Genomic DNA, 72,089 nt, shown 5'->3' with positions numbered 1-72,089 from the left:
TTGAGCTGGTGGTAGCCGGACCGCAGATTTATCTTAGAGAAGTAATTTGCTCCCTGGAGCTGGTCGAACAGATCGTCGATTCGTGGAAGTGGGTAGCGATTTTTGATAGTGGGCTTATTCATCTCTCTATAATCGATACACATCCTAAAGGATCCGTCCTTCTTCTTAACAAAAAGGACCGGAGCTCCCCAGGGTGAGAAGCTAGGTCGGATGAATCCTTTACTCAAGAGCTCGCTGAGTTGGCTTAACAGTTCTTGCATCTCCGCAGGAGCCAACCTATAGGGTGATTTGGCAACGGGCGTAGCTCCCGGTACTAGGTCAATTCGGAACTTGCCTTGTCTTTCTGGGGGTATCCCCGGAAGATCTTCGGGAAAGACGTCCGGGAAGTCGCAAGCCACTGGGATGTCTCGAATATTGACCTCTTCCTTGGACTTATCCACTATGTGTGCCAGAAACGCCAATTCCTTCTTTTGTAGATACTTTTGTGACTTAATGCACGAGATAAGACGAAGGTTCGTACTGGGTTTGTCTCCGTATATAATTAGGGTTTCGTGATTAGGGAGATGAAGGCGAACGACCTTCTCGCGATACATAATTTCGGCATGATGGGGGCTCAACCAGTCCATGCCGATAATCACATCAAAACTCCTAATAGTTACATGCATCAAGTTTATTTGAAAGGTATGCTAATTTAAAGTTAGGGTACATCCTACATAGATTTCCCCGGTTGATTCTGTTTTCCCATTAGCCATTTCCACCGTAAAGGTTTCATTAAGCTTTTGGGGTTGTTGTTTTAGCAAGTTTTTGAATTTGTTACTCACAAAGCTTCGCTCTGCCCCGGTATCAAACAGGATGCATGCATATGAGTGGTTAAGGAGAAACGTACCGGTGACGACAGCGGGATCCTGAACCGCTTCTCCTTGTCCCATAGTCAGCACTCTTCCTGCTGCTCCTGTCGTCTGGGTGTTTGCATTGGGACAATTCTGTCTGAAATGTCCGGTTTTCCCGCACCCATAAGAGGTATAACTGGCTCCATCCTTTGTGTTGTTGTTGTTGTTGGGCATATGGTTTTGTGGAAACTGGGTCCTACAATATTTTGTTGTATGGCCCTTCCGGTTGCATCTTGTGCACATCATCTCTCTGCATTCCCCGAGGTGATGGTAGTTACATTTGTTACACTTGGGAAGATTCCCTGTGTACTGTTTCGGAGTATTCGGTGTGGATGAGGCTGGAGCATGTGGTGTTGTGGTAGCTTGGGTTGCTGCATGGACAGTCACTGCTTGTTGCTTCTTAGATGATTATGAGTTCTGTTTACCTCTGATCTTGTTGTTCTTCCCTTTCTTATTCTCTTCTTCCTTCTTAACATCCGCTTCCACAATCTTAACACTATTCTTGCTGCCATGATCATACAGTTTCTTGGCCAATCTTTTGGCGCTATCAAACGTCTCAGGGTTTGCCGCAATGACATTCCCTTGGATAGGTGCAGTCAATCCCCAGATGAACCTCTCAATCTTTTTCCCTTCTGAGGTGATCATACCCGGACACAGAAGGGATAGCTCGCTAAACCTGGATATGTATGCTTCGATGTTGGAGTTCTGAACTGTCAAGTTCCACAATTCTTGTTCCATCTTTGTATTTCGCCTCTAGGGCAGTACTCTGCCAACATCATTTCCTTCAGTTCTTCCCAGGGCATTGCGTTTGCCACTGGAAGGGTCATGGCTTCGATGTGACCGTTCCACCATGAAAGAGCTTGATCAACAAAGGTACATGCTGCGAACTTGACCTTGCACCCATCTGGACACCCGCAAATTTCAAAGACGGATTCAATTTTCTCAATCCACCTCTTTAGGGCTGTGACACCTCCCGTTCCATTAAAGGTTTGTGGCTTGGCGTTGGTAAAGTCTTTGTAAGAGCATGTCTTGGTAGGTCCTTGATTTATTCCGTTGTTTGAACTTCCAGCTCCCTGCCCGTTTCCTCCGCCATTGTTCCCTTGGTGGATTTGCGCCATGGCTGCTCTGACTGCAGCAGATACAGCGGCTTGAAACGCAGCTGAGTTGACTTCCGGTGGTGTCGGTGGTTGGTTATTTCCGTGGTTTGGTCTCTGAGGCATCTTGCTGTTACGGAACAGAAAGATGTTGAGTATGTATTGTTTTTAAGTCGAGAATTTCGTGAATCGATTTTTGTATCTAATTGTTCCCATATATTCACACCAAACAATAATAGTATAAAACACATAGCAGGTCACAACATCACCATGAAACACATAATACTTTTCACTAATAATATCCGTACTTTGATACATGAAAATTTGCTCGAAAGAGCATACATAGAGGTACAAAGTTCGACAGCATAACGACTCTATGAGTAGTGTAATCACTTAAACATGGAGTCGGTAGTACATAATATAGCGAACATAAGAGAACATAGCAATAGTAGGGTAAAGCTGATCCTAACACACTAGGAAGCGCCCAACGGTGGCAGCGAGATCATATACCGAAGTGTTGTGCCAACAACTGGGCGATCTCAGTCATTTCTCCAATGACTTCATCTCTTTCCTGTTCAGCCTGCACCGCTCGTGCTTCCATGGCGAATAACTGTTGTCGTAGTGCGGCAGCCTCAGCCTCTGGAGAACGATTCTCTCTCACGGGATTTCCTGGTGGGGCGGGGTGGTTCCATGGTGTCTCGCCAGTAGGTGGTGTGACAGAGGCTTCGTCTGTGCCTCCTTCTTCCTCCATATCATCATTGGTCCCATCAAACTCGTAGTCTGTGTCTGTATACTCGTCGGGTCCAACGCCGTGTGCTCCCCCTTGCTCTTCCTCCAGGTCGTCCTCAATTATTCTGTGGGCCACTAAGACCTGATGAAACTGAATGCCCTGATGCTCCTCTTCCATGGTGACTGTGAGGGGGAACACGTAAGGAGGTATATAAATAAACTATTATTAATCCTAAAATATTTTTAGTTGTTATAAAAATTGGGTTGATGCATTCTTCTTGTTTAACTATGCCTTGGGTTTACTGACCATCACGATCGTTCCAGGGCATGTGATAGTTGTATTACGAAGAAATGTAGTTGATCAGGCTACTTTCATCCCTTATACAACTGTGAACAGTCCTGGCTTAACCGAGATGTCAGGTTCTCCCAATCGTCTTATTCGATTTGTTATTATGTTCATTTTTCTAAGTCGCACAAATAAGAGTGTTTATTAGCACATTTTATTTGTTTTGTTCAAAGTTATTTAGTCCCTTGCTGGGTTTATAGTTGCATATCAATGTGTGGTTAGATATGCCAGTTCACTATAAACAGAGCTCTGATACCAACCTGTCACACCCCCGAACCAGACGGCGGAAACGTCCAAGGGCTCGCGTGACTTAAATTGAAATATCATCACAATGAATATACATGAAACATAACACATTCATCACCAAACATTACATAGTACAACTGACATTGTTTACATCAAGTACAAGGTTTACATTACATGATTCCAAAATATAAAGTTCTTGGTGATTAGCAACTACAAAAGAAACTTTCAACACACTGGATGCTTCCTTGTCTAACGATTACCTGAGAATACAAGTTATTTTGAAAATGGTCAACATATATAATGTTGGTGAGTTCATAAGTGTGTTTGATGTAAAATAGTTTATGTCGTTCGTAAAACCCAGAAAATCCGATATTTTCTGTATTAAGACTTTTCTTGAAAATGTTGTGATGATCCTGTAAGTATATGCGTGAATGATTTCGAAACATGAATAAATGAGAAGTTTTGCATTATAGTTTTTGAAAGTACAAATGAGCAAGATTTGTTTCCCCGGAAAACCCGATGTTTTCCGATAAAAAGTTATGATGGTTTTACATTATTGTATCGTCACATCGAATGAATATGATTTCCCTTGATTACTTAAATGATATCGGATTTTTACGTGAGTCGTTATAACCATGCATGATAATGACTAGTTCGTCTGTCTTGGCATTCTAATGAACACCGAAATTTAATCTTAAGATTTTGTCACCCTAGACTGGTCGAGTCTAACTGTAGCGAACAACTTAGGTGTGGGGGAGTCACCCCCGTATAGATCTATACACAAACTCTCGCTCTCCCTCCAGGAGACTTTGATTACAACTACAGACTACGACCGACACTTATTGGTGTCACTCGTTATTACTCACTTAATCCACATGAATTTGATTAAACTTGATTAATGACCTGATTTTAGTTTACTTGAAGAGAAGGTAAGCCTAACAGACGAGGAGAAGAGGACTACTAGGCCCTACTAATTTCGTATGTTATTTAAGGCTGATGAGTATACGAAAGGCGCGTTGGCCCATTTCGCATAAGGTTTATTTGGACCTTACTAGTAATGCAAATGAGCCACTGAGGCCCAATAGCATGTAAAAACCATTGAGGGTCCCTTAAGCATGTAATTGGGTAATAGGAGGCCCAATAACATGTATTATTTATGTTGGGCCCAAAAATCATATTAATGAGTCACGAAGGCCCATTAAGCATGATTAGAATCTCTCAAGCCCAACCATTTGAATGTATACTTGTTTTGTATAGTATTACTGTTACGAGTTGTTTAATTGATATGTCGTAAAAATCACGAATTTGTTTTATAACGATTCATAGATTAATAAAAATAGTTATTTTTCTATTTAAAGCCCATAAGTTATAAAGATTTGTATATTTTGACCCAATTATTATTATTATTAACATAATTGACCAAAAACATTAGTTTGACCTATTCAGCCCCTTATTTTGTAAAGTTTGCAATTTTAGTTCTTTTAAAAAAAATGACATATTAGGTCCTTGAACTATTTTTCTTGACATTTTTGACCCAAACACTTATTTAAATAATGTTTTAAGCCCAAAAGTAATTTTTTTGGAAAGTTTCAACCCTTTAGTTAAAAGACATGCATTTTAATCCACATTTTTCGCAATTTTTACACTTTTTACCCAAAATCCAAAATCTTTGCATTTTCAATCCTTTTTAGCAAATAAGGTCATTTTAACCCCAGAAATAGATTCATTTACTTTTCTACCCACTGTTTTGAGAAATTTACCATTTCAGCCCCTTAAAACCATATTTTTCGCAACTTTGGGCCTATGTGTCGAAAAGCCAAAAATTTTAGCCCAATAAGCTACAAATTTCATTTTTAGTCCTTTGAAAAACATAATGTTCATAGAAACTTCCATTTTAACTGTTTTGACATTTTGAGCCTTGTAACAACCATAAATGACAACTTTTTCCCAAACTTTTGTTTATTTGACAAAAATAGTCCAATAATGAGTTTTATGTTGTAGTGTGTTATTTTAAAGCTTGTATAGTAGTTTATCTTGACATGTTAAGTGAAATATGACCTAGATCACATATTTTTCCTTCTTGAACTATAGATCTCAAAATATCTTTCATTTTTAGCACATATTTACCACAAAAACACAAGAAATCACACATAACATACAAATACACATAGATCTTCACATTTTACTTGTATTCTCCCCCATAAATCATATGAAAACCGAAAATAGAGGGGTATGAACTCACCTTTGCTTGTTGTTTTCGATTTGAAGAAAGAAATGGAAGAGTTTGATGTTATCTTCGGCCCTAGAAAGCTTCTTGAGTGGATCTCAAACTTAGTATGTTTCTAGGAGTATGATCAAGAATTTAAGGTGGTAAGAAGAGTGAATGAGTGTAGAAAGGAAATATGTTTGCAGGATCTTACCACTAGAGTGTAGCTTGAAGTGATTTTTGGATGAAATCTCCTTGAAATGCTTCTAATTCTCGAAGGTCTTGATGAGAGGGAAGGGATGTTCTTGAATGTTTTACTTAGAGAGAGTATGAAATGTTTTGTGTGTGTGTGTTGATTCTCGGCCGCAAGTATTAAGAAGAAGAAGAGAGAGAGTGAGGTGACCCTTATAGATGCATGTTGGTCCATGCATGGAAGTATGAAGTGTAATAAGGAGGTGGCACTACAAATGTCAACCCTCATTTCCCCTCTTTTTTTTGTTTTCTACTTGGGCCGAGAGAGAGGGAAGGAAGAGAATGACTTGGGCCTTTTATGCTTGAGTCCATAATATGAGGCCCAATTTGATGGTTTTCGGCCCATTGGGTCTTTAGAGTAGGTCACGGCCCAATTTTTGTATAAGAGGATGGATTTGAGTCCATTAAAGCTAATTGAATTTGTTATGGCCCAATAAGCCCCATTAGAGATAAACTAGTCCATTTTAGGCTTATAAGGCCCAAAAAGTTAAGTTTCATGAAAGTGGGTTGAATTAGAACCCAATTACGAGTTCTAAGCCCAAAATAGTCACGTTGGAAGTTTATTGGCCCATTAGGCCCAATAAGGAAATCCTAATCCATAATGGGCTTAAACCGGGATTTCTAGGGTTTTCAACTTTACTTGATGAATCTAGGTTTGAATGTGCTTCCATAGGTTGAATTTCAAGCATAACATGAATTAGGGTTTACGATTTTACAATAGATAATGTTTACAAGAGTACATAATTTCCTAGCTAGAATGCTAGTTGTGACAGTCCTTACTTTGTGAATTAGTACAATTGAATGACATTTTCAATCACACTCATTTCACAATTCCTAATCCATTAGTGTAAGAATACAAAATTCTCGCCACTACTAGAATATGTTAGATTCTAGCATTTTATGCAACGGTCCTTTCGTAATATCATAGCGCCGAAGTCACCAAGACTTTGCCAATGAAATCACAAAGTGCTCTATTGGAAATTGTTTACAAGACAATTCCATAGTTGTGAAGTCTCACATTCAAAGTACATTCCTTTGAACATTCTTCTTGCATAAAAGTTTCTAATCTAGACATGATTCTCGATATCCAACTCCCAATATGGAAACATTTCCATATTTGCCATATGACAAGTTATTCTAAATAGAATCTTATCCATTCATAATAATGTCAATATGGTCCATCCATGACTATGCTTCCAACTGTCCACAAACGACCAATTCTTGGCGAACCTTAGATTATCCTTGACAGTTGTTTAATTATTTTAGTCAAGTCCGGTTCTATTCCCATTTTCCCTCTAAATTCCCTAGGCATTTGGAAAATTTTAGAACGGTTGAATATTACAGCATATGCAATCGACCCTATACCCGAAGCATATGGGATACGATTCGCAGTGAAAACGTGATACTTTACCAGTTTCTTGCTATAATATTGCAATAATATTTCACTTAAAATTTCTTGATCTAAGCTTTTAGATTTGAAACGAAGTATAACATTCTCTCCCTTAATTATAGCAAAAACAACTTTTCAACCCCTGCAACTTTGCAAAGTGAAACTTTTGTTTTTCTATAATTAATATTGCCAACTTGCAATACTTAAAATAATAATCATGCTCCCACTAACATGATGATTATATCCATTCTAGCATAACATTTATGCTCCCACTAGCTTTGACACGTATTTAGAAACCAGCTAAACTTCTAGAAAACAATACTTATTGACTTCCAAAGTTCATTGTTTCTAATACGATATGCTTTGATAAGCCTTTATCTAAGCTTTTCAAAATCACACACCTTTCCTTAGACAGCTCACATGTGTATCTAAACTAATTCAGAACCTATTTTACTAAGTCCAAATGTTCAGACCGATTGCCAAATCTCACAATTCGAACTATGAAAAGGGATGCCGTAATCATAATCGAATTTGAGAATGCAATTTACATAATCGCTATCTCCTTAAAATCTCTCTTAGTGAAAGCGTTTCCTCATAATCATTTTCATGAAGGAGAGAAACCTTATGACACTTAGATTTTATGGTGTGTGTGTTCCTATCCATGTGAATTTGCCATAACCATAATCGAAAGATAATGTTTGTGACAAATTCAAACTCTTATGGACAGAACTTGTTCATTCTTAATTTCTTGCCATCAAGGGTCCCACCATTGCTTCCTAGTTGTCTAGCAGCTCACCTATTCCAATCAATATACTTTCATTGAATAAGGTGCTTGCCTTATGCATTTTATTGAGAACTCGTAGAACTCATATGCATAATCACTCAACAGGATTGGCACAGAAAAAGAATTTTGTCAACACAATAGGTTACAAACCTCAAGTCGTGTGCTAGTGATCATTGATTAGGTTTATTCTTGATTTGTTCTTGAAGCTTTTCAAGATCATTTATACTCCCACTGACCTCTTGACATATATGATTCTCTTGTCAAGAAACATTCCTTGACAAAACAAATATTCAAGAGTTAGTGCGAAATTCTATCAAGACTAACACTTAATTTAATTTGTTCTTGTTGGTCTTTGTCTTCTTCAAGACATCACAACTTACAAATTCCAAATGTGTATGAATAAGAAAACTTTCTTTATTCCACAATTGATAAGTGTTACAAACCTACTTAAGATGTGTCACTCAATGTCACAATCTTAATTTTAATATTCGATATTGGAACGAAGTATGATTTATCTTAACGACTTAACCACTATAGCAATTCCTGATTCCTTTTCTTAGCCAAACTAGTGCACTAAGGTATCCCTAGAGGATGGATTGTAATATGGTTCTTTACAATTAAGACGGTCATAAAAACTGATACAGAAGTACTCTCCCTTCTTCTTAGATTGGAGAAACTTCTTATCTTTCTGTCTAATTGATTCTTCTTATTCGTTCTGCCATTCATTGAAACTTTTCAATGGTTTAGAATCATTCTTAATCCTATAAGCATAACCACATTCACTAATCCTTTAGTAAATATGACGAATAGTCTCTTTGTTATTTGTGGTGAACTTGACTAGTGCACAACATTGTGTTCCAGTCCTTTAGTCCTTCACTTGACTCACATACTTGTGTGATCAAGGAATTAGTCTTAATTTCCTAAGTACCAAGATTTCCATACATCACATGATTCAAATCATAAGATTCCAAGCTTCTGTCCAACTGAAACTTGGGCGATGGGAATGTTTCCTTACTTAGAGAAATTTGACACTTCCATAAACAACATAACTAAGAATCACATCCATTTATAGAAATACACAAACATCAATTTTTTCACAACGATTTCACTGCAAGGATATATATAAATAAGACAAATCAAAATTTTATTTTATTCATAAAAGCAGCGGAAAATATGTCCTTACAATGCAAAATCAACTGAAAAACTATGTAATCAAATATTCCTAACAAATCTATCATAACTTTCTAAGCTCAAAATCTGATCTTCGAATCCATGTGATTGTAATCCATTTCTTCGTGATCAGACTCATCTTGCTCTTCCATCAAGCTTCCTCTCTTTTCTCTGATCCTGCAAAACATTTAAATGTAATCTTATCACATTATGTATTAAGAATAAATGAATAGGAACTTAATGGAGTTAGATAGTGGATTTTACTACAACATCCTATGGTGCACATACAACCCTAAATACCTTGGATCTATGTTTTCTCTATTATACATGCAAATATGAAGTTTCCAAGATATTACCCTATACTAGCATACAAATATCATATACTTGGGTAATAAAATAGATATAATACATACCTTTTTTTTATGTAACTTGTCTTCATGAAGCTTGAGTGCCTAGTGCCCCAAGTGTGACACCTCAAATGGTTCACACAACACCATGAACACTTGGAATAACCTTGAGAATAAGGATACTTTGGTTCTCTCTAGTGAAATCGGCCTTGCCCTTTTGTGTACACACATTAGTTCCATTTTCACCAACCAAGGACATCTTTATATAGTGTGGAGATTAGGGTTAAACCCTAATACCCATGACCTTTCATTTCATATGATCCATGGGTTAAACACTCCATGGACTATCCATGAAAGCTTAGCCCAACCTAAATGAACTTGGCCCATCACACACATATATCTTAGAGTCCATATTTAATTAGTTCCTTTTGATCACTTAATTAATTATAAATTAATTCTTGATCAATACTAACTAAATAATATGATTATATATTAATATATTAGAACTTATAATATATTAATATAAATCACTAGTATCCTTTTTCCTCATCTTGTCTATCCAATTGTCCCGATGCCATGCAACCCAAATGGACCATGCCGGGTCGGGTCAAGTCTTACCAATTATAGTTATGGACTTAGACATTAATCCAACAGTCTCCCACTTGGATAAGTCTAAAACTATTATTGAGTATGACTTAAAACCCCGACTAGCAATCGTAGCTCTCAAAAGCTTCTGTCGAACTCTGACCTTGCCGATGAACTCTGACCTTTGTCAATGACTTGTCCATTAGATAAGGGATCATATATTCCTCCATTCTAGATATCATATGGACTGAGACATGGATTATCAATCATTCTCTCTGTCCATTTGTTGTTTCCCGATTTCCGATTCATGATGACTGACTGATTCAACAGATCAAATCAGTCCTGGCTTGGCCAAGCACTCACATGTGTCATCATTAAATCATCGAGGGGCCCGCAGATATCGCTTTTATCCCGAAGGTAAAAGGAATGGATAAACTTCGACTTATATGGCTTGTTCTACTGCTTGTTGAATCATACACAAAGACACGTTTTATAACATCGAGTTACCAACGCGTTTTCGTGCAATCAATGTATAACCAACTCATAGTAACAACTCATATCTCTAGGTTTGAAGAATATAAGATATTATCGTCTCATGATCACTCGTGATAAAATCCATGAAGTGATTCAAATGAGCGTGGGTTGAATCCAATACTCAGAACTTATGAGCACTCATGAGTGTTGTAGCACCGCTTTGTCCAACATCTTAGACCTCTACAAGCCAACCCATGACAGTCTTGATTCATATCTACTTCCAACATATGACCGACTGTGGATAGTTTGAATAACTTAGTCATTCAGGAAGAATGACCTAGTTTATTCTGGAAGTCAAAACATGCAAAGTGAAACACAAGAATAATTGAATCTAATATGGTATCAAAACCTATGAATATAAATAAGACACTTTTATTTATCACCATACTGATTACTCATTATTCATTGTTTCGGTTTTATCAACTTTATACTTGAATTAAAAACATTAGTTGTCCCATGCTCCAAGCAAGTACACTATGTTTTCCAAAACAATAGCTTTGCCATACACCAAGTATGCACTCTATGTTTTTCTATGATCCTTACTTTGTGAAATAAACCAATTGAACATAATTTCAATGATTCACACTCCCAAATCCTTATCGAAAAATGTGAGAATTTCAAATTCCTATCATTTATCGAAATTTGTTTAGATTTTAAACTTATATGCACTGACCCACTTGTAATGAATATGTACAAAGTCACAAAGACTTGTCAACAGTCATTATAAGGTATTCCAATGGAGTTCAACTCCATGGAAACTAAGTCTCATATTCAAAGTACATTGCTTTGAACATGGTTCTTGCATTAAGTTTTTCTAATCTTACACAAATAACTTCCACCTATGGAGACAACTCCATACTCTCATTTTGACTATCACTTCTGAACAAGAGATGCCTCTTTTCAGAATATGTCAATATGGTCCTTCCAAAATTAGCACTATACTTCCAACTGTCCCTGAGCAATCAATCTTTGGTAAACCTTAGATTGTCCTCGACAATTGCTTAATCCTTTTAGTCATATCCAATTCTAGACCTTTTCCCTTCTTAATGCCCCAATCATTTGGAAAATTTTAGAAAGGAAAAATATTATAGCACATGCAATCGATCCTGTACCCAAAGCAAATGGGACACAATTCATGATGTCTCACATAAAGACATGATTCTAGACTAGTCTTTTGCTACAATATTTTTATTTGCCAAGTTCTCATAATTCAGATTATGAAAAGGGATGCCGTAATCATAATCAAATTTTAGAACGCAAATAATAGACCCATATATAGAATTTCCTTATGTTGAGTCATTCCAACACAAAATTCATATATATCCTTGACTAAAGATGATTAAAACCTCAATCTAAGCTTTTAGAATTGAAATGAAGTATAATTTCCTCTCCCTTCATTATAGCAAAACAACTTTTCAACCCCTGCAACTCCACGAATTGAAACTTTTGTTTTCTATAATTAACATTGCTAACTTGCAACCTTTATCATAATTATCATGCTCCCACTAACATGATGATTATTAGCATAACACTTATGCTCCCACTAGCTTTGACATGTACTCAGAAATCAGCTGGACTTCTAGAACTCAATACTTTATTGACTTTCTTACCAAAGTTCAGACTTCTGATACGAGATGCTTTGATAAAACTTTATCAAAATCATACACCTTTCCTTAAATAGCATGCATGTGTGTCTAAACAATTTCAGAACTATGAAAAGGGATGCCGTAATCATAGTCTCAATTATTTAGACCTTTTGCCATCTGCTTCAAATCTACTTGGTGGAAGTGTTTCCTCACCATCATTTTCATGAATCGGAGAGAAACCTTATGACCCTTAGATTTTATGGTGTATGTGTTCTTATCCATGTGAATCGTCAAAACCATAGTCACAAGATAAGGATAATGACAAATCCAAACACATATGGACTGATCTCAATCTTAATTTCTTACCACCTGGCAGCTCAAGGGTCTGCCATTGCTTCCAAGTTGTTATGCAACCAACTGAGAAATCTAAGAACTCATATGCAAAGCCAACTTTAACTGGAATAGGCACAGAAATAGAAATATGTCAACACGATAGGCTATAAACCTCACGTCATGTGCTAGTGTTAAACTACAGGTTTTATTCTTGATTAGTTCTTGAGACTTTCAAGACCTTTAAGACTCCCACTGTCCTCTTGACATATAAGACTCTCTTGTCAAATATTCAAGGGATAGTGCGGATTCTTTATCAAGACAAACACTTTACACAATTGGCCTTAGTTGGTCTTTGTTTAATCCAAAACATCACAACTTACCAACTTCAAATGTACAAGAGTAGGACACTTTTACTCTTACATTTGACAAATGTTATAAACCTTTCTTTAAGATATGTCACTCAACTTATAGTCTTGGAGTATGACTCTAAGACTTGTTTTGAAACGAAGTATGACTCATCTTCTTGATTTAACCATTTCAACAATTCATGACTCCTCTTCTTAGTCATAAGAATGCACTAAGATGTCCTTAGAAGATGAATTGTGATGTGGTTCTTTAATCATTAAGATGATCACAAAACATGATACTAAAGTACTCTCCCATCTTTTCAGATTTGAGAAACTTTTATCTTTCTGCCTAATTTGATTCTTCCCATTCGTTCTGCCATACATTGAGACTTTTCCAATGTTTCAGAATTATACTTAAACTTGTAAGTATAACCATATTTACTAAACTTTAGTAAATCATGACGAATAGTCTTAACGAGCTTTGTGGTGGACATGACTAGTGCACAAGAATGTGTACTCGATCCCTTTAGTCCTTCACTTGATTCACACATCCATGTGAACAAGTCTTAATTTTCCAATGCTTGAAAGTTCTCATTCATCATACTATTCAACTTGCATGATTCCAAGTTTCTATCCAACTGAAGCCTTGGGAATGAGAATCTTTTTTTTATTTGGTAAATTATGACACTACCACAAACGAAAGAATCAAGTCCATTTTTTTTCCAAATATTGCTATCAATGGAATCATATAAACAACTATTTTTCACAAATGCCATTGTAAGGATACTTAAAATAAATAAAATTAAAACCTTTTATTTTATTTCAAAACTTTGCGGAAAAAACTTATCCTTACAGTGAAAATGCATATGAAAAACTTGTTGTTATCTATTCCTAAGCAATATATCATAACTCCTAAGTAACAGCTTCAAAAATTCTGATGCGATCGAAATCCATCTTCGCGATCAGAAGCAGCATATACTTCCTTTAAGCTTCCTCTCTTTTCTTTGATTCTTAAAACATCAACATGTGACCCAGTCACTTTATGTAATAAGAATCTCCAAGTAGGAACTTAATAGAGTTAGACAATGAACTTTACCTGAAGTAGAGTCAAACATCTTGACATGATCAACCTTATGATCTTTCAGGTAAATAGGCAGCTTCGCAATCAATGCCCCTTCCTTTGGCAAGAGAAACATATGGACTCTTTGGGAATGGTGTACTGGACTATCACAGACTTGCCTTTCTCTTTACCATTTGGTCAACCGACTTGACTATGGCCAATCCCTTTCCATTGGGAAGCAAAAGTTTTTCTGGATATCCAGTGTTACCATTTTCAAAGTCCATGGAAGTTTGGGAAGTTGATCTTCTAATCAAATTTGCTTTACTAGTCTTCCAAATCATTGCTGATTCAGCAGTACCAAGCAAATAGATAACATCATTAAGGGTCTTGTCATAGTCTGTTTCACAGGAGTCGCAAAGGAACTCACTATGTGACTTAGTAAGTGATTGAACCACCAACTTCCTCAAGACTTTGACACCCAACTCTCCCGGCTTGTCAATATGTGACTTCATCTCCAATATGTGATCACACATAGACCTTGCTTGCAATTAGGGCTTGAGTGACCTTGAACTTGTGGGTTAGGGAGAATAATTGGAGGAGGTGGAGGAAGTAAAGTTCCAAGAGATTTGGGAAGATCATAGATGTCTGAGCTAGACATCTTTCGGGAGATATTCAAGGTAGTTGATTTAAAGTCCTTAATATCACACCCAATATGAAATATTAAGGCTAGGATCCAACAACCTATTTATAACTGGAAGAGGGATGCCGTAATCCGAGTTATAAAATAGTTGAAGGTAGGTAAATGACGATTTACCAATTTCCACCATGAAAAACAAAATATAATTAAGTTTTAATTGGATTTGAAACTCCTAGATCTTTTGAGATTCATTGAACTATTCAATGGCATGTTTCAATCTCGAGTGTGCCCTTCAGGTTTTGTGACTGGGATGCCGAGGATCACAAAACAAGGTGTGAAGTAACCATGCAAATATACTTGGTACCCTTAATATTTACCCCCTCAATCGATGTGCCGGTTAACCACACGAGCTCCACCGATACTATGATAAATATTAAGTTACCCTTTGCCTACCTTGTTAAATCCAGGTTAGTGTGTCGGTTAACCACACACGCTCCACTAACGGTTTAAACAAAGTGCAAAGTGTAATTTCATGGATTAGCACCTTATTCACATTTTCCTAAGTAACTAAGATTGGGAATTTATAAAGGTTTAGTTACTTAGTATTTATCATTAATACTTTTAATGAAGGGAGAATTATAGTCCTTGTCCTACCTGTTCGGCTAACGACCCTCCACCAGTCAAGGAAGCGGTGGGTGAGAGTGGACACCCATTAAGTTGTCATTTTATAGGCAACAACCTTATACCCCCTTATAGACCGGTTTCGTGAATGAGACCTACTAATGGTAAGACGACTTGCTTTTATACATATATATAAATATTATTAACTTATAATATTATAAAGTATAAGGGTTGAATTTTATCTTTTAAAATTCTAAGGGCTTAACTTGGAATTAAAGCATTTATTAGAGAAAACTTTTCAAATTCCAAAACTTGAGGGCAAGTTTTGAAACTATTCAAAACTCTTGGATTTTCATAACTTATGAGTTTTAAGTAAAGCTTTAAAACTTTTAATGAAGAGACTCTTGGACATCCATAACTTGAGGACAAGTTATGGAGCCATAAAAACTATTTATAAGAAAAGACTCTTCATTTTTTTGTAACCTAAGGCATATTTATGAGTTTTTAAGATTCATAAATGTGACTTTTCATATAACTTGAGGACAAGTTACAAAAAACACATTTTATGAACAACTTTTAGGTTAATTAGGATTGAAAACAACTAAAACACAATTTTTTTCCATTAATCTAAACTAACTCATAAATCAAGGAAACATAGAACTTTTGGTAATCCATAACTTATGGAGTTAAATGCTTGTTTTATGATGAAACTTTTCATGTTCCATAACTTAAGAATAAGTTATGGAATTCTTTAAAACATTAACACCAAATTTTGTAACTCCATAAAAACTTTGAATCAATTTTTTTTTAAAACCTTTTCATATCCATAACTTATAGAGGTTTCAAAACACATAAGATCACAACTTTAAAAAAAAACTTTTTGAGCTCCAAAATTTTATGACAAAATTTGTAACTCCTTAAAACATTTAGATCAAACTTTTAAAACTAATAAAATAATCATATGATTTTATCTTTTACTAAATTTGACCTAATTCAACTCATATAGCAAATGATTCAAATTTTACAAATAATTAGTTTTTCACAAAACAAGTAATTATCTTAAAATTTGACAAACTTCATGTTTTTTTTTCCTTTTTTTTTCAACTTTGAAAATCAAACATTTGTATGAATATAACAGAAAACAACCCATGGCTCTGATACCACTGTTGGGTTTTAGTATACTACAACATCCTATGGTGCACATACAACCCTAAATACCTTGGATCTATGTTTTCTCTACTATACATGAAAATATGAAGTTTCCAAGATATTACCCTATACTAGCATACAAATATCATATACTTGGGTAATAAAATAGATAGAATACATACCTTTTTTTATGTAACTTGTCTTCATGAAGCTTGAGTGCCTAGTGCCCCAAGTGTGACACCTCAAATGGTTCACACAACACCATGAACACTTGGAATAACCTTGAGAATAAGGATACTTTGGTTCTCTCTAGTGAAATCGACATTGCCCTTTTGTGTACACACAATAGTTCCAATTTCACCAACCAAGGACATCTTTATATAGTGTGGAGATTAGGGTTAAACCCTAATACCCATGACCTTTCATTTCATATGATCCATGGGTTAAACACTCCATGGACTATCCATGAAAGCTTAGCCCAACCTAAATGAACTTGGCCCATCACACACATATATCTTAGAGTCCATATTTAATTAGTTCCTTTTGATCACTTAATTAATTATAAATTAATTCTTGATCAATACTAACTAAATAATATGATTATATATTAATATATTAGAACTTATAATATATTAATATAAATCACTAGTATCCTTTTTCCTCATCTTGTCTATCCAATTGTCCCGATGCCATGCAACCCAAATGGACCATGCCGGGTCGGGTCAAGTCTTACCAATTATAGTTATGGACTTAGACATTAATCCAACAGATTTTACCTGAAGTAGAGCCATACTTCTTGACTCTCCCATCTCTTAGATTCTTCAGGTCCTCTGGGCAGCTTCGTATCCAACGCCCCTTCTCTTGGCAGCAGAAACATGTGGGTTCTTCTGGAATGTCCACGGAAGCATGGTTGGTTGAATTACCAGAAAAATATGCTCCATTACTTTGCCAAATCATTTCTGATTCAGCAGCAATAAGCATGTAAGTTAGGTCAATGAGGGTCGCGTTAAGATCCATATAATACTCTCTTTTGAACTTATTATATGATTCAGGGAGTGACTTAAGAACCCAGTCTACAGCCAACTCCTTTGGGAAAGTCGTACCCAACATTATCAACCTATCGATGTGTGATTTCATCCCTAGGACGTGAGCACACATGGATTTTCCATCTTCATGTTTCATCGCCAATATGGCTTTAGTGATTTTGAACCTTTCAATTCTTCAGTCTTGTGGGTTTGGGAAAACAATGGGAGGAGGTGGAGGAAGTGAAACCAAGCTAGTCCATAATGCAAGGATCGATCTTTCACCTTCATTATGTAACATACTTTCACTTTGAGCAGGAAAACCTTTCCATGGGATTCGGGAAGACCACGGTTAGATTCAGACATCTACAAAGCGGGAGAAAAATCAAGTTAGTTGATTGATTGAGTCCTTAATAAATCACCCAAATGAGATATTAAGGCTAGGACCCAACACAATACTCTACAACTTGGGAGAGGGATGCCGTAACCCAAATTGCAGAACATTTGAAGGTAAGTGAATGACGATTCACTAATTTTCCACCATGAAAAACGAAAAAAGAGATTAGGTTTTAAATGTATTGAAAACTCCTAGATCCTTTGAGATTCATTGAACATTTCAATGGCATGTTTAAATCTCGATATGCCCCTCGATTTGTGACTGGGATGCCGAGGATCACAAAACAGGGTGTGAATAACCATGCAAATATACATGGTGTCCTCAATGTTACAGTCACCTATTCGATGTGCCTGTTAACCACACACGCTCCACCGAACTATGACAAACATTGAGTCACCCTTTGCTACCTTTGCTTAGAACCATTTAGTGTGCCGGTTAACCACACACGCTCCACTAACGTCTTCGCAAGGGTACAAAGTGTAATTTCATGGAATTGCATCAAATTCACTTTTGCCTAAAGTAACTAAGATTGAGAATTTTGTAAAAAATATTTAGTTACTTTATACTTCATTATACTTTTAATGGAAAGGGTTTGCCCTATCCTACCCGTTCGGCTAACGACCCTCCACCAATCAAGGAAGCGGTGGGTGAGAGTGGACACCCATTAAACGACCATTTTATAGGCCATAACCTTATACCCCCCCCCCTTATAGATCGGCTTCGTGAATGAGGCCTACTAACGGTAAGACTAGCAGTTTAAGTTATACATATATAATATTAGACCTTTAATGTTATATATAGTATAAGGGTGTATTTTACACTTTTAAAATACTAGGTGGTCTAACTTAATAAATTACACTTTTAATTTAATTAAATGTAAACCATATCACTATGGATTTATTAACTCTCTTTTAATTATACACTTAATTAATTTAATAAAACCATAAGGGTGCAATTTGAACTTTTTCAAAAATTAGGGTTTTAGAATTTAAAATTTCAAAATTAAATTTTTTTAAATAAAAATTTAAATTCTAAAACTTGAGGGCAAGTTATTGAAACTTTTCAAAACAATTAGGTTTAACTATTTAAATTTCAAAACCAAAACTATTAGGTTCAAATTTAAACTATAAAACTAAAGGGTGTAAATTGAAACTTTTCAAACTTACTAGGTTAAATATATGACTAATAATAATCCTATATTATCCAAAATAACCAAATCCATCAATTTTGATGAAGATAACCATTCCAAACATAAAAAATCAGTTTTAGGCAAGAAAAACGAGTTTTGGAAGTTATCCTCAACAAAATCTGGCAGAAAATTCGAAAAATCTGGCAACTGACCCTTGGAATCGTCGAGTCCACAATGGACTCGTCGAGTAGGACCTACTCGTCGAGTCCATTCATGGACTCGGCGAGTCTGCCAGTCAGAAACCCAAAAAATCGATTTTTAAGCAAGGAATGAACAATTAAGCATCAAATTCATCAAACAAACAGCCTAGGCTCTGATACCACTGATGGGTTTTGAGCAGTACATCATTCCTATGGTGTACATGCAAACCCTAAAGCTTTGGATCTAGTTTGTCTAAAGAACATGCAATAATCATCCAAAGCCATAAACCCTAGATCTAACATGTGATAATCGATATTAACATATGAATAGGGTTTAGATCTTACCTTGATTGTTATGTAGTAATAAAAATCTCAAATCCTCCTTGTAATTGCTTCTGAAAGCTTAGAGTCACAAGTGTCACTCCTCTAATGGCTCACAAACACCAAGAGCAAGAGGATGAAGAAGGAGAAGAGAGAAGGCACCCAAAAACGTCTAGAAACCCTAAGGAATCAGTTCACCACGTTTTTGGTGCCCTAGGGGTCCTTAAATAGTGAGGCTATTAGGGTTATCTAACAAGGAAACCCTAATTTGACTGCTTAAGCCCTAAGCAGCCCATGGACTCCCTCCTTAGAGGCCTTGGACGATTTCTAATGGGTTTCCCCATGGAATTCGTCCAGTCCTTTAATATGGAGTCCATTAGCCCAATATTCAGCTCTCACACAATTGACAGTTCCAGTCCCCTTTATTTAATTAATGTCTTTCGGCCACAAAATTAATTCTTATTAATTCTTGACTATTATTAATTAAACAATATTATTCTCATAATATATTAATAAATCATAATTAATCCTCTTTCTCCATAATTCATCCTATCAAGTTGCTTTGGTGAAGGCAACCCAAAAGGACCATGCACCATCGGGTCAAGTACATACCAAAATAGTTATGGACTTAGACACTAATCCAACAGTCTCCCACTTGGATAAGTCTAATAACTATTCTGTGTATGACTTCAGATCCTGATCCGCAATCATAGCTTTCAAAAGCCGCTGTAAACTTTGATCTTATCAAAAGCGTGTCCTTTAGATAAGGGATCATATATTCCTCCATTCTTGATATCGTATAGACTGAGACATGGATTTAAATCATTCTCTCTGTCTATATATTGTTTCCCGACTTCCGATTTATGACGACTGACAACAGACTACAATTGAACACATCAACTTAGTCCCGGCTTGGCCAAGCGCTTAGGGTGTCATCACTAAATCATCGAGGGGCCCACAGATATCGATTTTATCCCACTTTGGGTAAAAGGAACGAATAAACTTCGACTCATATATGTTTGTCTTTTAAGTACCTGGAGTTAGAGTATGTCATGGAGCTTGGAGATGAAACTGATGTATTTCAATTGAGACATGTAATGTATAAATCAAAGAAGACGGTGCATTTGTATTTAACGGTGGTAGGTGAAGAAGCTGAAGAACAAGCAGTGGTTAACAACCACTTTAATCCAACAAAAACTAATAGAGGTCGTAGAGAAATCCAATGTGATGGAAACCGTTCAAAGGGAATAGGAAATGAAGTGTCAGTGGGTTATGAAAAAAAAGTTTCGGTTACTGATAAGTTTGTATCTGATAATTATACTTTTGTATCAAATAATGATAAAGAAGCAAAAATGGGCATGACTGAATTACAACATCATAATTTGTTCGAGTTTAGAGAAGTTCCTGAAGTTGATGATCAAAGATGTGAGGAAAAATCAAATGAAGGGTGGTCAAATGATGAGTACACGAAACAGAAAACTGCTTTTAATCCATGGTATTGTATTCCTTCTATTCCTGATTGTTCAGAACCTATTCTTGAACCTGGACCATTTCACAGTTTAGGTCCGAATGATAAATTAATTGTCAATCAAACCTATAACACCAAAAAAGAGCTAGCGTTTGCTGTTAAATTGAAAGCTGTTAGAGAAAAGTTTCAGATAAAGGTTGAAAAATCTTCAAAGTCACTTCGAAGGCGGATGTAAATTTAAAGCGGATTTTCTTATAACTGCATCTGGACCCCCTCATGGTTTAATTGAATAATAAACATACTTTAAGTAGGTTACAAAACATACTTTAGAAAACATAACATACAACCTTCATAACAAACATATTTGAAATAAACTTCATTGAAGGCTCTGCGGATCCTCTACAGCTCTGCGAAATCTTTGTTTTTTTATTTTTTTAATTTTTTTTTTCGTTTTTTTTCGTTCCATTTCGTTTATTAATATAATTTTTTTTAAATACACTAATACCTTATGTGATTATTATGTAAAAAAATCTACAAAAAAATGTTAAAAATAATGAAATGTTTTATGTAATACGTTTGCCTCTGAGGAACCGAAACATATCTGGGGATCTTGAGTTTTTTAATTTTTATTTTTTCGTTTTTTCGTTTTTTCTATTTTTTTTTTTTTCGTTTATTAATATTAGTTTTTTTAATACACTAATACCTTATGTTTTATGAAAAAAATTGACAAAAAAAAGGTTAAAAATAATGAACTTATGTTTAATATCAGTCCACAGAACTGTTTGGGAATCCACAAAACTGTTATCAGCGGATCAGTGTACACCTATGCGGATCAGTGTACACATCTGCGGATCTGTGTACACCTCTGCGGATCAGTTATAGAAGTTATAGACATATTTTAGTGGGTTTTTGTGAGTTTGTGAGTTTCAATTACCAGTAGAAGTTGTTTTTTCATTGTGTTTGTGGAGAGTGATTTGTAAAATGAGTTTTATTATTTTGTGTACGGGAGGGTCTTAGCAGTTAGTTAATGGAGATGAGGTTTACGTTAGAAATAATGTGAAAAACTATGGTTTAAATCTTCCTCCTAACATTGACCATGAAATGTTATTACAAATGGTTAGAAGTAAGGCAGGTGTGCTAAATAGTCATATATGTTTGTCTTTTAAGCACCTGAAGTTAGAGTATGTCATGGAGCTTGGAGATGAAACTGATGTATTTCAATTGAGACATGTAATGTATAAATCAAAGAAGACGGTGCATTTGTATTTAACGGTGGTAGGTGAAGAAGCTGAAGAACAAGCAGTGGTTAACAACCACTTTAATCCAGCAAAAACTAATAGAGGTCGTAGAGAAATCCAATGTGATGGAAACCGTTCAAAGGGAATAGGAAATGAAGTGTCAGTGGGTTATGAAAAAAAAAAGTTTCGGTTACTGATAAGTTTGTATCTGATAATTATACTTTTGTATCAGATAATGATAAAGAAGCAAAAATGGGCATGACTGAATTACAACATCATAATTTGTTCGAGTTTAGAGAAGTTCCTGAAGTTGATGATCAAAGATGTGAGGAAAAATCAAATGAAGGGTGGTCGAATGATGAGTACACGAAACAGAAAACTGCTTTTAATCCATGGTATTGTATTCCTTCTATTCCTGATTGTCCAGAACCTATTCTTGAACCTGGACCATTTCACAGTTTAGGTCCGAATGATAAATTAATTGTCAATCAAACCTATAACACCAAAAAAGAGCTAGCGTTTGCTGTTAAATTGAAAGCTGTTAGAGAAAAGTTTCAGATAAAGGTTGAAAAATCTTCAAAATCTCGGTACCAGATTGTTTGTATGCAAGAAAACTGTCATTGGCGTTTATACGCATCTCTCATTAAAGGAACAGAAATATTTGAAATTAAGACGTTTAATGACGAGCATACATGTTCTTCATTGCTTATACACCCAAATCATAGGCAAGCAAATAGCGAAGTTGTGGGAACCATAATACATGACATTATGGGTCAAGGAAGTTTGAGAGTTTGGAAGCCTAAAGATATAATTAGAGATATGAATGCTTTGCTACAAATAAATATGAGTTATTCATAAGCGTGACATGCTAGAGAATTTGCTCTGGGATTGATGATGGGGACCCCCGAAGAAAGTTTCTCCAAACTTCCAGTTTATTTTCACAATCTGAAGAAACATAATCCGGGTACTGTGGCGTACATAAAAACTGATTCGGGGGATCGTTTTCAGTATTGCTTTTTCGCTATTGGATGTGCGGTAATATATTTTTAAATATATTTGTTATTTTCATAAATGTTTCTAACAAATTATATTGTTGATATATTAATGGTTTTTATATTGTTGTTGCAGATACGTGCTTTCAGAGAGTGTTGTAGAAAAGTTATTATTATGGATGTGTGCATTTGAAGGGAAATTACAAAGGCACCATCCTGCATGCAGTAGCCATGGATGGCAACAATCAGATCTTGCCTATTGGGTATGGAATTTGCCCAAAAGAGACTACGGATTCTTGGACATGGTTTCTTGAAAAACTATATGAATGCAATGGTGATGTGGAAGGTCTGACAATGGTCACAGATAGGGCACCCGCAATTGCTGTAAGTATTCAAAATGTTTTTTCCAAATGCTCAACATGGATTGTGTGCCTTTCATCTAATAGGAAACATAGTCCACACCTTTGGAAAAAACAAAAAAACAGCAATTTTGTTTTGGAAGCTGGTAAGAGCTTACAAAACCACTGAGTTTGAATTCTATTGGGGGAGACTTCGTAATATAAGAGATGATGTAACAACATATCTGATGGGTTTTGAGCACTACATCATTCCTATGGTGTACATGCAAACCCTAAAGCTTTGGATCTAGTTTGTCTAAAGAACATGCAATAATCATCCAAAGCCATAAACCCTGGATCTAGCATGTGATAATCGATATTAACATATGAATAGGGTTTAGATCTTACCTTGATTGTTATGTAGTAATAACAATCTCAAATCCTCCTTGTAATTGCTTCTGAAAGCTTAGAGTCACAAGTGTCACTCCTCTAATGGCTCACAAACACCAAGAGCAAGATGATGAAGAAGGAGAAGAGAGAAGGCACCCAAAAACGTCTAGAAACCCTAAGGAATCAGTTCACCACGTTTTTGGTGCCCTAGGGGTCCTTAAATAATGAGGCTATTAGGGTTATCTAACAAGGAAACCCTAATTTGACTGCTTAAGCCCTAAGCAGCCCATGGACTCCCTCCTTAGAGGCCTTGGACGATTTCTAATGGGTTTCCCCATGGAATTCGTCCACTCCTCTAATATGGAGTCCATTAGCCCAATATTCAACTCTCACACAATTGACAGTTCCAGTCCCCTTTATTTAATTAATGTCTTTCGGCCACAAAATTAATTTTTATTAATTCTTGACTATTATTAATTAAACAATATTATTATCATAATATATTAATAAATCATAATTAATCCTCTCTCTCCATAATTCATCCTATCAAGTTGCTTTGGTGAAGGCAACCCAAAATGACCATGCACCATCGGGTCAAGTACATACCAAAATAGTTATGGACTTAGACACTAATCCAACAATATCTCAGTCAAATTCCACGTGAGAAATGGACCAGAGCGTATTACCCTACCACGAGGTATGATTATATGACCTCAAATAGTGCGGTGTCCATGAATGTTGTATCAAATAAAGCAAGGAAGTTGCCTATAATACCACTTCTTGAATTCTTTCGCGCACTTATGCAGAAATGGTTTTACAAACGGTGGATGGCTGCAGGTATGATTATGTTTATTTTTAAATTATATGATAAATGTCATATATAATAATATATGTTTGTTTTGAAAGAAAAAAGTACAACAATACTTACGAAGTGGGCTGAAGATATGGTTAAAAAAAATAAAGAGGGGATTCAAGGATGGTCGATATCCGGTGTGGACAATACAACATATCAAGTGCATGACTTCAAAAGTGGTGGCGTAGTGAATTTGAGGGAAGAGACTTGTTCTTGCAGATATTGGCAACTAACTGGTTTGCCATGTGGTCATGTGATAATGGTTTTAACTCACTTGAAAATTGATCACTGTGGGCATATGGCTATAGATGCTTATAAAATTGAAACATATAGAAGAACGTATGAGCAGGCCGTATACCCTCTTTCAGAACTTAGTGATTGGGAGGTTCCGGATGACCTTATGGTTGTTAACCCTCCTGTGATGGAAATACGTCAAGCCGGTAGACCAAAAAACACCAATCGTATTCCCTCTCAAGGTGAGGAACCAAAAATAAGAAGGTGTAGTAGATGCCATAGCACAACTCATAATGCAAGGACATGTAAGGAAATCGTTCCAAATAACCAAAGTAAAAGTAAAAAACGTACTGGGGCGTCAGGGAGTGGGACAAAAGCGAAAGAAGAAGAACCGACGCAAGCGACCGAAAACCAATGGCAGCATGAGCCAGAGAACCAATGGACGCAACATACCGAGCAACAATGGCAGCAGCAGCCAGATAACGAATGGACACAACAGACTGAACATCAATGGCAGCAGCAGCCAGATAACCAATGGACACAACAGACTGAACATTAATGACAGCAGCAACCAAACAACCAATGGACACAACAGACCGAACATCAATGGCAGCAGGAGCCACATAACCAATGGACGCAAGGGACCGAATACCGACCGCAGGAAGAGCCACGGAACCAATGGCAGGGTTGCACCAAGTACCAATGGCAGCAACAACCAGATAACCAATGGACGCAAGCGACAGTAAACCTAGGGACACAAGCAACAGAAAACCCATGGACGGAATACGAAAACAAATCAAAGTTTTCGTGGTTCGATTTGAATTAATGAAGTTTATTTCATAGTATGTTTATTATGAAGGTTGTATGTTTATGTTTTCTAAAGCATGTTTTGAAACCTATAAAAAACATGGAATATTTGTATAATTTTAATTAGGTTATTTATATGCACCGGTTTGTATTACGTTATTTATATGTATTTGGTTTGTATTAGGTTATTTACGAAACCAGTTGAGTTAACTTCTACTTTATCCCATAGAACATAAAATACAAAACAGTAAAAATACATGGAAAACATACATCAGTAGCAAACGTATTACATAAAACATTTCATTATTTTTAACTTTTTTTGTCAAATTTTTTACATAATAATCACATAAGGTATTAGTGTATTTAAAAAAATAATAATAATAATAAACGAAAATGAACGCAAAAAAAAAAAACAAAAAAACGAAAAAAAAATCAAAAAAAAATCAAAAAACAAAGATTCCGCAGAGCTGTAGGGGATCCGCAGAGGCTTTAATGAAGTTTATTTCAAAGTATGTTTATTATGAAGGTTGTATGTTTATGTTTTCTAAAGTATGTTTTGTAACTTACTTAAAGTATGTTTATTATTCAGAATACCGGTGTGTGTAATTTTATAAAAAACATAGAATATTTGTATAATTTTTATTAAACACACAACTTTTATAAACGGGTAATTAAATAAGAAAAACGAAAAACGAAAACAAATTTTTTTTACATAATAATCACATAATACCTTATGTGATTAAAAAAATAATATTAATAAACGAAAACAAAAACAAAAAAAAACGAAAAAATGAAAAAAACCAAGATCCGTAGAGGTGTTCACATTCCGCAGAGGTGTTTATGGTTCCGCAGAACCCCCTCTGCGGAACCTGTCGTCATTTTCTGAAATCTTCATTTTTGTGGTCATTTTCTTCAAAGTCACCCTACATTTTGGTCATTTGCCGAATAATCTCTACATTAAATTAATAATTGATTCTCCATTTTAAATATCAAATTTTAAATTTTTTCACTCTAATTATATTAAATTAATAACATTAAATTAAAAACTAAAATAAAATTAATACAGATTATAAGGTGATATAACTTCACGTATTTATTTGAATCAACGATTATAATTTTATATAACAAAAAAGAATATCTCTTGAGTAATAATTAATTTAAAGTAATTGATTGATAATTTTGATTTTTTAATATGAAAGTTTAATTAATTTTATAACCGTGGTTCTCACGGGTTATAAACTAGTACTACATAATAAATGAAAGTTTTTTGTCACGTATCACCTCTTCATTCAATACGACACATGACATTTTTATAATTTTTTCAATTAACTTTATTTCCACTTGGCAAATTGTGGATTTTTTGGTTTTTTATCAAATTGAAAAATATCAAATCTTTATTGCATTTTACACAAATAAAGGAAACATGAATATCTCCTCCCGATAATGAATACATTAAATCCAAATATATCTTCCTAAATTACATACACAATTTTCGGAAATCACCACTCAAATTGACGTTTATTTGCAGAAACTTATCAAATTTCAATTCAATCACAACTATTCTTCATATCCTTTCCAAATTCAATTTTGTAAAATATATACAGCTTTAATCTCATTCATATGTCGTGTTTTATTGAGAGATTGAAGGTTTACAGCATCACCACGTTCATCATCAAAGTCCATTATTGCCTCATTCTACTACATCAGGTTAGCATGTGTGATGTTTGACACAATTAGTTTACAGCATCACGAAAATGATTTGATTCTTTTTATTTGATTTCATGTTTTCCTCTTCTCCTTTCCATGATATGGTCGAATTGTATAGAGATTTATATACTAATTATTTACTTATGTTTCACTGCATATAAGCTGTTCGATTAAATACCTCAAAGAAGTTTTTTTTTCCTGTCACACACCCTGCTGCAACTATGATATGGAATTACACCAAATACCAGATTTTGTTTTTTTGAAGTTGCCATCTTCTACTCACAAGTTTGCAATTCTAAAACTCTGATTATACAAAATACTAGATTTTGTGCCTGTAGGATTCCATTCCAATGATCTGGGAATCCCAGACTTTATCCATTTTGTTTTGTATAATTGTGAATGATTAGGATTCCATTCTAGAGCATCCATATTTGTACCTGTCATTGGAGTCTCTCTGATGATCTGGAAAGATCCAGATCATCCAAGTATGATGATATATGGCCAGACTCAAACCATTTCCTTTTGTAAGCTTCTGAATGATAGTGATCATGTTGAAAACCAGATTTTGTTATGGTTGTTTATTTGTTATAGCTTCTACTAATCAGGAGTATCGTTTTCTTTGTGTTTGTTCTAAACAATATATGGTTGTGATCCATTTCTGTATATTGTTATGGTATAATTATGGTCAAATGAAGGTTGACCAAAATGTTCAAAATAACAATTTGGCAGCAAAAATATTGTTTTGATAAACAAACGGTCAAAACAAAAAGTTTACCAAAAAAGTTCTCAATTGCCCCTAAATAACAAACCGATGTCTATGACAATTAACAAAACCACAAAATATTTTTTTCCCCGCAACATGACGAAATTGCCCTCTATTGTCTCTTTTTTAACCTCCACAAAATAAATCTTTGTAGCCAATTAATAATTTATTTTGATGATTATTTATTTTATTTTTATTATTTTTATTATCTTTTTATGTCTTATTATATTTTCGTGTTTGGATAAAAATAAATGTATGTTACTTTTTTTTGGTTTAAAAATGTTTAGGTTAAAAATAATATAAGTTGTTTTTTGTTAAAATAAAACATGTCTCTTTTTTTATTTAAAATATAAAGGTAGTGTTATTTTGGGTAAAACAAAAACAAATATATGATATCTTAAAGAAAATGTTTTTGGGGATATATACAATAAAGTCCCAATATTTTCATCGATTTGACAAGAAAGTCTTAAACTCTATTTTTTTGACAGTAAAGTCCAAATTACCGGCATTTTTTGACACTTTTACCCTTTTTTTCCCGGTTAGCCGGTAGTTAGGACTTTTTTGTCAAAAAAATAAAGTTTAGGACTTTCTTGCCAAATCGTCGGTTAGGACTTTATTGTCAAAAAAATAAAGTTTAGGACTTTCTTGTCAAATCGTTGAAAGTATTAGGACTTTAGTGTATATATCCTTTTTTTTTTGTTAGAAATTTAATGGTATGATACTCTTTAAGCATAAGAGTTATTAAAACCTTTTCTAGTCAGCTAGATCCTATTGAAATCCTTAACATTTGCTTATTGTTAAATCGTTTTTTTAATCTCAACAAACCGACATTGAAAAAAATGGAGATAATCAAGAAAGAAAGAAAGAACCAGAGTTGTGTTGGCTTTTTGCAGTCCCAAAAATGGAGAAATAAGAAACCGAAAAAAATAAAATTGCCCTGGCTTTATACAAACACAAACAACACATGCCTAGTCAAAAGGATGTGAATGTGGAGAAGGGAAAGAATGGCAACTTCGTTTTTTTCGGTTTCTTATTTCTCTATTTTTGGGACTGCAAAAAGCAACACAACCCTGGTTCTTTCTTTCTTTCTTTCTTGATTATCTCAATTTTTTTCAATGTCGGTTTGTTGAGATTAAAAAAACGATTTAACAAGAAGCAAACGTTAAGGATTTCAATAGGATCTAGCTGATTAGAGAAGGTTTCAATAACTCTTATGCTTAAAGAGTATCATACCATTAAATTTCTAACAAAAAAAATTATATATACACTAAAGTCCCAATATTTTTAACGATTTGACAAGAAAGTCCTAAACTTTATTTTTTTGACAGTAAAGTCCTAATTGACGATTTGACAAGAAAGTCCTGAACTTTTTTTTTTTTTGACAAAAAAAATCCTAATTACCGGCGAACCGGGAAAAAAGGGTAAAAGTGTCAAAAACTGCCTGTAATTTGGACTTTACTGTCAAAAAAATAAAGTTTAGGACTTTCTTGTCAAATCGATGAAAATATTGGGACTTTATTGTATATATCTCAATGTTTTTGTTTATGGAAATATAATACCTTTTGGTTTTGGTTTTTTGTCTGCCATCTAATATTTTTTAAAAAAAAATTGTACTACACTTGCTTTGCTTCATATTTTTTTAAGTAAATTCCATTCTCATGATCTTGGAATCCTATACTTTATCAATTTTGTTTTGTATAATTGTGAATGATTAGGATTCCATTCAAGAGCATCCATATATGTACCTGTGAGTCTCTCTGATGATCTGGAAAGATCCAGATCATCATCCAAGTATGATGATATATGGCCAGACTCAAACCATTTCCTTTTGTAAGCTTCTGAATGATAGTAATCATATTGAAAACAGCATCACATACCATATGCCGATGCTTCATCATCATGCTTTTGAAAATTATTTTTTATCATTTATTTATCATACTTTTCTGTTATATAACAACTAATCTTCGTTACTACATTTGGTTTACAGCTTAATGGAAAACACCAATGTTACCATGATGAGTGACTTGGCACTTGCACAAGATGACTACACGATCAAGGTTCAAATCATTCGTATGTGGAAACAGATTCGCATGATTGGAATGATATTGATGGACGAAAGGGTATTTTGGAATTTTTTTGTTTTTTATTTTTAATATTATTAATTTATACATGTTAAGATATAATTATTTTTATGTGTAGTATAACTTATTATTATGTTTTTTCATTTATTTATAGGGCGCCAAAATTGAATGTAATGTGGATAAACCATTTGCATCCCTACAAGAAAAAACTTTGGAAGAATATGGTGATTACTACATTCAAAAACCCACAATATGGTTAAATAATGGTGCTATAAAGTTTGTTGATGGTCCATACAAACTATATTTCCAGTATAGCACTAAGGTTATTAAATGCAAAGACTTTTGTGGGCCCCAAAATTCCTTTTCTTTCATTGACTTCCAACAACTTCATTCTAATTCGATCAAAGCCAACGTGTCATTTGGTTAGTGTATTCCCTTCATCCCTTTGCTAATGGATTAAATTATCTAAATTTAATTTTTTACACTATAAAAAATACATACTTACACTTTTCGTTGTCTATAATATAGATATTATAGGAAACGTTTTCCAATGTTTTCCATTGGAACCTCCAAAAGACAAACAGGAGCAGAAAATCACACTGAAAATAGAGGATTTAGAGTGAGTTTCATTTTTATACCTATTTTTATTATTCTAATGATGCTTTGTTTTTTAATTTTCTTTCTTTTTACAGAGGACATGAAGTTTTTGTTACTCTATGGGGACGTTATGCTGATGAAATTGTTGCATATATTTCAAAGCATCATGGTCATTTTGTAATGATTATTCAACTTGCTAAGTTCAAGAATGTCCGACGTACGTATTTACCATGATACTAATTTGTAATATTTATATTCTTAACATTTTTGCTTTATGGAATTATTAACATTTATACAAAAATTAAAATATCCAATTCAGAGCGTCCATATGTCAACAACACGTACTTACAAAACTTTTTATTGAGGAGATAACTCCTTTCAAAAAAAGGTTTCATGAATTTTCCAAATGATTTCTCATTTCAATTAAATGTTTTATTAATTCATATTTATAATATATAATATTTATTAAATGGTTAAAAAAAATAGTTTACAAGCAAGAAAAAACTCTTCGTGTTCTTCGGTCTCATGTGCATCGGGATCATCCATCATGTATTCACTACTCATGATTTTGTTCAAAAGAACACCTTTTACAAAATATCCGCTATTCACGAATTGAATGAGGTACATAATTTATCCCCCTTTTAATTTAATTAATCCAATACTAAAATATTAACCACCCCTAAATACACCTATGATAGTTGTGCGGTAATTCTTGGAACAATAAAGATGTTTGAAGATATTCGGAATTGGTACTATAATGTGTGTACAAAATGCAAGTCAAAGGTTAAAATAATTGATGTTCCAAATGAGACAGTCAATGGCTTGGGCCAGTTTGAAGAGAAAAAGATGATGTTGTGTCCAAAAGACAATTGCAATGGCAAAGATGTTATTGCTGAACCAAGGTATGTAACAAAAAAAAAAAAACCTTTTTCAACAATTTTTTGTTGATGCTTGTACGATGATTGAAACTGAGAGACTATATTACATACTCAATCAACAAAAAGTTCTTAGATGTGAATCGTATGAAACATTACGAAACGTACAAAGTGATGGTGGTACTGATATTTCCAACATTGAAAAACGTGTTATCTTGCCTTCTTCATTTACACGTGGTGCACGCTACATGATGCAAAACTATTTAGATGTCATGCCGCTTTGTAAGTGGTTTGGATACCCAGATTTTTTTATAACCGTAACATGCAATCCAAAGTGGCCTGAAATTAAAAGGTTTCTTGCTGACACCACACTTAATCCCGAAGATAGGCCCGATATCCTTTCCAGATTATTCAAAATCAAGTTGAACTCTTTGATTAAAGACTTAAAGAAAAATGCATTATTAGGTCGGGTGCTTGTTCGGTTCCAAGCAGGTACCTTATAATACAACAATACTTTTATCATTATTTATTTTTATTAAATTATAATATTATATATATTTTAATAATTTATAGTTGTTTATACTGTGGAGTTTCAAAAGCGCGGTCTGCCTCATGAACATATATGTTTATTCATGCATTCTGATTACAAACTCCCTACTGCTGAACATATTGATCGAGTTATTTCGGCTGAAATTCCAAACAAAGAAGATGATTGCATGAGTGACAACAAGTGTTCAAAAAATTTCCCAAAGTCATTCTTAGAAAATACCTCATTCGATTCAAATGGTTATCCTATATATAGGAGAAGTAATGATGGATCTTTTGTTGAAAAGTCCGATGTTAGGTTAGACAATAGAAGTGTGGTTCCATATCACAAAGCCCTTTTGAAAAGATATCAGGCTCACATTAATGTTGAGTGGTGCAATCAAGCGGATTCCATCAAATATTTGTTTAAATATATTAACAAGGGTCCTGATCGGGCTACTGTTGCAGTTGTACAAAACAATGGAGATGATAATGATGATGCTTTCGTTGATGAAATATAAAACTACTATGATTGTAGGTATTTGTCTGCATGTGCAGCTTCATGGCGTATATTTTCATTTGATGTTCATTACAGATATTCTTCTGTTGTAAGGCTTCCGTTCCATCTTCCTGGAAAACAAAATGTTGTATATGGAGCAGACGATGATATTGAAGATGTCCTCAACAAACAATTTGTTTCTTCTTCGATGTTCTTATCTTGGATGAGCTGTAATGAACATAATGCTGATGCACGAGAACTTTCTTATGTTGAGTTTCCTACAAAATTTGTATGGAAACAGGAAGATCGTTGTTGGGAGCCAAGAAAACAAGGGTTTTCTATTGGGAGAATTCACACAGTTTCGCCTAATCTAGGTGAAGCATATTTTTTGAGAATTCTTTTAAATAAAGTCAAAGGTCCGAAATCATTTGAAGATATTCGTAAGGTTAATGGACAAGTTTGTCCTACTTTTAGAGATGCATATTATGCGCTTGGACTTTTAGAAGATGATAGAGAATATATTGATGCCATCGAGGAAGCAAGTCATTCAGGATCTGGTTATTATTTACGGTTTCTATTTGCAACTATGCTAAAGTCTAATAGTTTGTCTAGACCATATTATGCCTGGGAAAATACTTGGCAATACTTATCTGATGGAATTCTCTACAATCAACGAATAAGATTAAAGACTCCAGGTATTATTATTTTTTCCATTATTTACATTACACACATTATCTATATATTTTTCATATGAATAATTATACAATTACTTTTAAATTAACTTTGCTTTTGTACAGGTTTATCACTTAATGACGATCAGGTTAAAAACTTGATGCTATATGAGATTGAAAAAATTATACTCCAAAATAGTTCAAGCCTCAAAGATTTTGTTGGGATGCCTTACCCTGATCATGATTTAGTATCTTCTACAAATAATCGTTTAATTACTGAGGAGTTAGATTTTGATATAACGATTCTACAAAAAAAATCTCATCAACTACTTGAATCATTAACAGTTGAACAACGATCAATTTTTGATGAAATCATGACAGATGTTAAACAGAAAAAAGGAGGAGTGTTTTTTGTTTATGGCTATGGAGGTACTGGTAAAACTTTTCTTTGGAAGACTTTATCTGCATCTTTAAGATATAAAGGTGATATCGTCCTAAATGTTGCTTCAAGTGGTATTGCTTCGTTGTTACTAACCGGAGGTAGAACAACACACTCACGCTTTATAATTCCTCTAAATCTTACAGATGATTCTTTTTTTCTTTTGCACCTGATGTAGCCGAATTGTTAAAAAAACGTCATTGGTTATATGGGACGAGACACCTATGATTCATAAGCATGCATTTGAAGCCTTGGATCGTTCTTTGAAAGATATATTCACTTGTGATCTTCGTACCAACTCAAAATTGCCGTTTGGAGGAAAAACAATTGTTTTTTGGAGGAGATTTTAGACAAATTATGCCTGTTATTCCTAACGGAAGCAGGCAAGAGATTGGCAATGCTTCTTTATGTTCCTCTTACATTTGGTCAAATTGCAAAGTGTTAACATTGGCAAAAAAAACATAAGGTTAAGTGTTCTCGCATCCAATATTCAAGAAACGACAAATTTTGCAAAATGGATTTTGGATATAGGAGAAGGAAAGTTTGGTGGTTTAAATGATGGAGATACAATTATTGATATTCCTGATGATCTTCTCATTGTTGATTCGACTGATCCTATTGGTTCATTAATTGAATTTGTCTATCCTTCTATTGTTGAAAATGCCAAGAATCCGATTTATTTTCAAGAAAGAGCAATCCTTGCACCGAAGAATGAAGTCGTTCAAGAGATTAACGAGCGTTTGTTAAAATTATTTCCAGGAGCTCAACAGGAGTATTTAAGTTCAGATAGTCTTTCACATGCAGATTTTGTTCAAGATGACATTGATGAAACTTTATACTCCCCTGATGTTTTAAATGGTCTTAGACATTCAGGTATGCCAATTCATAAGTTTTATTAAAAGTCGGTGTTCCGGTTATGTTACTAAGAAATATTGATCAAAAATCTGGATTGTGCAATGGAACAAGGCTACGGGTTATTGCATTGGGCAAACGTGTTATAGAAGCTGAGATAATATCTGGAAGTAATATCAGAAACCATACGTTTATTCCAAGAATGTCTTTGACGCCTTCGGATAAAAGGATTCCTTTCATATTTCAAAGATGAGAATTCTCGCTAGCTGTATGTTTTGCGATGACAATAACTAAAAGTCAAGGGCAGTCACTATCGAATGTGGGGTTGTTTTTGAGACAACCAGTACTCATTGATGGGCAGTTGTATGTTGCATTGTCGAGAGTGAAGAGCAAAGATGGATTAAAAATATTAATTTTAAATAAAGATGATAAACTTACCAATACGACATCTAATGTTGTATTCAAAGAAGTCTTTGGAAATTTGTAATTCATAAAAATAAGTCTCATTATTTCAATGACTGTTTTTATTATTATACATTATCTTACCTACTTATTCATCATTTTGTTTTTATATATTTAGCAATTTTTATTTAATTAAAGTTTAATGTTTATAACATTATTGTCATCATCATTTTATAAATACGTATGTTTTTATTTTATTTCTTTATATTTCGAAATAGTTAATTTATTATTTATATATTTTTGTCTTTATGTAAAATTAATATTAAAAAACATGTAATGTTTAACAAAATATATTAATTTTTTTTTAAAACTCGTGTATTACACGGGTCTCACACATGGTATTTAAATGAAAGGGAGAATTCTATATATACCCTTTTTGAACGTCTAGATATCGTATTTGTTCGACTTAAACTCTAAATATCATGTTTGCCCTTCTTAATGTTTTAAAATATCATATTTGCCCTAATCTATTTTTTAAATAGTTTTTATTATTTAAGAATCTATTTTTATATTTTAAAATCATTAAAAATAAAAAAGTAGTCAAATGGACCATAATACCCTCACCTTTAAGATTTCTTAGCATGATTGTTTATATGTAACCCTTATTGCGTCTTCTTTTTTTTGACCTTCTGCCAATTTTTTGTTGCAATCCAATAATTATGAGGTAATTTTATGTTTTTATTTGTTAATTGATTATTTGTTAATTAATTATCAGCCATTGACCTACTTTGATGTCTTCATCTTGAAGCTGATGAACCTTTCCCTCCAATTCAACAGGTGTCAAAAGCATAAGTCTCTTAGTAATCTCTACCCTTGAGAATACTATAATTATCCGGATTCATCATCCAATATAAAGAAGAATACAATTAAAAAAAACCCTTCAAAGTTGTGATTACTTTGCTTCGTGAATGGAACGTGAACAAAATACACCATATTTGACAAGCTCATTAAGACGGACCCATTTGTACTTATGAGGGCTTTTAAAAAGCATAGCTTCAAGTGCCTAAAATGAATAGTCAAAATGCACATTTAAAACAAATACCGGATTGATAAATTTGCATAAAAAAACACTTTAGATTCCTTCTCTTTATAAAGGAAGGGTATTAATGTCTATTTAGTTGTCTTTTTAGTTTTAATGGTTTAAAATTATAAAAAATATTATTAAATAATTAAAAAAATATTAAAAAATAAATTTGGGTAAATTTGATATTTTAAAATATTAACAAGGATAAATATGATATTTAAAGTTTATGTTGGGCATATACGATATTTAGTTGTTTAATAAGGGTCTATACGAAATTCTCCCTAAATGAAATTATGTTCATTTATTGTTTTACCGTTAGGTTTGCAGTTTGTTAAAAAAAAATAAATGAAAGATATGTTAATTTATTCATTGTTCTCATTAAAATGCACAAAATATTCATTATAACTTATTAGAAGTACAAAATCATAATAGACTAATAAGCATTTTAACTATCTAATCTCAAACATGAGGACAACTATATATAGTTGATAGTAAACACAATGGAAAGTTTATGTTGTATTTACTACTAATGAAATATACTTGCTCCCACGGGTTTAGGGGATGTTTGAGATTACATGGTTAAAATGTTTATTAAATTATTATGGAACTAATAAGCTACCATAAGTGTTTGGATTGCACAAAATAGCTTTTGTTTGTAACACCAAGTATTTTGGAGCTAGGATCTTTGCCTTTTTGGTAAAAATGTTTTTTGGAAAAATTAAATGAAATGAAAATAAATAAATACATTAAAATATGAAAATAAATAATTAATAATAAATTAAAGTGTTTAAGAACGATTAGAAGCTCAAGCATAACTTTAAAAATAAGTTTTAATCTATAAGTACTACAGTTGCTAGGTTCATGAAACATGAGTTTGACCTTACTTTGATAAGTGTAGTGACTAAAATGTCAAGAGTTAGTCTTGGTGGGTTAGCTAAGTTTTGAAACTTTTAGGTTAGTTGGTGACTAGTTGGGGTCAAAGTGAAATAAATAGGATTTGAGGGGTTTAAGTTTCCAATAATGTTTACGTTTATAAGAAAAACTTCACCTCCCCTCCCTTCCCCATTTGGAGAAAATATGACTTAGAGAGATTATGAGAGGGATAATGACTAATTTTATGATTTGAGAGAGACCTAGAAGATAAACTTGATGATTAGTTGAATAATCGAAGGTATGGATTGCACATTGTACTTAGAATGTACAATTTCACTTGTTTTCTTCTTTGAATTCAACATACAATTTAGAGAATCATCCTAATCCGAATCAGTTCTAAATAAGTTTCTAATTCTATTTCTACCATCTGTTTCAATCTACACTCAAAATCTCCATTGCTTTACTTAATTTGGAGTTTGAATATGTTTCTGAAGCTTTGAAACCCTAAAATTATGAACTCAAAATAGATATTTAATTTAAGATATTGATGATGTATTTAACTTTGTTTTAAGTTTTCTAACTCATTTATATATAGAATCCATCATAGTTAGAGTTTTGCACCTAATTATCTAATTGGAATTGTTAATGTGCTTGAGAGCTTAAATGGAGATTGGAATTGAATTTATGACATGATTATTCTTTTTAATTATTTTAAACCTATAAAATGTCATTAATCCAACTCATAGTGTTCATTGATTCACTAATGTTGATGATCTAGAGTAGAAGTTGATGTTATAGTTTGATTTAAAGATCAAATGGTTTCCATTATTCGTAAACAAGTTTTTGAGTTTAAAACCATAACATCATCACATTGGAATCATATATTATGGTTTATTTATGCTTACAAAAGTTTTAAGATATGTTAGGATGACTTAATATATCTCATTTAGAGATAATATTGATAAAATTATTGTCAATAAAGGTTGTGGCTTAATTTTAGAGTTTGATGTCGTCATGTGTGCTTCATCAAGCTATTGAAACAGTAATTCATCTAAATCATTAGGTTACGAATGATTTAATTTACGTTAAACTAGTGATACAAACTACTAGGTCTTTATGTATACATATAAGTCATTTGGAAGGTCTAGAAGGTTTAAGAGCAAATGCATCAAAGTATAATGCTCAAATAAGACAAAAATCATGAATGGGACGAGTCTAGGCACCACATAGGTTGTGTGGATTCCATATACGAATTAGCACAACCTGTGACCGGTACTGGAAGGAAATAAAGGAATAATTAAAGTTTTGCTCGGTTGACCCGCTTGACCTCAACCCACCTCCAATAATTCTCAAGTGGCTTATCAGGATTACTTAAAATCAATGTTGCATAACTCGCTATTTGGTACTTGTTCGGTCAACAGGGGAGTAACAAGTATCTGGCCTAGACAAGGAGTACTCGGATATGGTATTTTAAAAGAAATTAATTTGGGGGAAATTATATATATGAAAAATCAAAAGTTTATTAAAATTCATAACAAATTATGTGAAATATCAATAAAAAAGATACATGTTTGAATGTTCAACTAGTTTTTGTAGAAAAAATAAAGATTTTAATCATGAAAACTTGAAGATGAGAATGAAAGAGAGGAACGCATATACAATTCATTTATCTGATATCTTACTTTAGTTTTAGGGTTAGTATGTTAGATAAAGTATAAAATATACATATTACTCTTTAAATTCTTGTTTTTTTTTACCTTTTTAAGTCAATTTTGACTATTAGACCGAGTTAACCAAGTTTTACTGAGTTGGTCCGAGTTTTACCAAGTGGTCCGAGTTTGATCGAGTTGGTCCGAGTTGGACCGATTTTGACCAAGGTTGACCGAATTATGAGTTATTTGGACGAGTTGTCTTAACTCACCTCAGTAAGAGGCCGAGTCCGAGTAGTCGCCCGAGTTAGTCGAGTTTTACAACATTGTTTATGTTGGATTAGTGTCTAAGCCCGTAACTATATTTGGTATGTACTTGACCCGGTTGTGCATGGTCCTTTTGGGTTGCCTTCACCAAAGCAACTGGACAGGATGACTTATAGAGAGAGAGAGAGGTTATTATGGTTTATTAATATATTATATGAATAATATATTAAAAGAGAAATCATATAGTTTAATTAATATCGGTCAAGAATTAGTTAAGAATTAATTATGTGGCTAAAAGAGATTAATTAAATAAAGGGGACTGGAACTGTTAATTATAAGATAATTGATTTTGGGCTGTGAATCCTTATGGATATAAGGGGCGACGAAAATTAGAGTGTAAGCCCACTCTAATTTCGTCTAAGGGGCCTTATTCCAGAAGGTTCTTAAGTTGCTTAGGGTCTAAGTCATCCAATTAGGGTTTTGACTGAACCCCTAACAGCTCAGCTATTTAAGGAACCCTAGGGCACCCAAAATCGGCTACCACTTATTCCAGAGAGTCCTTGAGCCGATTTTCTGCCTCCATTCCCTTCTCTTCTAGATCATCTTCTTGCTTGTGGTGTTTGTGAGCCATTAGAGGTGTTACACTTGTGATACCAAGCCTCTTGAAGATTGAAGATTCTTGCAACTATTGAAAGGTATCATCTAAACTTGTTTTTTTATGCATCTCGATTTCAAAGTATGCTAGATTAGGGTTTATGAGCTTTTGATAAATTTGCATGTTCAATAGAGAAACCTAGATCCAAAGCTTTAGGGTTTTGCATGTGAACATAGGATGTTCTTTTGCTCAAAACCCATCAGTGGTATCAGAGCCTTGCTTGGTTTCTATTGTATTTGATGCATAATGTATTTATTCATTGCTAAAAATCGAAATTTGTGCAATTTGCTTGACAGACTCGTCGAGCCAATGAGGTACTCGGCGAGTCCTGCAAGGGGCTCGGCGAGTGGGCTGTCAGACAGACGGATTTTCAGGATTTTTGGTATTTTTGACTTAGGACAATTACCATAAATGTTTCTAATTGATAAAATATGAATTTTATTGATTCCTTATTATTATCCTTGTTAAAATAAAAAGATTTTGTCATTTAATTAGATAATTATTACCTTATTTGATAAATATTAATTATTTGAATTATTTGATCATTATCTTGCATGAAAATTGATAGATCAAAATTAGATAACCACTAAATTAATTGTTTAATTGTTTATTTGAATTTTGATCTAGATAGTTTTGAAATGTTTCAAAACTTGCCCTCAAGTTTTGGAATTAAAATTTTTGGATTAAAAGTTTAATTTTGAAATTGTTAAATTCCAAACCCTAGAATTTTACAAGTTTAAAATTCACCTTATACTATTATAATATTATAAGAATAATTATTATATATGTCTAACATAAATGCTAATCTTATCGTTAGTAGGCCTCATTCACGAAGCCGATCTATAAGGGGGTATAAGGTTATGGCCTATAAAATGGCCGTTTAATGGGTGTCCACTCTCACCCACCGCTTCCTTGATTGGTGGAGGGTCGTTAGCCGAACGGGTAGAATAGGACAACTCACTCCTCATTAAAATTATAATGATTAATAAAGTAACTAAATGTTTTTTATAAAATTCCCAATCTTAGTTAATTTAGGCAAAATGTGAATTTGATGCTATTCCATGAAATTACACTTTGTACCCTTGCTAAGACGTTAGTGGAGCGTGTGTGGTTAACCGGCACACTAATTTGGCTCTAAACAAAGGTGGCAAAGGGTGACTCGATGTTTGTCATAGATCAATGGAGCGTGTGTGGTTAACCGACACATTGATTAGGTGACTGTAACATTGGGGGCACCATGTACATTTGCATGGTTATTCACACCTTGTTTATGATCCTCGGTATCCCAGTCACAAACTTGAGGGGCATATCGAGATTTAAACATGCCATTGAAAAGTTCAATGAATCTCAAAAGATCTAGGAGTTTCAATACATTTAAACTTATCTTTTGTTTTGTTTTTCATGGTGGAAATTAGTGAATCATCATTCACTTACCTTCAAATTATTTGTTGTTTAGATTACGGCATCCCTCTTCTAAATTGCAAATAATGTTGTTGGATCCTAGCCCTAATTTCTCATTTGGGTGTTTAATTGGGGATTCTTATCTAATAAAATTTGTCTCTTTTCTTTTTCAGATGTCGAACTCAAACAACAACACGTCAGGCTCAAACACCTCTGGCTCATTCTCACTCATGAATTTGTGTATGAGGGTGATCTTCGACGAAAACAATTTTAACGATTGGATCCGCAACATAAGGATGGTCACCCGCTACGAGGACAAGGAGTATGTCCTCGACAAGAAGCTGAAAGAGGTGAACATCAACACTGCTACTCCCGAGGAGATCGCTGCCTTTGAGGCCCATGAGCGTGATGCCACGAAAGTCCATTGCATTATGCTAGCGACCATGACTGTTGAACTCCAAAAGTCCTACGAGGACTTCTATCCCTACGAAATGCATTAGGATTTTCTTGAAAGGTACCACCAAAGTGCAAGGCAGGAGAGGTACGAGATCATCACTTCGATGATCACGACCAAGATGAGAGACGGAGAGTCTGTCAATGCTCATCTGCAGAAAATGCAAAGATATGTTGACTCTCTGCTGAAGTTAAATGTTAACTTCGATGAAGAGCTGGCGATTGACATCATTCCTCATTCACTGCCACCCTGCTTCAACCAGTTTCGCATGACCTACCACATGAACAAAGAAGAGGTCACGTTGAGAAAACTTCAAGGCCTGTTGAGGACTACTGAGAGCAACCTCAAGGACAAGTCCGTTGCACAAACTCCTACTCCTACTGTTGCCCCAGTCTTGGCTATTGGGAAAGGAAAGGGTAAGAAGAGGAAGGCTCCCTCAAAGAACCACCATAAGGGAAAGTCCCATGATGGCACCTCTTCTAGTGGAACCAAGGCTGGTCCCGCTGCACCCGCCTTAAACCCAAAGGATGCAGAGTGCTATCACTGCCACGACAAAGGGCATTGGAAACGAAGCTGCCCGGAATATATGCAAGATATCAAGGATGGAAAGATCAAGCCGTCCTACACATGTATTGATACTATTCAATCTAATGATTCATCACATGCTATTTCTTGGGTACTTGATACAGGATGTGGTTTTCACATTTGTTCTGATTTGCAGGGCCTAAGAAGAAATAGGGATTTTGAGCATGGGAAGATAAACTTGATCATGGGGAACAGAAGAGCGTCGCCTGTCACCAAGATTGGAGTTTACTCTTTAGTGCTTAGTAATGGATTAGGACTAGATTTGAATAACTGTTGCTATTCGCCAGAAATGGCAAGAAACATCATTTCTTTTCATGGTTTGTATAGACAAGGATTTAGATATTCATTTGATAATGAAAAGGGTTCTATTTATGCTTATCTTAATGGTGTTTTCTATTTTGAAGCATTGCCTTGTAATGGAATATATGAAACTGTGATGGTTGTAGACAACTTAGGAAATGATGTATTGCATATCGAATCTTCCAATAGTTTGGACAAAGCATGCTTGTGGCATTGTTGCCTTGGACATGTCAACAAGAAACGCATAGCCCAACTCTAAAAGGATGGAGTGTTGGAGTCATTCGACCTTAGGGACGATGACGTGAGCGAGTCTTGTTTACTTGGAAAGATGACCAAGTCACCCTTCACCTGTTCTTGTAAAGGGGTGAGGGTTTATTGGATCTCATACACACCGATGTGTGTGGTCCCTTTAGATTCACCACAAGGGATGCAAGCCACATCTATGTGACTTTCACCGATAATTATAGAAGGTATGGGTATATCTACTTAATCAAGCACAAGTCAGAAACCTTTGAAAAGTTCAAAGAGTTTAAACAAGAAGTGGAGAATCAGTTGGGTAGGGAAATCAAGATGCCTCGATCCGATCGAGGAGGAGAGTACCTTAGTCTTGAATTTCACGACTACCTCAAGGAATGCGGAATCGTTTCGCAACTGATGCCACCTAGGACACCGCAATTGAATGGTGTGACTGAGAGGCGTAATCGAACCTTGTTAGACATGGTTCGTTCCATGTTGAGTCGTGCTTCGCTACCTCTCTCATTTTGGGGGTATGCCTTGGAGACTGTCGCCCATATCCTTAACTTAGTCCCTACAAAGAAGGTTGCCAAAACACCTCACGAGACGTGGACATGGAAAGCTCCCTCGTTGGCACATATCAAGGTTTGGGGTCGCGAGGCTTTCGTAAGACGAGAGACTCACGACAAGCTCGAACCTCATAGTGAGTGGTGTATTTTCATCGGCTATCCGCAGAAGTCCTTTGGATATCTCTTCTATAGACCGATTGACAATGTTGTCTTCGTTGCGAGGAGAGGGGTTTTCCGAGAGCGAGAACTCATAAGCCAAGGGGACAGTGGTCGGAAAATCGATCTAGAAGAACTTCAAGAATCGAACGATGAAGGAACCTCTAACACTAGCGCTTAACTTGATGAGGAAACTTCTGTTGAACCCATTGACAAGTCCTTACCTCTTAGACGTTCCAAAAGGGTTAGCGTTCCACCCCAGTTTTTTGGTTTCCATATTACTACTAAAGGGGATACGTTTATTAGTGATAGTACACTAATAAATTTGGACGAACCTAACAGCTATAAGGAAGCCATGGCAGTCCCGGAGTCTACAAAGTGGAAAGAGGCTATGGACAGCGAGATTCAGTCCATGTATGACAACCAAGTTTGGAATTTGGTTGACAATGTGCCAGGTCGTAAGACGGTCGGGTGCAAGTGGATCTTCAAGAAGAAGACCGACATGGATGGGAAAGTACACACTTATAAAGCGCGATTGGTTGCGAAGGGCTTTACTCAAACTCCCGGAGTTGAATATGATGAGACCTTCTCACCGGTTGCGAAGATAAAGTCTATTAGGGTGATGCTAGCCATTGTTGCATTTCATGACTATGAAATATGGCAGATGGACGTCAAAACCGCTTTCCTTAATGGGTACTTGGCTGAGGATGTTTACATGAGTCAGCCAGAGGGTTTTGTCGATGCGAAACATCCTAATAGAGTGTGTAAGCTTGAAAAATTAATTTATGGATTGAAACAAGCATCTCGCAGATGGAATCTTTGTTTCGACGAGAAAGTCAAAGAGTTTGGTTTTCTGCAAAGCGAGGATGAATCATGTGTATATGTCAAAGCCAGTGGGAGTATAGTTAGCTTCCTCGTATTGTATGTCGATGACATACTACTCATAGGAAACGACATCCCGACCCTGCAGGAAGTCAAGTCCTGGCTTGGGAAGTGTTTCGCTATGAAGGACCTCGGAGAGGCTGCGTATATTCTGGGAATAAGGATAGTGAGAAACAGGAGTAAAAGACTAATAGGACTTAGTCAGAATACTTACTTGGACAATTTACTAAAGCGTTTTAGTATGGAGAATTACAAGAAAGGGGAGTTATCGATCCAAAGTAATGCCAAGTTGAGTAAGACTCAAAGCCCAAGTACCGAAGTCGAGATAGCAGAGATGAGCCGAGTACCTTACGCTTCCGTAGTTGGCTCGATCATGTATGCTATGACTTGTACTCACCCTGATGTGGCCTTCGCTTTGAGCATGGTCAGCAGATATCAAGGGAACCCTGGCAGAGCACATTGGACCGCAGTCAAGAATATTCTTAAGTACCTTTGGAGGACCAAGGAATGGTTTCTAGTCGTCGGTGGGAGTGATGACTTAAGGGTGCGAGGGTATAGTGACGCCAGTTTTCAGACCGACCGAGACAACTACCGCTCCTAGTCGGGTTGGGTCTTTACCCTGAATGGAGGAGCAGTGACTTGGAAAAGTTCCAAGCAGGAGACCGTAGCTGATTCAACGTGCGAATCAGAGTACATAGCGGCGATCGAAGCGTCAAAGGAGGCGATATGGTTGAATAACTTCATTGGAGACCTTGGAGTTGTGCCAGCCATAAAGGAGCCTATGGAGATTTTCTGTGATAATGAAGGAGCGGTTGCCTTGACCAAGGAACCGAGGGATCATGGCAGATCTCGACATATCGACAGAAAATATCACTTTATTAGACATCGGGTGGAAGAGGGACTCCTCGTAGTGAAGAGGGTATCGTCAGAGGATAACCCAGCAGATCCTTTTACAAAGGGACTGAGTAGGGTTAAGCACTTGCAGCACGCTGGGAGCATTGGGCTGAAGGACGATATTAGTTTAGATTAGATAGTTTCGAAACGTGTAATAGATAAATTGTAATTAACATTTGATGATTAAATAAAGGAGTATTATTTATAAGTAAAGTTACTGTCTTATGTTAATTGTTTACCTATTGTTTCATTTTGCATATTTTGACTTCCTGAATAATAAGATTATTCGAACAGTCCACAGTCGCTCATACTTTGGAAGTAGGTATGAAAGAAGACTGTCATGAATTGGTTTGTAGATTGTCTAAAGTGTATTAGACATAGCAAAAGTTTGCTACAACGTTCATGAGTGCTTATGAATAAGATTTGAGCATTGGATTAAACCCACACTTGCTAGTATCACTTAATGGAATTTATCACGAGTGATCGCAAAACGATAATATCATATAGTCTTTAAACCTAGATATATGGTTTGTTGTTTGCAAGTTGGTTATGCATTGATAATGCGTAAACGCATCAGTAACTTGATGTTATAAAACGCATTGTTGTGCATGATTTGATGAGTGAATAGTAAATGCATATAAGTCGAAGTTTATCGGTTCCTTTTATCCTAAGAGGGTAAAAGCGGTATCTGGGCCCCTCGATGATTTGGTTTGACTTATGTGTCAGGCCCGGTCAGGACTGAATTGATGTGTTCAATCAAGTTCTATGTCAGACGAATCAGAGATCGAGAAACAAATTGCAGGACAATAAGTAAGACTATGTTCCATGTAATTGTTCGCACGATATCTAGAACGGAGGATTGTACGATCCCTTATCTAAAGGACAGGTTACTGATAAGATCAGAGTTCGACAGCGTCTTTGAGAGCTACGATTGCTAATCGGATCCTGAATTTGTACTGGCATTTATAGTTACTAGACTTATCCAAGTGGGAGACTGTTGGATTAGTTTCTAAGCCCGTAACTATATTTGGTATGTACTTGACCCGGTTGTGCATGGTCATTTTGGGTTGCCTTCACCAAAGCAACTGGATAGGATGATTTATAGAGAGAGAGAGGTTATTATGGTTTATTAATATATTATATGAATAATATATTAAAAGAGAAATCATATAGTTTAATTAATATTGGTCAAGAGTTAGTTAAGAATTAATTCTTTGGCTAAAAGAGATTAATTAAATAAAGAGGACTAGAACTGTCAATTATAAGATAATTGATTTTGGGCTGTGAATCCTTATGGATATAAGGGGGAACGAAAATTAGAGTGTAAGCCCACTCTAATTTCGTCCAAGGGGCCTTATTCCAAAAATCGGTTTTGAACGAAAATTAGGGCCTAAGTCATCCAACTAGGGTTTTGACTGAAACCCTAGCAGCTCAGCTATTTAAGGACCCCTAGGGCACCCAAAATCGGCTACCACTTATTCCAAAGAGTCCTTGAGCCGATTTTGTGCCTCCATTCCCTTCTCTTCTAGATCATCTTCTTGCTTGTGGTGTTTGTGAGCTATTAGAGGTGTTATACTTGTGACACTAAGCCTCTTGAAGATTGAAGATTCTTGCAACTATTGAAAGGTATCATCTAAACTTGTTTTGTTATAGATCTCGATTTCAAAGTATGCTAGATTAGGGTTTATGAGCTTTGGATAAATTTGCATGTTCAATAGAGAAACCTAGATCCAAAGCTTTAGGGTTTTGCATGTGCACATAGGATGTTCTTTTGCTCAAAAACCATCAGTTTAAAATATAATAACTAGGTTATCGTATGTAATATTTATTAAGAAATTAATTTAGAATTAAATTAAGTGTAAACTTATTATATAGGTTGACATGGACGATAAAAAATAATTAAAGTAAAAATTGGATAATTATCGAGCTAAGGTGAGTTATGAATGTTGTAAGTAATTTTTGTTGTAATAAATGTCCAAGTTCATTAACTATTGGTAATATTTCTAATAATAGAATGGTCTTTTTGGGTTGCTGTCATGACCCATTTGAGCAATAAGGATTTAGGAGAAATAATTTTATTAATTTATTATGGCTTAATAATTTAATTATAAATTATTTTGGAATTAATTAAATAGTTTTAATTAATTTCAAGGCATTGAATGTTAATAAATTAAAAGGTTTAACTAGTTGGAACATTCCAGAACCCCTAAAGGATTAAGGATAGGAGACAAAATTATGGATAAGTATTATCTAAGATTTTTTAGTTGCTTGAGGATTAAGAAGTTAGAATCATATAAATAAGGAGCTAGGGATCAAACCCTAGATGCTCAATTTTTTACGTTGGAAATTATGTTCTCCCTCTACCCTTCTAAAGGTTTACAAAAAATAAACAATTTCCTAGTGATTTATAGTTTTCAAAGACCTTCCCTGTCCTAGGGTTTCTCCTTATTTCTCTTTTGGTAACTTGGGTGTGAAGTAAAAGAGGGATTCCTATTCTAGGTCCTTTCAACCGGTAATATTACTATAAATAGCAGTGTCGTCTTGGGTTACACACAAGAATAAAATAAAGCATAACTAAAAAGATATTTATTTGAGGTATTTGTTTTGTTAATTAATTAATAGTAAATAAAGAAATGTGGAATATTCCAGAATGATTTGAATACCATAGATAATTATTATTATATTACGTAATTATCTCTAGGGTTTTAAATCGTCTCCCAAAAAAAATGGGTCAAATCCCGGTTTCGGATGGATGAAATCTTAGCCTCCTTACTCCAATTGTCGTAACCCCTGAGAAAACCCTATAAAACCTGACGGCTCGATACCACGACGTGGCGCATCATATGTCACGACGTGGTGATGATTAGAGTCATCGATTTAAGCTTGTTTCGTGTTGGTTCATGGTGGTTTGTTCAGATTTGCTAAAGTTTTGTGTCTTGGGTGCGATTACAAGAGAGGAACTCTCTGTTGGGGTTCCCTAGTCCATTTAACTGACTCGTCAAAAGAAGAAACCTATGAAGAAAGCAAAGGTATGTTTTTTGATCTATTGAGTTCTAAATAACTTGAATAGATTAGTTGAGTTTAGATCTATATGTTTCGAGTGTTAGATCAAACTGTTTGCCTTCGACAAACATAATCCAATTGGCCAACATTAGTCAACATTGGTGCCTTCGACCCACAAGTGTCACAAAGACAACTATCACCCAACAAACATAATCCAATCGGCCAACATTGGTGCCTTCGACCAACAAGTATAATGAAGAGACTCACATGAACTGTACAACAGAATCCCAAAAGCTACCTCAGCAACAAAACATCCAACCCAAGCTTCCTAAATCCAAACCGAGATCAATCCTTAGTCAAATACTCAATTCTACCCCAAGTTTGACTAAAAGTCAAACCGGTCAAAAAGTCAACGGTCAAATCTAGGGTCAAAATTTCCAACAAGAGCCCTCCACGTCGTGGCCTTCCTTGGCCATGTTGTGGGCATAAAATGTCAAAAGGGTCGTTGATTCCCCAGTCGTTACGTCGTGGCATCCTAAGGCCATGCCGTGGGGACTGGTCTGAACAGCTCAAACGAGCTTAATCTATTTTCTTCCGATTTCAAGAGCTCCAAAGCTCAGATCTGATCCTTTCCAAGGTCTTAATGGGTAAAGGTTCTAATTACTTTATCCATTAGGAAGGTCCAAACTACAAAGATCTAGACTTTAAGTCTCAAACGGACCTAAAAATGCATCTTTCTCAACTTAATCCATTAAGTCCAAGTCTCCTACTTTCAGATGAGAATAAACAAGATGTCTAGACGGATAAATTTTCCAACTTTATCCATAATAATGTCATTTCTTTCAAGATCTAAATTTTAATACAACAAAATGGCCTAAAAGACCAAGATAACTTGCATGGATAAAAAGGAAGGAAAAAGATCATAACTTTCCTAATCCATGAGGTCCAAGAAGCATTCCAAACTAATCAAAAGATGTTGGAGTCCAATCAACTCCAAGATCACTCATAAAATGGACCAAAAGTGTCAAAACCCCCAAATGACAAGATTAAAAGAACTAGATAGCAAGATTGGAACTTTATACTTACAATAGTCTATAAATGTAGTGCCTTTGATGGATCCAAACTTTAAACAACTTTCCATATAACCAAAAGAACCTTCTTGATCTTCAAACTTCATCAAAATATCATAAAAAGCATCCAAAAGAGGAGAAAGGAGAAAGGAGAAGCTCAAATCTTGAAGGTGGAGGCTAGGGTTTCTCCCAAGGGTTTCTTGATGTGATGGAAGCTGCTAAATGCCCAAAAATGCAAAACCTTATGCTTATATACATTCAAAACCCTAAAATTATAGGCTTGGGCCTGACTAATCGTCGTGACATGGAAATGCTTCATCGTATTGGCAACTGTCATGCCGTTGGGACGGTTTTCACCCAAATCCACCTCAACTTCAAAGAACTATAACTTCTTCGTTTCAACTCAATTTTCAGCGATCCTTATATCCACGAAAAGGTATTGACGAGCCCCACACTTCTATATAGTTACTTTTGACTTAAAACACACTAAAATAAAATCCTTAATTCATGAAATAAGTCTGGAACATCACTTTTCCTATTTTACCCTTTAACTCCAAAACACAAACCAAGGCCTTAGATCACATAATCAATATATCAACATCAAATAGGGTCTAAACTTTATTCCTTTGAAGCCTAAGGCCTTTACTTGATCCATTTATTGTCCAGAATCTTGAAATAAGAAGCTTCTCAAAGCAGGATGTTACAAGTTAGCTAGATTGCAAAGACAAACTACGTGACTAAAAGAAATTCAAAAGTGACCCAATGTTGTATTCAATCATTGGTGGTTCTCTTGAAGTTTCTTGTGACTATAAGGTGAATTTATCTCGTTTTTGGATCCCAATTTACATAACCACGCATGGTAAATACTTAAGGTGGTGTTTGTTTTTTGTCTGCAGATCTGTGTGGCCTCTTCTGTCTGCGCCGCGCAGACCTCGCGCAGACATTAGCCTTCGCAGACTGTTTGTTTTTTTTGAATACTGCAGACTTAAATGTCTGCGCGCCCTCTTCTTGGCGCAGATGTGGACCAGAGTCTTCTAACATCTTCAGACATCTTCTAGCCTAAAAAATCACATATATCTTTATTTTTTTTAAGTTTTTTTTTAATTTATATTTTTTCCAACTTTATTAATGATAAACAATTTGAAAAAAAAAATTACATAACTTAAAAAAAAACGTTCGACGATACAAACATGATATTTTTGACAAATTTATAAATAAAGATTTATCACAATAATAGTTGTTGAAGTTGTTTATATAAATATGCAAAAAAAATCATAATATATTATTATATTTTTTTGCCAAATTTTGTAAAACGTTATTTAATACAGTATCGTCAATTTCTCGAGAAAATATTTATGGTACGTTTTTAATGGATTTAATTGAAAAAATCGAAGTTTATTTCCATCCATTTATGTATCAAATTCTTTGATCCCTAATTATAATGTTTAGTTATAACTTTGCAACCAAAGTTGTTGGTTTTTATCAAATATATACGTTAACTCATACCATTTTTATTTTTATTTTTTATACAATAATACATAAAAGTTGATCTAGATTCGTTAATTATTTATAACAAAGTCATAAAAATATTAAAAAATCACTTTGAAGTTTTAAAAAATCAGTTTATTTAGATTTCGGTTTATTTTAGTAGCCCGCATGTTAAAAAAACAAACAATCTTTTTTTTCAAACTGCAGACGTTTGGTCTATCTCTTCTATTGCAGAGGTCTACAAATGTGGTCCGCAGACTGCAAACATTTTGCCTCAGAAAAAACAAACAGCACCTTAGTAAGTACCTTCACTAATGTAAAGAACATCATAGTCAATTGAGTCATATAAAGATCTAATGACATTAGATATGCGTGTGTAGTTTGGTTTTAGTTTAGGAACTGGTGCAATATAGGTATATATTTGATATGGCAATCATTAAGTGGAGAAATTAATATTTGATGGGGATCAATCATTTTCATATAGAATATTACTGTGTTCTATTTTTGCATGTTGAAACACTTCAAGAATAATTGTTTCATTCAAACATTCACAATCAGTCCTACTCTTGGAAGATAGTAGTGAGTTAAGATTGTCGTACTATTGGTAGATTGTTCATAGAGATGAACATAGCTAAGTCTTTTGACCAATACTGATGAGTACTTGAAAATGGAGATTTTAAGTATTGGAGTAACCACACTTAAAGATTACTCCATGGATCATGTCATGAGTAAATTAAGACGACTATATTTCTTATTCTTCAAATGGAGATGCATGAGGTTTTGTCCTATAATATGTTGTATCTTGGTTTTTCCCCAACGTTATCCGTAACCGACATCTATACATGGTTTGACTAGATATTGCATGAGGAATATCACATACATATGTAGTCAAAGCTTATTTGATCCTTCTGCCAAAAATAGAGAAGTCGATATCTCTGGTCCCCTTGATGATTTGGTGCTGACATCTAAAGTACTCGGCGAAGCCCTAACTGAAATTAATGTGTTCAATTTAGCATTTAGAAGCAGTCGTCACAAATCTGTGTCAGGAAACATAATCTTGAATTCTGAGGTTGACTATTAGTTGTGTCTCTAATTCATACAGATGTCATGAAGATCAAAGGAATTTGAAGTCACTAGTCTTAGAACTGTTTATAGCATTCTTGCGATAAGTACAGTAGTTGCAATGGACTGTAACTCACTATTGTCCCTAGTAAGTATTGGACCGGTCAATTGTTAATGCCTAAGTGCAAGTGGGAGTTGATGGAGAATAGTGCCCATAGACATAACAAATCGGTAATATTACTATAAATAACAATGTCCTTTTGGGTTACACGCAAGAACAAAATAAAGCAGAACTGAAAATATATTTATTTGGGGGACTTGTTTTGTTAATTAATTAATAGTTTAATTAGTTAATAGTAAATAAAGGAATATGTAATATTCCAGAATGATTTGAATACCATAGGTAATTATTATTATATTTGCTAATTATCTTTAGGGTTTCAAATCACCTCCCTATAAATAAAAGGTTCAAATCCCGGTTTTGACACTAGAGAAATATACCTCTAAGCTACCAAATTTCGAAACTCTCAAAAACCCTAAAGAATCCCTAATTGTCATTCCCACATCGTGACAGTTTAATTCCCACGTTGTGGTCGAATAACAAAATTGAGATTTTGATTTTGTTTGAAGCTAAAGTTCGAGGATTACTTGGAACTATTTCTTTTTTGCGTATTGGGTTTGATCATAGAAAAGGAATTCTCCTTTAGGTTATCTAGTCCAATCCACTAGCTCGGCAGAAGAAGAAGCCAACTAAGAAATCGAAGGTGTTTTTTATATATATTGAGTATTAGATCAAATTGTTTATCGTTTTCGTTGCCCTTTGTTTGTTCTAATGAGGCTCGAAACCCATCAGTTGCATGATGCACATTTGGGAGAGCATGTTCAGCCACCTCCATAGATCTATGTGGTTGCTTCGTCTGCTGCGGGTGCACCATATTTCGAGGGTGTATCATCTGTTATTAGTACACAATTTGTAGAGGGTGTGTCCTGAACACAAGAGTCCTCTCATGTTGCTCACCCTCAAGGAGATATGAAGAAGGGATGTTCTTTCAAGTCATTTATGGCGTGCAAACCGAGTGAATATGAAGGAATTCATGATCTGAATGTGACTATGAAGTGGATCATCGAAACTAATCGAGTTCTTAGAGATAGTGGTTGCCGTAACGACCAGAAAGTGATTTATGCTTCTCAAGTGCTTAAGGGCCAAGCCCTTATTTGGTGGGAAAGAGTATGCCAGACTTTGGGAGATGACGTGGAGGCTAATATGTCTTGGGAAGAGTTTATCAAACACATCAAGGAGAAGGATTGTGCTCCACGTGACATTAAGAAGTTGGTGGATGAGTTCTTTGATTTGAAGAAGGGAGAGTTGGCAGTGGAGTAGCAAGCGAAGGAGTTCTCTGATAGGATGATGTTTATAGGGGATATTCTCCCAACTAAAAGGGGGTCGCATTAGTCGGTTTGTGAAGGGTTTACTCGTTGATTATGAAGTGGAAGTGAAGAAAGTCGATACCTTGGATGATGCGATAATGGCTGCTAAGAACATAGAGGACATGATTGCTAGGAAGACTAGAGAAAAACATCAGGTGGGAGAGAAAAGATCTCAATAAGAGCAAGGTGGTTCTAGAAAGAAGGGTCGATTTTCTATTGGTATCTCAAAGAAGGGGGAGATTCCTAGTTGCAGAAGGTGTGGAAAGGTTCATTCTAGTGAGTGCAAATTTAGGAGTAAAGTGTGTTACATGTGTGGAGACCTCAATCACAAGTCATTTGAGTGTAAGAAGGAGATCAAAGATGTAGAATGTTATTCTTGCCATGAGAAGGGGCACATCAACACAAATTGCCCAAAAAAGAATAGTGGGAGGGTAACTCTAAGTGCTAGTAAAAAGTCGGGACGATGAAGGTGAGAGCTCGTGCATTCTAGTTGATTGTAGAAAAAGCTAAGGAGGCCATGATGTGGTGTCAGGTACAATACTTGTAAACTCCCTAATTGCAAGTGTTTTATTTGACTTGGGTGCAGATTTTTCTTTTGTATCTCATAATTTCCGAAAGAAATTTGATATGCCTTTAATACCCCTTAGTGAGATTTATATAGTAGAGGTAGCAACCGGAGAGCATGTTACGATACGTAAAGGGTACCCAAATTGTTGTATAGAAATAAATGGAGAAAAGTTTGAAGCAAGGCTTTTTGCCGATAGGGGTGAGACGTTCTGATGTGGTGCTAGGGATGGATTGGTTGTCAAGGTTGTTAGTTTTCTAAGCATCTAAACACATGATCATGGCAACGGAAAAAGAAATCCTATGTGTTCATGCAACCTAAGGATATAATTTTCATGCTATTACCGTTACCCTATAAAAAGATAAATAAGGAAGAACTACATACCTCTCTTGCAGCTAGCGACCTTCGAGCTTGTGGTATTGTGTGTGTCACCTTGTTTGGATGAAAGGATCCAAACCATAACTTCTTCATACAAACTCTGTTCTCGACATTATTTATATCGATGAATTCATATTTACGAGGAGATCAACTTTCGTTTAGATTGTTTTCTCTAAAAAGAAATCAATCTCCAATTCACTTTTTATGACACACATTATTGTGTCGGGTTGAACGCGAAATTTCGAAAAATCATAACTTCTTCATAACGAAGTCAAATTTAGGCGTTCTTTATATCCACGGGATCTTCATCACGACTACACCTTCCGTTAAGAGAATTTATCCCAATAATCTTTTATGTTTAAACTTTATTTTATTGTTTCAACGATAAATTTTATAATAAGATTTTCTACAAATATTATATACGCATTATATTTGTCCACATAACGTGTATACGATAAATAAATATTTACATAGTTTGTAACCCGTATAACAAAAAATTATCTTATTCGAGAATTTTAATTATTCAATAAAATGAATAATTATTAGTAAAATCACTTAATCGTTTAGTCCCCACTTACAGGCGTTACAGTAAATAAGGGTGTCAAACACAAAGAGAATTTATATGATTTAATTTAGATAATAAAGCAAATAACTAAATTAAACTTGATTTATAACCAAACTAAAGCAAACGAACACAACGAACTTGATTTATATTGATTTAAAGTACTTCCATTTAGATTTCGAATCATCCTATTTTCTTATGGTTGATTTATTAGAGTGCAATGGATTTAACAAGTTGATTATTGTGACTAGTTATCTTGATCCGATGAACTAATACTAATAATTACAAAGAAACTAACACAATGTTCATGTGATTAGCTAACTAAATAACCAATTAAATACTCAAATTATAAATGAATTAATCTAGTGATTTCTTATCAATGATCATGACAATTAATCTAGCATGCATGGATATATAATATTTTCTTACATATTCAAGTTAAAACTTGTTGAGCATCAGCGCTACCGGTTGATCTAAAACTAATTGGTGTTAGAAAGGGCGCAACCTTACCCATTAACGCATTCAGCCCTCCAAGACTAGGCATTCGATTGCCGCACTCCAGGCCATCATGCGAGGACTTGGTCGATGCCATTTCTGACCCCCAACAAAAATTATATTATCTAACCCTAGAATTTGGTCCATCATAGTCCTAACAATTTATTATAATAAACTAATTAAGATACACGTTCATATAATTAGATTGGTCCTCTAAATTACAATAAACTCGGTTGTAGATAATAAAAATCGAAACTTTGTTACATAAGGTAAACTATCAATCATGTGTAATAAATAATCAAACTTTATACATCCATCTAATAAATTGAACCATAGTATTTAGGAACCATCTAAAAGGTTTTATCCCATAATCTCTACTGAAAATAGAAAACAATCATAAAAGTATTGTTAATCATGATGTCTAAGACAAGCCGAATGATTAAATAATGTTTCCAATATTTGATCTTTAAAACGATGCTGATATCGTGTTCTTCAGCCTTCAAATCGACCAAAAAAGGTTATAAACAACTTCTGTCTTCGTACCAAAGGTTTCTCGTGGCTACACATCGAACTAGGGTTGTGAAATCATATATTTATAGAGTCAACAACGTAGCATCGCGACCCTTTAAATGTCGTGCCGCAAAAGCTAATCTGCATCCGAGTCGGTCTCGATCTTCTTGTTATCGTAATCCAAATTTTCTGAATATGATGGGGTGCGGCATGCTTTTAAAGAGGGCATGATGTGCTTTTGATTTTTTCTGCCATTTTTTGTTTTTCGGTCCTTATCAGCTCCAAATCAGTTCCAACTTCTACATTTTGCTGCAAACCACAAATTTAGCTATAATTATCCAATTCAAAGCATTTTAAGTATCTTTTATCTTTAATTATATAAACTAAGCTCTAAATATTAAGATAACTATCCCCAAAATATATGATTAAATAGGACAATATCAGTACCAAATTTAGCTAGAGATACCATGATGCCTAAGTGACCACCAAAAGCATGTGAAGACAAGTCAGGGAGATCGGTTGTTCTCTATGCTTAATAGAGATGTTTAGGAAAATATGTTTTGAATCATGATTGGACATTCCAATCACTACTAGAGATCCCTTCATGGTTCATATGAAACTAGTGTTTGAGATCCTCCATCGATATAGTGTCCAAGAGATGATTTCATGTTGGAGATTACAAATGTAAAAAAAAAAAAAAAAAAAAAGCTAATGTTTTTAGATCCTCAATCCATAAAGTGTCAAATAAGTTTAGTATTCATTGTGAAATGTTGGTAATACTCGAGATAAAATGGGCTTAAAGGTAAACAAGAGTGGTACACTGGTAAAAAAAACATCATAATCTTGTGAAAATAGTCTTAGTGTAGACTTTGAAAATAGATTTAATCTTGTGACAGGATGTAAATAGAGGAATTTCATCCTTACATTAGCATAATTCCATTTCAACATTCCTTATTAAGTTTTTGTTCCTGATGTTAGTGATGTCATTTAAAAAAATTTGTAGGGTCATTATAAAATAAACTCAATTTACTTGTTGGTAATAGGTTAGAATGATAAAATAACAACAAATAGGTAAAACTTGAGTATTTTTTGAAGAAAAAAAAAAGTATTAAGTATTTCTTTTTTTGAAAGTCTTGTAATAATTTAGAATCGTCCATGCAAGCATTCGTTTACATTGGTAACCCATAAAACATAATGTTATTTGTTTAGAACTTCATTTTATAACCTGAATGATGATAAGTAAAATCTAAAGTTATAAGGAAAAAACATTTTTTTCAAGTACAAACTATAACAACCAAGATAACTTTCAAAACCCAAACCTCGTGCTCCCCACACCAACCAATAGCAAAGAAAAAATTGAAAGGTTAAACCCAACCCATAAATAATTGTTGAATAAATTGGTGAAACAGTGAAGCAATGTGGCGTAAATAAAAATTTACGTAATGAAACATCATTGTATGAACTATTAATCTACCTACACTTCCCTACTTCATTATTATTAAAACTCTTACATGTCTTTTATTTTTAGGTTAAGCTTTGTAGAGCTATTTCTAATAATGGGAACGAGAAGGACATTTACGTCTTTTACTCAAACAAGATATCAAAAGCAATTCCTTTACCCATGGGAGAAAATTATATTTTTTTATCAACATCAGTCACAGTCACAATCACAGTCTCCAGTCCAGTGAAAGAAAATTGAATTCAATACAATCTGTTTTGTGATGTAATGCAAACATGCCAAAATGGCCAAGTTAACATTACCAATCTCAAACTAAACATTCGGGTACAATAACACGTCTAGCAATAACTACACATTAAAAAAAAAAAAAAAAAAAAAAATCATTTCTTAAATTTTTTTTTACTACACACATATCAATTAACACAAAGTAAAAAAAAATATATTACCACAATCGTTTTACTTTTTACAGTCTCTGCTTCTTTGAAACAAAGCGGATTCCTTGTTTTCCAAGATCCACATTCATTGTTTTTCCATCATCTAAAGTAACCAATACATTTGACGTATCTTCACAAAATTCAATTATTGTTCCCTTGTGCCTAACATTATATCAAATCACAATTTTCACAAAAGTTAAATGCAAGTTTATGAACTTCAACAATGTCATTTCTTAAAAAACTCACCAGGAATTATTTGATGGGTGATGAACTTCAACAATTTTTCCAATTGCATGTTTTCCCAACTTTTGAATTATCCATTTTGCATCCATGATCTCATCATACGAGTTTCCATCCCCTTTCTTCTTATTCTTATTATTATTATCTTCTTGAACAAAAGATGGTGACTTATCCATAAAAGTCAAAGGTCTCTTTCTCTTTGACCTTTGACCCTTCACAAAGCTCTGATCATCTGAATACGGGTTCTTGAATTTCAGTCTCAATGAAGGCTTAACTTTTTCACTTCCACTGCCAGGTGTCATGCTCCTATTCGTGCTCCTTTTACCAAACGAAACACCGGTTTCATCATCATGGTTTAAGCTGTCTCCTGCAGATAAATATAAAGAACAAATATATTATTTTTATTTTTGAAAAACTTTGTAATATATAAAGTTTATAAATTAATAAATAAATAATAATCATTACCTTCTACATCAGAGAGCTTAGATGAGTTTGCATTTGCAAGCATGTCCAAATAATTATCTTTTGGTCTTTCTTGTACCATGTCTTCACCACCTGTAATAAGTCACACAAACAAAGCAAATATTTCAAAGAGTAAATTACACGAATGGTCCCTATGGTTTAGGGTAATTTGCACATTTCATCCCTAACTTAATTTTTTAGCTTGGAAGGTCCCTACTGTTTGATTTTGTTACGCGCTCGGTCCCTCTCTTACCTAAAAATACTATTTTGCCCTTGATTTTTTAATTTATTTAAATAAACACAACCCCAACCCCTCACCTTACCTTACCTACCCCACCATTTTTCCCTATTTAAATAATAGTCTTTTTAGGGACCAAACACGTAGCAAAAACAAACAGTATCGACCAAGCATGCAAATTACCCCAAACCATAGGGACCATTCATGTAATTTACTCTATTTCAAATCAAAATAAATTTTTTCAAAAACATACCATTTGGAGTGGTCAACGCTTGGTCAACGAGAGAGTTTGACACATCAGACCTTGGAGAATTTATTGAAGTTTTATGTCTCCCACCCAAATGTATAACCAATTTTCTCCCCTTAATGTCCTTTGATTTAACATCTTTTCCACTCTCCTTCATTTTATCTTTAAAAAATTTAAAACTTGTCCCAGAAATCTCATTAACAAGCTTGTTTTTGTTTTTGTTTTTATAAAAATCTGATTCGCTACTTCTAAAAGACTCCACATCTTCATCTTTATTATTATTATTGTTATTATGATTATCGCCTGTGATGGATCCAATAGATTGAGCATCACTCTGTCCTTTTTCCTTTCCATATCTTTTAGAAGATTTTTTTTTGTTCTTTTTATCAGGGGATTTATTATCGATTACTCCTTTGAGGGAAAACTTTAAAGAATGGCCATATTCTTTTTTTAGAGAAGGGGGTGGGGGTGGGGGTGGGGGTGGGGTATCATCATCTTCATCTGAATAAGGTGAAATTGCAAATATTTCTTCTTGTGTTGGTAATCCTGCTGCAGCTCTTAAGCTAGTGATTAAGTCATGGTCAGCTTTGTCTCTTCTTCTCCAGAGCTCCTGAACAGCATCTTCAAGATCCCGAACCTGAAAAAGTTGAAAAAAAAAAATGGATTGGAATATGATTTGGTTGGATGGAATTGAAGGAGGAATGGAATGGAATGAGTTATTACATTCCATGGTCTTGTTTGGTTACGCGTGTAGGAATGGATTGGATTTTTATATGAATTTTTTTTTGTTGTATATGTAAAAATACAATGTATAGTTTTAACTATATTCTATATATATATATATATATATATATATATATATATATATATATATATATATATAATGATTTTTTTCATCAACAAAAGCAAAAAAGTAAATAAAGTAAAAGCTTGTCAAAACCCAAATGAGATTATAGCGAAAAGAAAAGAAATTTGTTTTTGATTTGCTTGTAGAATATAGGGTTAAACTTATAAAAGACCTTATGATTTGTATTTTTTACGGATTAAACCTCAACTTTAATTTTTTTCCTGAAAAAGACCTTGCATTTTTTCGTTTTTTCCAATTTGGCCGTTTTAGTCATTTTTTTCCCGAAAAAAGTTGTAAAATGTGAGGGTTTTTTCAGGAAAAATTAAAATGTTGAGGATTTATTCGGAAACAGTTAGAAGGTTGAGGGTTGTTTCGGAAAAAAGACAAAGTTGAGGGTTTTTTCGGAAAAAATGAAAAAACACAAGGTCTTTTTCAGGAAAAAAAATAAAGATAAGGTTTAATCCGGAAAAAACACAAAATACAAGATCTTTTATGAGATTAACCCTAGAATATAAACTGTAATTTAATTAAAACCATCAAAAAGTTTTAAAGATTTGTAACACTAAAAAATACATAAATAAAAACGGGTTATACTCTAATATTTTATTCCATTTCATGATGGAATAAAGAAAAACACCCCCTAAAGAATGAAGACTAACAAAATGCTTTGAATCATCAGAGTTCTATTCCAATGGAATGACCAATTCCATTCCTTCCATGATTTTTTATTTTAAATTATACCTGGTAACATTCTCCACGACATGTAGCACAACTGTATTGCAAGTGATTATCCACTTGAAATTGTAAATACCTTTCATCACTGCATAAATGTTCCACAGTTATAAAAAAGTAAGCATTTTATTTTTTTGGCTATAAGTAAGAAATATCAACAAACTATCAATCAACTATATAAACAATCTAACCAATTATATAAACAGATTGTTATAACATTTGTATGTAGATTGTAACTAAAATAAAGTTCTTAATAGGTAAGGAAACTGTATACGTTGAATTATGTATTAGAGCTTTCAGTTTAAATATATAAAGCAATAGAAATAATTAAATATCATAAAAGGGTGGAAAGAAAACCTAATTCCATCACAATGACAATGCACCCATCGTTGACAAACATCACAACAAACCATAGGTGTTGATTCAGAGTCTCTATACACCTGTGAATTAATTGATACAAAAAACACACTATCAGTTAATTTATAACAATAGATATTTAAAAAATAAAAATAAAAATAAAAAGGTTACCTTTAAGCAAACAGGGCAATAATTTCCCTTCACAAATAATCTTCCACAAGCATCACAACAAGTATACCCGAGAAACCACCTTCAAAATGTTGTAGTGGTAATGAGTAACAATGACAAATAAAATGTAAAAGAAACCATCTTTAATAAATAGATTACAGAGCTATGAGAAAGAAAAAAAAGAAATAGAAGAAGGGTTTCATATTATTTAATAAAGATAGATTTAACATGAAACAAAACTAATAAGATATATTTTATAGGAATGCAATGAGTTTTCCTATCATTCTTTACATAATAGCTGGATCAATACATCTTATAATATTATTTTTATTTTATACACTATGTCACTATTTACTTGAAACTATTAACTTTTTATTTAAATAAGTGAAAAAATAAAGCATAATAAGAACTTATTAAAACCTCAAATATACTTTACATTAACTTTTTGAAACATTAAAAAGCAATTTAGTTAAAGTTGTAAGTTTTTTTAAAACTTGGTAAAGTTATAAGTTACATTCAATTCCACAATGTAAAGGAGAAAAAACAGCCTCTAGCCATGGAATGAAATCATTCGAATGGAAGGAATGGAATGGTCCATTCCATTCCATTGGAGATTTTAATTCCATTCCTTCACTAATTCCATCCTACCTGAGACTTGATCCATTCCCTGGGACTGTAGATGCACAGCTATGACACTTTGTATGCTTGGGGCACAAATAAGGTCCTTTACTCACATTCTGCAAAATTTCAAAAAATTAAAAAACATCATTATTGATTATAAAAACAAAAAATAAAATAATAATTAATCCATACTTTACCTTGTGAGGAGGATGCTGACAATAACAATGATATGCAGCATCACACCTTTTGCAAAACATAAGCTTGTTTGGATCACCTGTTCTTCTGCATACCTATAATAACAAGTTGTTCAATATATATGCTATTTATTAATTTATATGTGCAAATTTAAATAATACCATTTTAAACAAACTTGGGCACAATAATCATGCCTACTTTTAAGAATTAAAACATAAAACATCAGTTAATGGCTGTTTCTTTCTTTTAAGTTCTGTATGGATACAGTAGCTAAATGGATAAAGATGTTTGTTAGTGTATATACAAACTTTGTTTCTTTTTTGAACTATCTGAATATGAATAAACGACTGTTTTACCCTCCTGTTTAGAAGTGATGTTATAAGTTATAGTGTTTTTTATATGTGATTTTGAGAAAAAAAAAATGTATTTTGTTTATGATATATCATGAAAATAATTTACCTAAGGAAAAGTGAAAAATTATGTATATATATGTAGTAATGTACTATTATTAGAGAAAAGTATAAATTATTAAAATATGAAAACTAAAACTTTCAGAACTTTTTTAATGTAGTTGCAAATTTTATTGAATGAATGTTGGCATCTCATCAAAAAAAACTGTCACATGTTGAATCTAGAAACATTTTTTATATGTATGTCGCATACTAAATAAAAAAAAATAATCATTTAATAGGAAATAAATTCCTTAATGCATGGTGAGGATTGTTACATGTTGAGTAAAAGTTTATAACAAAAAAATTACCTCACATATTCGACATGAAGGACATGTCCAAGAAGTCCAATGAAATAAATCTGGAGTCAAGATTTCAATTAGTAAATAGCAATAACAAGATATAAGCAATAATGGAATTTATTAGCAAAAACAAATTGTACTTCTATCATGAGCCCAAGTTTTCAAACAGCTTCTGTGATACTTCTTGTTACAAGTTTTACATGATAGCATCTTCCTTGCTCTCACACTTCTTTCATTTTCTCCAGAAAAACAAAGGCGACACATTACTTTTCCATTAGAGAGAACTTGCTCTTCTCCAGCTACATCTTTATTTACACCCTGCATTAAACATATGAATGACATGACATCACTTCCCAATGTGTGAATAAAGTTTTGACCATTTAGGTCAACATATATACCAAGAATGATGAAGTGCAGAAATTATGTGAAGTGTAGATTAAACTTCTTTTATTCTCTTTATATTGAATCTTTAGAGAGTTTGCAAGATGATAGTCCTGATAATTGAAATTACTTACTAATGTTGCAAATGTTAACTCTATAAACTATAAGCATCACAGTTTGAAGCTTTCAAAATGCAAGAACTAATAATGTATTTTCAGTTATTTCTATTACAGCCATGGCTTTTCTTCAATACAGAAGCTTGCTGTTATCAGTTACCTATCAGTGAATGGCTTTCCCCATGACTATGACATCAAATTATGCCACGGATTTCATTTTCAAGTTCGTTTTCTATTTAGACTGTTTACACACATACACAGATGATATAAGAGGATGAACTTTCGTCAATAGAGATGTCTTCTTGACTTAATTGTTTGTTTCAAAGAGGCTGTGACAGTTTAAAACCTGTTTTTCATAATGATTTCGCCAAAACAAACCCAACCCTACTCCCCACGCATCTCAGCTAACACAGGATTCCGGAATAAATTTATAAAAAATTACGAAAAAACATCTTACCTCCGGATCCCCAGATTCAAATCTCCGAGCATAATCCTCCGCCACCAATGACGCGGCAGCCGCCTTCTTTTGCATCGCCACCCGCTTATTCTGTGCCGATAACATCTCATCCGCAGCATCTTCATATCCTCCATCAACAACCACAGCATTAGAAGTCACTGTCACCTGTGGCGGAGGAGGCGTAACATCGACCTTGGGGACAAGAACCTGTATCCTTTTCTTATCATCTTTAATCAACCATGGATCATCCAAAAACGCCTTGAGCCTATCAATTTCCTCCAAGAACCCAATTTGCCCCTTTTCATTCTGTACCTCCCGTGGAAACCCTAGCGAGCAGTAGCAAATTCGACGACTAGAATCAACAGAAAGAAACTGTTAGACAATATATGGAGAGAGCGGGAAATATGTATACGCTTGTTATATATACATGGAATTTGGTGGTGAAAAACAGATTACCATGTAATTGGGCAGGCGACGTGAAAGGCCATCGTAGCAATCAGAAATTGAGGGGTTTTTTGATGAGATTTTAAAGGTTTAAGCGATTTTATATTTAAAGTTTTTAAGGACAGAAAAATTGATGTCCCTGTCACCATATTATTAGCTAGGAATATTATATCTTTAAATTATTTTATACTTTATAAATTATCACTTATAAATTATTGATATAAAGTCAAATTTTGTTTTACACAATTTAACTCTTTCATTATCACCGTTAGATTAGGCTATTTAATACGTGATAAGAATTTTCTGTCATTTCTTTCTGTCTAACACAAATTCTAAATTTTGTTTTTTGTCTTTTGTCTTACACGCGTGAAACACAAATTTACATATTTAACAACATATAATATACGAACTAAATTTATGTGACACATGACACGTACAGACATGACACATATATACGCGTATAAACATGAATTAGATGCATGTTTTCCTAGCTTAAAATGGTATTAGACAATGCATGTATAAATTCATATTAATCGGTGTTTTCATGTGACACGGTTAAAATGTATATATTCATGTCGTGTCACATGTCACATGGATTAATTACGTGTTGTGTTTATGTTTGATATCCAAAATATGTTTTACAATTCATGCCGTATTCATGTTTTACAAATTTGTTTCATGTGAATTCTTGTCTGGCATGTATACACGACATTGAAACATGAATTGCTAGGTCAAATCACCATCACAACCTTTTTGTCATCCCGATTTATTCCTTCAGTTCCGTCTCGTTCGAAAAGGTTAAGACCCGTTAAATCTCGAATGCAACCTGTAAAACTTGCAAAAACTTAAAATGGCTATCCTCTAATACAACATTATTAAGAGTATTTGTTGTTAGCGAGGGTACACAATATTTGTCCATTATATCAAACATATGCATCCACATAGCACATACTTTCACATAATCTCATAACACATAGGTTATAACTAAGATTGTAAAAGTCGTTAGGCGGTACTAAGTCGATCAACTGGTAACTAGGGATTAGTCGACCTAGTCGAGGGATTAGTCGGCGACTAGTCAGAGACCCTAAATTGTAAATTCATTAAATTTAAAATATATATATATATATATATATATATATATATATATATATATATATATATATATATATATATATATGACTACTATCATAAAAAAAGGTTAGTAAATATCACTAATATCATAACAAAATAGGTTAATATGATTAATAAATAAAACATTAATCATTCCTCAAATAGTTTATGTTGAGATAGAACTTCTTAAAATTGTTATTAATATATATATATATATATATATATATATATATATATATATCGGGCTTCTACAACTTCACTTATTGTCTAGACATGGATTAATCACTAGGCGTCTTCTAGGCGGTTATGTAGCGTTTAGGGACTAATCAGAGATTAATGGGGGCCTAGTCGGGATTTTAACAACACTGGTTATAACACACATATTGTTAGTACCAACTCCACACCAGCAGGGTGATTCCCCTAAAGGGTTTATCTCATACTTTGTACAACTTGGGACTGATCACTTCCCCCAAAGTGTGACATCCATTTATTTTCATACCCAATTAAAACTTTTTCTTTACGCTTTGAGTTGTGTTGCGGAAAATCTCAGTTTAATTAAAACAATTTGAGATAACATAAGTTATTTCATTTTATTAAAGTACCATGGATGTCACCATTAATATACAAACATAGGTTACATTGTAAAAATAAAAAGGTCTTGAAATGCTAATACATGTTCATCTCTTATTCACTCGACATCCTAACTAGATTCTAGAAGTCTTAGTTCTGCTACCTGTGATGCATATAAGTTGAGTGGGTCAGGTTTGGGAAATCTGGTGAGATGCATGGGTTTTTCAAGCCCATAATATTTCAATGATAATTAAATCATAATAACATTCTTGCAAACAAAACATTATAGGTGTATATGATTTGATGTAAGACCACCTACTCTGCCCAATCGATTCTCATAAATCCTAATTTGACGATCATCTGGAAGAATCACCTTACCTGATGAATCGTCTAAGCAACTGTCGACTACACCGCTAGGGGAGTCATTGGCCAGTGTAAATCATATAAAGGCAACCAATGTATAGAGTATTTGATAAATATGATATCCTATTTTATCTACGTCTGTGGGTTATAAGTCCACACTAGCAACGTAATTCACTAGACCGCCTAGAATAGTCAAGTGTTGTCATCTACTCAGGTCGATGACCCAAACATACTTGCCAGTTGTCTGATATGGACCCACCATTTATGGTCATCAAAAAAAAATGAGGGCTACTACAGTCTGGTTTGATCTCACATTCTACACCAAAATGAGAACTATTCAATATTCAACTTATTTGGAACCAAGCACCTTTTATAAGTCTATAACTAACCCAGACTATATCTAAAGGTAAATTTGATTTCCAATACGGTCTTTAATAAGTAGTACTATTATAGTATACAGATAACACAAAGTATAATTAATACAATTATCATTTAGCAAATACTTTTATTAAATTATTCTCTTGAAAGTAACTACGCACTCACCTAACAAAAGTAGGTGATTCGAGGTTAGGGCAACGCTTCGCCTTAACACTTAGGTGTTGTTTGTTTTTTAAAAAAAACATCTTCAAACCACTTTCTGCTGCGCAGCGCAGCACACGCGCAACACTTTCCCTCTTGCAGCAGTTTGTTTTTTGGAAGACTTCAGACTGCAAAACCTCTATGCGTGTGCTGCGTGCGTAGCACTTGACTTGCCTCTTCAAACCTCTTCAGCTTTCATTTTTTTGAAGTGTTTTTTTTAGAATTTTGGTATAATTTTTTTTTAACTTTTATTTTTTTAAAAAACTTAGATTTTTTTAAACTTTTATTTATGGATTTGATACAATTTCTTATTATAGATTCCACAAAATTTTTTTAACTTTAATTTTTTTACCATTTCTGTTAATAATATTTTCAGTTTCAATTTCATCTTTGTTAACGTGTGTAATTTTTTACGAACTTTGTAGACATCGTTTGCAATTCTTTCTTAATTTTTATTATTATTTTCTTTTTTATGTTTTTTAAAATTAGTTTTTTTCTAGAATAAAGTTGTTAGCTTCTTTTATATTTTTATAAGTTTTTTTTAAAAAGTTTTATATTTTTGTTTTTTACATGTTCTTTTTAATATTCTTTCAATGTTTTAAGACTAGAATTATTTAAATTTCGGTGTTGAAAACTATTTTCAGTTTATAAAATTAATTTATTTAAATTTCAGTTTACTGCAGCAGTCTGCAGATGTTAAAAAACAAACATGCTTCTTATTATGGGCTGCAGCCGTTTGTTCCACCTCTTCTGATACAGAGGATTGCAGAGGTGGTCCGCAGACTTCACGAATTTTTGCTTCGAAAAAACAAACAACACCTTAATTCTTTCAAAAGACCTAGATTAAAATGGCATTAAGTCTTAGTCTATCTTCATAATCCTGTGATTATAATAATGATAGTCTAAATTCCTCAATAATCTCAATGTCTACATTAAGATCTATCAAATAAGCAATAACCAGGTAGGATCATATCAGAGGTTGGGTCCGTTTGGTATACAGAGTATATTGTTTGGAAAACGCACTTTAAACACCTCACTAAATCCAGCCTAGACATCACTCCCGTAAGTAAATCAATCAATATAATGATTTTGAATAACGAATAAATCTTATTTATAGGTTCATAATAACGACTATGACTATAAATATAAGTTACATTTAAATTAGGACAAGTGTAGTTTAACTTACAGCACCTTCTAGCAAGAACCAGCAACTGCGCGGACAAAAGTATGACCCGAGAACTTCTATTTCTCCAGCTCTATGATGCCACAGGGCCTCGCTAAATTAGTCGAGAATTTAAGTAGTAAAGGGCTAAAGATTTAAGAGGGTTACAGATAGATTCTAGAGTGAATGTGTGAAGAAATGAACTGCCAGAACGCAATATATATATATATATATATATATATATATATATATATATATATATATATATATATATATATATATATATGTGTGTGTGTGTGTGTGTGTGTGTGTGTTGTGAAAGAATGTGTATCATGCCTTTTGAAACGCGCGTTGTGTGCGCTTGAGCAACGCGATTTAGCAGATTTTAAAAAATTCATAACTTCTTCATATGAGTTTCCTTTTTATGTTCTTTATATCCAAGTGTAGCTATCGATGAGATTTACAACTTTCTTTTAGGCTCCGTCAGGTAATTCTCACTTTATTTTTAAAGTTATATTTTTAGTAGGCTTAGACTGCTAAAGTTCGTATAAAAATCATAACTTTCTCATACAATATTTGTTCTCGGTTGTCTTTATATCGACTGATAGGTATTAATGAGATCTTCAACTCTCGCTTCGATTTTTTTTCCTAACAATCGACCGATTTCAATTTCGATTTCTGAGTCGTATACTGCTACGTTGAAACTTAAAATTTTCATAACTTCCTCTCACGAAGTCAGATTTAGGTGTTCTTTATATGCACGAGTTTGTTTTTTTTTATTACTACGCCTTTTGTTTAGATTATTTATCCTAAATAATCTTCTATTTTTAATTTATATTTTAGTCCTACTTATTACGTTTTGACATAAGATTTCACACAGATATCATATTCACCTAATACCTATAAAATTCACATAAGCATATATATATATATATATATATATATATATATATATATATATAATTTACTTTTATTTATTCATAAAAGGTTTCAATCGTCGAATGACGTACATACATATTCATAATTATGTCTAGCGATAAATGGGAGCGTTACACAAATGGTTTATAATGATCATCCAAACTTTGAGAACTTCCCCGAAGGGTCTATAATGGTCAAACATTCTAAAACAAACATATATGTAACATCTTATTCCCTGTATGTATTTTTAAATTGGATTTAATTTGTTGGGTCTTGGACGAATTGAGACTTGATTTTCGAATTGGGCATGTTTTAGCCCAATAGGCAAGAAGCGCTTCTTAAAGGGCGTGGGGCGCCTCCAGAAATGGGCTTGGTGGGATTTTAGGGTTTTCTTGCTATTTAAAGGTACTTAAACTCTATGGTTTGATCATTTACAACCCTCATCAACCCTTGAACGGGTTCTTAGGAACCCTATCCATTTCCCTCTCATTTTTTAGTTTGAATCCACTTCGAGACCTTATCCTTCATTGTTTGGTGCTTGAAGCTTGAAGATCAAGTTTTTCTTTTGGAGCATGGAAGTGAGGAACAAGAGTAGATCCATGAAGTTCAAACCTTTTCTGGACCATAGTGAGTAAAAAGATTCAACCTTTACTTATAGTTTAATAGATATTGCTTATTGTCTATTGTTATGCTTTTTGGTCCCATTTTAGTGGTGAGTTTGGAGTTAAGATGACTGCAGCTCCTTTTGAGCATTAAGAGTTGTTCTTTGGACCTAGAAAGTTGGTATTTGGTGTTTGGAACATCCCCATCCGGCGACGGAATCGCCAGCTGGTGAGACAACATCATGGATCACAATCATTTGCATACATAGAACTGTAACGTCCCAAAAATAAGACCATAAAATTTTATTTTTAATCAAATAAAAATAGTGCTCCAAACATTATCCATACAATTTTAACAAAGTAAGTGTATGAGCACTGTTTCAAATCAGAGTAAATTGTAAAATGCGGAAACATGTGGTGCGTGCGCTGCAATCAACCGGAGCTCCCTTGTTTGAAAATCGTAGTACCTGAAACACAAACTGAAAACTATAAGCACAAAGCTTAGTGAGTTCCCCTCAACATACTACATACAACACAAACATATTGTCATGCATATATGGGTGCCTGACCTACCCTGCCGAGCATATCTAGGTGCTCGACCTACCCTACCAGGCATATATGGGTGCTCGACCTACCCTCTAGTCTATTTCAGCCGGTTACGGGGTCTATTTCACCCCTACCACTATCACATAATAGCAACACAAACATATTGCCAGGCATATTTGGGTGCCCGACCTACCCTCCGGTCTATTTCAACCGGTTACGGGGTCTATTTCACCCCTACCACTACCACATAATAACATACTTAAATCACATGATCATCAAGCAATGCGTGAATGATGATAATTATCACACAGATAACCATCATACTATACAATAAATAAAGGGTCGGCCTTGGTGCCTTCGACCCGCTAAACACAGTGAGGGGACTCACCTCGCACTGCTGAAGTCTCGTGGATAAATCTCTGGCTGCTGGATGACAGGCCCCCGAACTGTCAACATCACAACAACACCCAATTAACAATTGGGTTCCAATGCATAACCATAAATCCATACGTGGGGTAAAAAAGACCATTTTACCCCTAACTTAGCTTGGTCTAAGACCAAGGCCCAAACTCACACTCTGAAGGCCCAAAAGCCAAATAATCAACCAAGGCCCAATTATGGCCCAATTTTCCAAATTAGACCCAACCCCCTTACATGGTCCGTACCCTAAGGCCCATCCAATTTTTCCTAGTCCATACACTTGTTCTCAGATGGCCCATCAATAACCTAATCACCCAAGCCCAAAAGAAAGTCCCAAGTTGAAGCCCAAACACGATTAGGGTTTCACATAAAATGACGATTAGGGTTAAGTAAGAACACTTAACCCATTAAGGACTTAATCCATTAAGCTCATCACTCCACTAGGTCAATCATACAATGTGGTCAGACATAATCCATAACTCCAATCCAACGGACCAAAACGCGGGTCCCGGCAAGTCCCAAACAAAAGTCTCCAAGATTAGGGTTTTCTAAACCCTAATTAGGGTTTCCAACCCAAGCACATGCCAATTAGGTCCAATGGTTAAGTTTTTAGGTTGATTAGCATTTAATAAGTCGGGCACCACCCACTGCCACCTCGAGTAGTGGTGGTCAACGACGGTTCACAGTGGTGGAGGTTATGATTTTAGGCCAAAACAATATTGAAAGCACTCCAAACATCAGTCCAATCGCACACAAATGCACACAGCCACCGGAGATGGTGGCTAGTGGTGGCAGAACGGTGGCAGCCACCACCTCACGGTAGTGGTGATGGGTTTCTTTGATTTTTCTTCGGCCAAGTACATCCATACAACATATTATCTAAAAGGAAACGTGCACACACACACACATACACAAAATAACACACACATCCACCCACACACTGTGGCTGGTGGTGGCAGAAAAGCATTAATGGAAGCAGCCATCATGATTGGTTGCTATGGCGGTCCTTCTTGATGGGTTTTATGTACTCTAGCATTCCTATGGTGCACATACAACCCTAATGCTTTGGATCTAAGTTTTCTCTAATTATACATGCAACATTGTTTTTCTAAAGCATAAAGCCTAAACTTGCATGCAAGGTATCATTTAAATCATAAAAATAGTTAGAAGAGTACCTTGTGTAGTAGCTTGCTTGTCTTTGACCTTTAGGAGCCTAGCACCTCAAGTGTGATGCCTCAAATGTCTTATAACAAACCAAGAACAAGAGAATAGACTTGAGAGAGAAGCTTGGGAGCTCAAAGTCGGGTAGCAACAACTTGTGTGCAAAAGTGTAACCGATTTTAGGTGTTAGGGACTTCTTTTATAACTTAGGATTACAACCATGCAAACCCTAATGACTCTTCATATTAGATAAGCCTTTTGGGCTAAACCTTTCATGGACTTTCATGTAAGTTTAGACCAACCCTAGTCAACATGAGTCATGAGTCCAACTAGAAGAATTACTTATTTACTTAATCAGTCCCTTTAACTTTAATTAGTTTCTTTTGATCACCAAATTAATACCAAATTAATTCTTGATCAATACTAATTAAATAATTTGATTCCTCAATTAATATATTATACTTATAATATATTAATAAACCACGATAACCTTTTTCTGAATTATCCATCCTATCAAATTATTCTAGAGTGTTACAACCCAAATGGACCATGCTATCATCAGGTCAAGTACATACCAATTATAGTTATGGGATTAGACACCTAATCCAACAGTCTCCCACTTTGATAAGTCTAATAACTATAATTGCCAATGTAGCTTCAGAACCCAAGTAGCAATCGTAGCTCTCTAAAAGCCAATGTCGAATCCTGATGAGCCATTTTGATAAGGGATCATATAATCCTTTGTTCTTCAAGATATCATGCAGACAAATACATGGAACATAGTCATACTTATTGTCCAGCAGTTTGTTTCCCGATTTCTAATTTGTTTGACATAGAAC

The 72,089-nt window shown here is 34.3% G+C and overlaps 2 protein-coding genes across 2 annotated transcripts; one reads left to right on the top strand and one right to left on the bottom strand.

Annotated features, from left to right (window-relative positions):
* Positions 1-30,156: 30,156 nt before the first annotated feature.
* Positions 30,157-34,751, top strand: LOC145127488 (uncharacterized). Its single transcript, XM_079062679.1, has 11 exons — positions 30,157-30,285; positions 30,401-30,668; positions 30,775-30,865; positions 30,939-31,064; positions 31,542-31,745; positions 31,855-32,210; positions 32,292-32,562; positions 32,782-33,437; positions 33,540-33,939; positions 34,031-34,181; positions 34,236-34,751. The coding sequence occupies exons 1-11, from the start codon at positions 30,157-30,159 to the stop codon at positions 34,749-34,751; spliced, it is 3,168 nt and encodes a 1,055-aa protein (XP_078918805.1).
* A 22,604-nt stretch (positions 34,752-57,355) lies between these two features.
* LOC145164913 (uncharacterized) lies at positions 57,356-63,924 on the bottom strand. Its single transcript, XM_079083571.1, has 13 exons — positions 63,832-63,924; positions 63,376-63,727; positions 62,562-62,739; positions 62,431-62,480; positions 61,673-61,765; positions 61,503-61,591; positions 60,858-60,936; positions 60,687-60,769; positions 60,339-60,417; positions 58,757-59,387; positions 58,269-58,358; positions 57,810-58,170; positions 57,356-57,725 (listed from the first exon to the last, which is right to left on the bottom strand). The coding sequence occupies exons 1-13, from the start codon at positions 63,861-63,863 to the stop codon at positions 57,593-57,595; spliced, it is 2,250 nt and encodes a 749-aa protein (XP_078939697.1). The 5' UTR covers positions 63,864-63,924; the 3' UTR covers positions 57,356-57,592.
* Positions 63,925-72,089: the final 8,165 nt, after the last annotated feature.

Source organism: Lactuca virosa, chromosome 1 (genome assembly GCF_052849685.1).
Source record: "Lactuca virosa cultivar CGN04683 chromosome 1, Lactuca_virosa_CGN04683_v6, whole genome shotgun sequence".
Classification (NCBI taxonomy): Eukaryota; Viridiplantae; Streptophyta; class Magnoliopsida; order Asterales; family Asteraceae; genus Lactuca; species Lactuca virosa.
Note: the sequence above shows the minus strand (reverse complement) of the source record. Positions and strands in the feature narration are given on the sequence as shown.

Excerpts from the sequence above, each read along its gene's own strand:
- LOC145127488 (XM_079062679.1), top strand. The coding sequence starts at position 30,157 with ATGGAAAACACCAATGTTACCATGATGAGTGACTTGGCACTTGCACAA. Across the intron at positions 30,286-30,400 it reads TGATATTGATGGACGAAAGG|GGCGCCAAAATTGAATGTAA; the intron begins GTATTTTGGAAT and ends ATTTATTTATAG. Across the intron at positions 33,940-34,030 it reads TCAAGTGGTATTGCTTCGTT|CCGAATTGTTAAAAAAACGT; the intron begins GTTACTAACCGG and ends CACCTGATGTAG.
- LOC145164913 (XM_079083571.1), bottom strand. The coding sequence starts at position 63,863 with ATGGCCTTTCACGTCGCCTGCCCAATTACATG. Across the intron at positions 61,766-62,430 it reads CTTCATGTCGAATATGTGAG|GTATGCAGAAGAACAGGTGA; the intron begins GTAATTTTTTTG and ends TTGTTATTATAG. Across the intron at positions 60,937-61,502 it reads GGGAATGGATCAAGTCTCAG|GTGGTTTCTCGGGTATACTT; the intron begins GTAGGATGGAAT and ends AACATTTTGAAG.